General features: G+C 25.9%; 13 protein-coding genes across 13 annotated transcripts; 5 read left to right on the forward strand and 8 right to left on the reverse strand.

Annotated features, from left to right (window-relative positions):
• Positions 1–1,190: 1,190 nt before the first annotated feature.
• OCT59_023908 (uncharacterized protein) lies at positions 1,191–1,782 on the reverse strand (the record flags this gene model as incomplete). Its single annotated transcript, XM_066135049.1, has 2 exons — positions 1,191–1,603; positions 1,653–1,782. 2 exons carry the CDS (start codon positions 1,780–1,782, stop codon positions 1,191–1,193), a joined length of 543 nt encoding a protein of 180 aa, XP_065991115.1.
• A 1,109-nt stretch (positions 1,783–2,891) lies between these two features.
• OCT59_023909 (uncharacterized protein) lies at positions 2,892–3,731 on the forward strand (the record flags this gene model as incomplete). The annotated part of the gene is made up of 4 exons (XM_066135050.1): positions 2,892–2,927; positions 3,004–3,122; positions 3,296–3,374; positions 3,723–3,731. 4 exons carry the CDS (start codon positions 2,892–2,894, stop codon positions 3,729–3,731), a joined length of 243 nt encoding a protein of 80 aa, XP_065991116.1.
• A 1,065-nt stretch (positions 3,732–4,796) lies between these two features.
• On the reverse strand, positions 4,797–5,588 carry OCT59_023910 (uncharacterized protein; the record flags this gene model as incomplete). Its single annotated transcript, XM_066135051.1, has 4 exons — positions 4,797–4,801; positions 4,929–5,024; positions 5,095–5,430; positions 5,561–5,588. 4 exons carry the CDS (start codon positions 5,586–5,588, stop codon positions 4,797–4,799), a joined length of 465 nt encoding a protein of 154 aa, XP_065991117.1.
• Positions 5,589–5,785: 197 nt separating this feature from the next.
• OCT59_023911 (uncharacterized protein) lies at positions 5,786–6,481 on the reverse strand (the record flags this gene model as incomplete). Its single annotated transcript, XM_066135053.1, has 5 exons — positions 5,786–5,817; positions 5,890–5,952; positions 6,029–6,140; positions 6,232–6,383; positions 6,472–6,481. 5 exons carry the CDS (start codon positions 6,479–6,481, stop codon positions 5,786–5,788), a joined length of 369 nt encoding a protein of 122 aa, XP_065991118.1.
• Positions 6,482–7,466: 985 nt separating this feature from the next.
• Positions 7,467–9,077, forward strand: OCT59_023912 (uncharacterized protein; the record flags this gene model as incomplete). The annotated part of the gene is made up of 1 exon (XM_066135054.1): positions 7,467–9,077. The coding sequence occupies one exon, from the start codon at positions 7,467–7,469 to the stop codon at positions 9,075–9,077; it is 1,611 nt and encodes a 536-aa protein (XP_065991119.1).
• A 17,166-nt stretch (positions 9,078–26,243) lies between these two features.
• On the forward strand, positions 26,244–27,122 carry OCT59_023913 (uncharacterized protein; the record flags this gene model as incomplete). Its single annotated transcript, XM_066135055.1, has 1 exon — positions 26,244–27,122. The coding sequence occupies one exon, from the start codon at positions 26,244–26,246 to the stop codon at positions 27,120–27,122; it is 879 nt and encodes a 292-aa protein (XP_065991120.1).
• A 5,505-nt stretch (positions 27,123–32,627) lies between these two features.
• OCT59_023914 (uncharacterized protein) lies at positions 32,628–33,679 on the reverse strand (the record flags this gene model as incomplete). The annotated part of the gene is made up of 3 exons (XM_025311087.2): positions 32,628–33,128; positions 33,246–33,374; positions 33,458–33,679. The coding sequence occupies 3 exons, from the start codon at positions 33,677–33,679 to the stop codon at positions 32,628–32,630; spliced, it is 852 nt and encodes a 283-aa protein (XP_025175246.2).
• A 5,089-nt stretch (positions 33,680–38,768) lies between these two features.
• On the forward strand, positions 38,769–41,452 carry OCT59_023915 (uncharacterized protein; the record flags this gene model as incomplete). The annotated part of the gene is made up of 5 exons (XM_025332228.2): positions 38,769–39,008; positions 39,092–39,164; positions 39,249–39,424; positions 39,498–39,834; positions 39,900–41,452. 5 exons carry the CDS (start codon positions 38,769–38,771, stop codon positions 41,450–41,452), a joined length of 2,379 nt encoding a protein of 792 aa, XP_025175245.2.
• Positions 41,453–43,597: 2,145 nt separating this feature from the next.
• OCT59_023916 (uncharacterized protein) lies at positions 43,598–45,051 on the reverse strand (the record flags this gene model as incomplete). Its single annotated transcript, XM_066135056.1, has 5 exons — positions 43,598–43,757; positions 43,825–44,008; positions 44,320–44,424; positions 44,500–44,787; positions 44,844–45,051. 5 exons carry the CDS (start codon positions 45,049–45,051, stop codon positions 43,598–43,600), a joined length of 945 nt encoding a protein of 314 aa, XP_065991121.1.
• A 596-nt stretch (positions 45,052–45,647) lies between these two features.
• OCT59_023917 (uncharacterized protein) lies at positions 45,648–47,687 on the forward strand (the record flags this gene model as incomplete). Its single annotated transcript, XM_066135057.1, has 4 exons — positions 45,648–46,588; positions 46,663–47,072; positions 47,153–47,264; positions 47,363–47,687. 4 exons carry the CDS (start codon positions 45,648–45,650, stop codon positions 47,685–47,687), a joined length of 1,788 nt encoding a protein of 595 aa, XP_065991122.1.
• A 2,399-nt stretch (positions 47,688–50,086) lies between these two features.
• On the reverse strand, positions 50,087–51,364 carry OCT59_023918 (uncharacterized protein; the record flags this gene model as incomplete). The annotated part of the gene is made up of 2 exons (XM_025330501.2): positions 50,087–51,275; positions 51,354–51,364. The coding sequence occupies 2 exons, from the start codon at positions 51,362–51,364 to the stop codon at positions 50,087–50,089; spliced, it is 1,200 nt and encodes a 399-aa protein (XP_025175243.2).
• A 6,143-nt stretch (positions 51,365–57,507) lies between these two features.
• On the reverse strand, positions 57,508–59,960 carry OCT59_023919 (uncharacterized protein; the record flags this gene model as incomplete). The annotated part of the gene is made up of 5 exons (XM_066135058.1): positions 57,508–58,795; positions 58,868–59,219; positions 59,309–59,493; positions 59,563–59,626; positions 59,718–59,960. 5 exons carry the CDS (start codon positions 59,958–59,960, stop codon positions 57,837–57,839), a joined length of 1,803 nt encoding a protein of 600 aa, XP_065991123.1. The 3' UTR covers positions 57,508–57,836.
• An 8,327-nt stretch (positions 59,961–68,287) lies between these two features.
• OCT59_023920 (uncharacterized protein) lies at positions 68,288–70,408 on the reverse strand (the record flags this gene model as incomplete). The annotated part of the gene is made up of 5 exons (XM_025332227.2): positions 70,147–70,408; positions 69,990–70,053; positions 69,733–69,917; positions 69,333–69,648; positions 68,288–69,264 (listed from the first exon to the last, which is right to left on the reverse strand). Exons 1-5 carry the CDS (start codon positions 70,378–70,380, stop codon positions 68,288–68,290), a joined length of 1,776 nt encoding a protein of 591 aa, XP_025175241.1. The 5' UTR covers positions 70,381–70,408.
• Between the last annotated feature and the right edge of the window lie 1,681 nt (positions 70,409–72,089).

The raw sequence follows: 72,089 nt of genomic DNA on the forward strand, positions 1-72,089 counted from the left end.
CAAATTTGTAATTATTTCCTTATATTTATCCATTTCCTCATTTTTGCTCAGTATTATTCGTTCCTTGTTGATTACCTCATTTTCCAAATTATGAACATTCTCTTCCAGCTCACGTGATATAGAGTCGTTACTGAGCTGAAAATTTTGTTTGAGAAAGTTCGTAAAATTTTTCTTGAAGACTTCGCCACTCCATTTTAATATAAAGGTTCCAACTTAATATGCGTCTAAAGGACGTTCAACTCCTGGCGAGAAAATTTCTGGCGGTATATTCTTTCACAGTCTGCTTTTCGTATATGTTTCTTAAAACTTTACTTCTAACCCCCTAAAACCCCTATAAACTCGTTCAAGAATTTGTAATTATTTCTTTCTGCATTGAAACTATGTTTTGTGACATTTTTGTATATAGTTTTGATTGATATTTCTTCCGTAAAATTTTTGTTTCAGAAGATCAGCAGAAAGAGTGTTTGAGTATTATTTTATGATAAATTAAAGTGCACAATAATTAAAGTAATTTAAGGTAAATGTCTTATATAATAAAGGGTTTCGAAGAAAATAAGTTAATAAGATAAGCCTAGAAGATTTTCTAATAAAATTATGATAATGTATATATATATATAATTTATTTATCAACTCAATCTTTTCATAGATTCAAAAAGTAAATTTATTTATTATGCCCATTTAATTATCCGAATTTTCTTTCAGTCTTTCATTTTATTTGTTTGATTTTGTTACATTGAAACCATTATTTGGATTCAATACAATAGTTGTATTTATATTAAAGCTAATATGTATGTGACACTAGACGATGTAATTAATACCTTGTAGGACAAATTAAGCCAAATTATTCTATCTCATTCAAGGTCTCCTTCCATGCCTCAGCATGTGCTAAAACAATTTCAAAGCGAAAAAGAAGAAAAATAAAGTATAAGAATACAACAAGACAAACTATCACCATATATTGAAAAACAAATCGTCTCACACAGTTCCTCATAAGTGGTAATAGAGCTACTCTTGATCTTACTCTTTGTGATACTTTTGTGATTGTCATTGAATTTTATATTAGGCTTTTCAGTGAAATTATCTATAATTGTTTGAATTTCTTTATTAGTAAACTTTGTTATTTCATTCGCACTGTATGAGTTAATATATTGATTTTATCAATCCTACCCTTTTAAATAGTTTGTAGAGCTTTACAGCCCTTTTTTACGCAAACTATCTCTTGAAGTGATGATCCTGTATCTTAACATCTCGACGAAGTTCCCCATTGTCTTCCAAATTACTTTAGTAAGGGCGATGTGATAGTCAGCTTTTGTGCAATAAATCCTTTCCGTGAGGAAATGCCAGTCCGTGGCTAAAATATATGGCATCCACCCATCAGAGTTAGCAAAATTTTTATGAACATAAAAAAAGCGAAGTAAAATCTCACCTGTAGTAACGATCTCATAGAGGTAGTCGAACTCATCATTGAAAGCTTCAGATGCCTTCCTTTTTCTCACGTTCGTTTGGTAGGAGCTTTCGAGTTGCATAAGTTCCATGAAACCCGCCACAAAATCCTTTTGTTTTCCCTCTGTTACGGATATCAGCTCCTCATTAACAACAAAGTCTATTAATTTTTGATTACGTAATCAACTACACCAACAACTTCTCCTTACTTTTTGACATATTTGTTTGTGATAAATTTTCTCTTCCTCCGTTTATTATCCTTTCATTAATTATTTCTCCTGGTTGTTCTGATTCTTTTGTCATTATCATAATATGATTTCTGAATCTCTGCTCAGACATCTTGAGGAGCGCAAGATCATCATCCTCTTTTCATTTTCTAAAATTTCTCATTAAGCCCTAAGTCTTGTTCCTGGAAAAGACAAAGTTCAGCCGTATTACATTTTTAGCTTACCTGAGTGGCTCGTTTCCAATTGCTGTAATGGAGGATGCAGTTTCAGACATAGTATTACATTTTTTTTTATAGCTTCAGTGCGAAAATTATTAATCACAAATATTACATCAGAAATTCATAAATCTTCGGAAGTTAATAAAATTTCAACTTTGCTATATAAATTTAATTTCTTCATTTTGTATCCTTGTGTCTATAATTTATAACGAAAAAATTAGAAAAATCATTAAATAAATTAAATAAATTAAATAAATAAATATTTATTGATATTAACTTAAATTGTTACTTACACGAAAGGAAAATGCGAAGGGTAATTGCTTTTACTTGAAATTAAAAAAAAAAGTGAAAAAAAGCTGATTACGACGGGATTGAAGTACACAAAATCACAAAGTATTGATAAATTCATAATGCTTGTTTATTGATATTCGAGTTTTTTTCATTTTAGCAGTTCGATTTGATATTGGGTATTCGTGGAAGGGAAATTGAATTACCAAAATACTGTGTTCTATTATCATTTAGTATGTGTAAATAACATTTCAACATTAAGGAATTGATACCCTAACCCTTAGGTCTAAGAATTTTTTTAAAGCTAATCGTACGTAAGACTTTTAACAGCCTTGATAACTCGAGAGATCACAAAAATCATTCATATTGAGTGAAATATTTTGGACTATGACAACCCACTAATGCAAAGTATTTAATAAAGCAAGTACTTAACTAATATTGACCAACGTGATCAACATTTGTGTAATGCGCGTAATGATTAATTGATTATAACGCGTAAACAATTTTACATCATATAATATGACTCATATGACTCACAGTATATATTTTAATGATTTTCCCATGAGAAATAAAATCACTTTTTCTTTTCTCTCCGTCTCCAAATTTTTTTTTCCTTTTGATATTATTTCTCAAACTTATATTTAATATACAAGATTTTTATTCTTATTCATTTTTGTAAAAAAAGCCTTGGAAGACTATTACTTAACAACAAACAATGAAGATAAATATTCTTGGACTTTTTATTATTTTGGTAAGTGAAAATGACTAAGCTGGGATGTATAAGGGAGTTGTGCACCTAGAGTGCTTTGGTTATCCTCCTCTTCTAGAAGTCTGGTTACCTTAATGAGAAAAATAATGGAAAAATAATAATATCTCAAGCTATGTCGCAGACTTCTGTATGTGGGGCCCTTCCCTTTGGTGGTGGGTCTCATGTCTTATTATCAACGTGACAGTACCTCTGCGCGAGTTTGATCACTCACGATATATCGTTAATGTCAGTTGATAGTAGGCATGGGGGCTTGAATCTGTCTTTTCTACAAAGCTTACTTAGAGTACTCGAGTCTTCTAACATATTTTTACCATATGTTATATTTTTTAGATTCCATGATTTACATAAAGTTTTAACCTTCAAACCTTGGAAATTTATATTTGGTCAACGGAAATTAGCAGTGATAATTTATTGATTTTTACTAATTTGGTAAGTGGAAATGACTAAGCTGGGATGTATAAGGGAGTTGTGCGCCTAGAGTGCTTTGGTTATCCTCCTCTTCTAGAAGTCTGGTTACCTTAATGAGAAAAATAATGGAAAAATAATAATATCTCAAGCTATGTCGCAGACTTCTGTATGTGGGGCCCTTCCCTTTGGTGGTGGGTCTCATGTCTTATTATCAATGTGACAGTACCTCTGCACGAGTTTGATCACTCACGATATATCGTTAATGTCAGTTGATAGTAGGCATGGGGGCTTGAATCTGTCTTTTCTACAAAGCTTACTTAGAGTACTCGAGTCTTCTAACACATTTTTACCATATGTTATATTTTTTAGATTCCATGATTTACATAAAGTTTTAACCTTCAAACCTTGGAAATTTATATTTGGTCAACGGAAATTAGCAGTGATAATTTATTGATTTTTACTAATTTGGTAAGTGGAAATGACTAAGCTGGGATGTATAAGGGAGTTGTGCGCCTAGAGTGCTTTGGTTATCCTCCTCTTCTAGAAGTCTGGTTACCTTAATGAGAAAAATAATGGAAAAATAATAATATCTCAAGCTATGTCGCAGACTTCTGTATGTGGGGCCCTTCCCTTTGGTGGTGGGTCTCATGTCTTATTATCAACGTGACAGTACCTCTGCACGAGTTTGATCACTCACGATATATCGTTAATGTCAGTTGATAGTAGGCATGGGGGCTTGAATCTGTCTTTTCTACAAAGCTTACTTAGAGTACTCGAGTCTTCTAACATATTTTTTTACCATTTAATCTATTTTTTAGATTACTTAGGCAATAAAAAACCTAACAAGAAAGTTTTAGAAATCTTTCTAAATTTGAGGAATAGTTTTTTATAAAAAAATGAATTTTACTATTGAAATAATGTGAGAGTTTTTTTTACAATTTGTACTTTATTTGTAATTATTAACATATTAATAAATAATTCAAATATTATTTTAATATTCATGCAAATTATTATTTATTTTCGTTTTGAAAGATTGCAATTTACAACTGAACGTATGTTTAATTTGTTTATGCTCATGATTTTATAATAATAAATATTAAATGTATTAATATGGAGAAATATTAATATAGCAGAAGCCGTAACAATTTACTGTATGTAGAGTAGCTTAAAAGAAAACAGATTTACAGAACTTGGAAGTAAAGTTTTATATTGTTTTCTAAATATTCAAGCAACTTTTATGATCTTCAACTGCGGCGATGATACAGTGGATTTAGCAACACGTGAACTATTAGAAAAATATCAATTAGTACCAGTTTTTTTGATTTTCAGCAGTAGCTAAAACTTCAACGGATCCGAAAGATAAAGTAAATAAAATTATTATGTCCTCCATGTCTTCAATATCTTCATTCTTTGGTAATTCAATCTCCCAATTGCGAAGTAAACTCACTCTGGGATCATTACAAAATTATGCATCAGTATTTCTTGTAACGTACATATTAAACTCAATTTTTTGTTGCGTTATTGAACAAGGTTCAAATGCTTTAATAACTCTTTAATTTACTGGAACTTGTTCACCTCGTTTTGTGAGTGCGTCGAAAATTATAGATAAATCATTTGGAAATTTCTCCGATGCTGGATCATCTGATTGGGATGCTCGTGCAATATCGGTTCCTATAATTAAATGCTTTAGATTTTCATAAAATACGATATGCATCTAAATAGATTAAAAAATTTGTTATACCGTATGTTCTTATTAAGACACAATTCACGACCTTTTCTTCTTGAAGTCCAAACTGAACTCCAATGGCAATAATAGGATGTATTGGTACGCCAAATTCTTGTCTAATTCTAGCTTGTAAGTATCTAGATTTATTAAATACACCAGTTAACATCAGAGCCGAACATTTTTTATTCCTCTTTTCTAGTTGTCCTCTTATCAATCGAATAATTCTTCTTATAACTGGATCAAACATCGCTTTGATATCTTCGAATTCGATTTCTATCAACCAATCGGCTTCTTCTAACCGATTTTTCTCTTCTCCAGCAGTAACATACTGTTTTATTAATTTATGATCATCTAAATCAATATCATAAGATTGAAAAGATTTTAACACGTCTACAAAATTCTTGTATTATATATTGCAATAGACTATTTTAAGATTTCACCTAGAAATTTTTACAAATTCTTGATCTATTGTCACATGTACCGATCAAAATAACCAGAACTTCAGTCATTTTCTATAAAAAATGTCTCTTTTTTAAGTTGGATATCATAAACTTCTTCATCACCTTTTATAATATTTCTTTTGTGTAATTTTTGTGTTGTTGTTTCTTTAGAATATAATTTAATTAATACCTATGAAACTTGGTCCATAGTATCTCCCGTACATTCTGTTACTTCGCTCATCTTATTGCCAGCCGTGTTGTTAAATCTACCGTGTCACCGCAACAATCATAAACGAAGCTATTGTGATTGCCAAAATAATTTATTCAATGGAGAATTATTATTTAACAAAATGAGATGTTTTTATCATACCTCCTGTACTTAAATTATATTGTCCCTTCATAGAATTCAAACAATATATTGCGACAGCTTCAGCTATTTTTCAAAAAAAAAAAAAAGATTTTGATTAATTTCCGAATTATTAAATAAACCATATATATGAATTACATACGTTCTGTCGCAAATTTTAAGTTTCTACTAAACTTGTCTTTAGTCAGTTCTGCAGTAAAAGCATGATATTCACGCATAGTTGAGATTGCATCATCATCAAATTCTGCCGGTACCTTTGGTAAACAATTAGTAGAAAAAAGCAATATTAATTAAAATGAATTTCGAATTTTTTATGAATAAAACATATGTATATATATGTAATACCGTAAATATAGTTAAAACTTGTCTGTAAAATCCCAAATTTTGCCACTTACTAACGCAACTAATTTTAACCATTTCGGCCAATTTTCCTAAATAATCTGTGATAACTTTCTTATATTCCAATCCTTCCGATAAAAAAGGTTTATCACTTAATTCTTTTATTAAATGTAATTTAAATAATCAGAATACTTTTTTTGTTTTTCCGCTAAGGCAGGAAATCCCCAAGATTTTACGACTTTATACTTTTCGTCATATTTAATAACGGTCGGAGTTTTATAATGCTTCAAGTCCTTCCCAGTTTTTTTGTACAATTATCTCATTTGGATTAGACTTATGCGCATAAGCATAACCCCTCTTTTAATTGTTTTAATTGAAAATTTTGATTAATTAGAACCATCCAAATTTTACAAATTTAATCATTAAATATTGGAAAGCTTCACAGAATAAGTTGTTCCAAAGTCTGGATGTATTATATAAGGTTAATAAATGTTAATTGAGAGATTATTTTATCTAATAAAAATTGAATTTATTATGATAAACATACCGATGGATACTACAACTCGAATATCATTATCAAGCCGTGACATCTTTTTTTTCTTTTAACAGGAAAAAACTGAGACAGTATAAAGTATAAACAGATGCAGATCAGATTAAAATATTCAAACTATACTATTTAAAAAATAATCATTGCTATTTAAAGAGTAATCAAATTCTTTGTTTACACATGACCTTGATAAAGCAATTTGGGTTAATTCCGGTTTCTAATCCCGTTTTATGTGATAAATAAGATTTTCTGGTAAAAAAAAATGTCGGGTTGCTCAGATTTCCGTGTTGTGGTCGGTCTAGGTAAAATAGAGATTTTCTTTTAAGAATTATCAAATTTAATATTTAATTATTGATTTTTTTTTAAATAGACTTTGGGACCACTTTTTCGGTATGTTATTTTGAAATTTATTTCATTTGCATTTACATCAGAATTGGTTTGTATAAATATTTATTCATATTTTTTTTAAAAAAAAAATAATAAAACATACTTCGCGAATTTTTTCTTTAATTTTTTTTTTCGAAGTGGCACTAACTCGTGATTGGTGGCTAAGCCACAACAGATGCCAAGTGATCGACAAAACTCGAACTATAATTAACAACGTTAGTGACGTCATTCCGAAAATTAATATAAATCAGGCTTAATAATAAAATATGATTACACAAATACCTTTTTTTTTCTTTCTTCGTTTACAATGTCATGTTCAAAAATATTTTCAGGAGATTTACCAGAATTAACATATGAAGTTATGAAATATTTCCAAAATGATTTTTTAACTTTATATTCATGCATTTTAGTTAACAGATTATGGTGTCGTTTAGCGATTCCATTATTATGGGAAAATCCATTTTCAATTCCTACAAAAAATTACAAATTTATTGAAATTTATTTACAAAATTTAAAGGATAATGATTTTAAAACAAAGTCAAAGATATATAAAATTGATGATAATTTATTTTATTTAAATACACTTTTTAATTATCCTAATTTTATAAAATATATAAATTTATTGAAGGTTATTAAATCTGTTGGAAAGTGGTTTGAAGATTCTGTCAGAACTTTAAAATCTGGAAATAGATATTTTTTACAAAATCCAGATAAACTTTCAACATTTAATTTTAAAAGATTAATTTATATATCATTATTTAAAATATTTATTGAAAATGAAGTAAATTTAAATATTCTTAACATTGATATCTTCCCTATTTCCAGTTATGTAACCTACTATTATGATATTTTTGTATTAATTTTACAAAATTCAAATTTCATCCACAATATTAAAAATTTGAACCTTTATATTGGTAGTGAGCCATCTAGTGTCTTAATCTACAACAATAATAGTGAAAATGCATTAATTAAAAGTCAAATATTACAAGTAATTAATTTACATCAAAATCTTAAAAAAATTATATTGGATAATGATAGTTTCCCTTATTATCAATCATTATTTTTATCAAAAGAATATAATTGTTCAAATACTTTAAATACGATAATACTATATCAAGTCAATTTTAATAGTATAATTAATTTAGATAAAATATTTGAACAATTAAATGTTTTAGAATCTGTTCATATTTCTTATTGTTTTCCTTTAAATAGTAACTTTATTCAACAAATTATTAATTTAACCAAACCGTTTAAACTAAAGTCTTTATTTATAGAAGGAAGATTACAAATCAATTTATTAGAATTATTACTACAAAAATCTGGTGATTATTTGGAAAATTTCGCTGTATCTGGATTTAGTCATTATGATTCATCATCAAAACGACAATTAATAGGATTAATTACTAAATATTGTAATAATATCAAATTTCTTGCTTTATATGGATTTGAAACCCAGATTACTCATCTAATTGAAAGTATTAACCGTAATCTTAATTATCTTTCAATCCTCATCAATGAAATTTATCGAGATCATAATGTTGGTTATAATTCAACTTTTCTACAAAATTTAGGACAAATTCTTCCTTCTAAACTAGAATACTTGAGTTTATCTCTTTTTATTAAAAAAAGTGATTTTAAAATATTCTTAGAAAATACTCAAAATACTTTTATTAATAGATTGGTAATAGTGCAACAAAGTGAAGATGATATTTTACATTATATAAAGGAATTTATTATGAAAGAAAAAAGAGTCAAGTATTTGGCTATTAGGAATCTTAGAAATATACTAGATTTGTCAACTTTAAAAGATGAAGTGAATGAATTCATGTTATATAATATTATAGTTCTAAATTTTTTTAAATTATATTTACATGTTAGGAATTATGAATTTGTAAAGAATATTGATTATTATTCATAAAGATGAATATTATCTACAATATTTGTAATATTTATAAATTACTACAAATAAATAATATTTTATTGAGAAATACTTTTTTATTCATGACAATTTTATAAATTTATAAAAATTGAAATCCACTTTTAAGAAATGATCCTAGAGCTGTATCAGTCCGGTCCAGTCCAGTCCCAAGAAGGCTTCTTAAATTTTTTTAAAATAAAAACTAATGGTAGATCAGTCTCAAAATTGGTCTGCAGTATAAATCATATTTAACGCTATATTTGAAAAAGAATTGAATAATCATGGATCAATTAACAAATTATAAATATAAAAATTACTTAAAATGATACATTTTTAAATCAACAAATACCATCTATAATTGAATTAAAGAAAGATATATGAGAAATGCAGCTAAAGTAATTAAAGCGACTAAAAAGGATATGTAAAAAATGGTTTTGCTTATTAGAATCTAATTGCTATGACCATTGATTTAACTAATTTGTAACACAAAAAAATAATTTAAACTTTTTTTTACAGATAAAATAATGTGGTATAAAAAATTTTTCTATAATTACTGCTGATACTAATTATATTATTTAATTTCATTATTTTTTTTTATTTTTCTGTTGTACTTGTAAAAAAAAAAATAATTATTATAGATTAAAAAAATTTTTTATCACTATGAAGTCAAGTAAACAAATAATTCTTTGTTCTTATTTATTAGCAAAAAAATTCTACCGATCATTTTTACGCTCTCCAAGCTAAACAAATTTGGCTAGATAAATAAAAGAAAAATAATTTTTTAAAAATATTAGTAATCAACAAATAATAAAAAAAGAAAAAAATTGCGAACTAACTTGTAATATGTCAATCATTATTTAGATTCATAATTTACGTATTTGAATTTGCCGATTCAAATCGATTCATCGTAAGAATTTTCATGTAAATATCCAAAATCAATTTAAACAATATTTTATTTTATTTTTTTTTATTAAAAAAAAAACTAAAGCAAAATCATTAGTACAACCTGTTAATAATGAAATTAATACTTTAAATGGTGTGACTAAAATAAAATAAAATAAAATATTGTTCTCCGTAATATCATAAGTCCATAACTGATATAGCTGATCAATTGTTTACGTAATAACATAAATAATATAGATTATAATTGAAAATCTTTAAGCTAGCTGAGCTAAGTTAAGACGTGGTTTCACAAATATCTGAATCCATAGGATTGGATCAAATTATAAAAGAAGTCATTATTTTCATTTTTTATATTATCACATGAACAATAAAAATTTACACGTCACTGACTATTAATTATTAATTAGTATAAAGTGATTAACCAGTTAATGTAACTTTGCAAATTAATTAACTGGTTAATAGTAGGTATAAATATATTGATTGGATGTGTCCTTTCATTGTTCTGATTCACATGAGAATCAATACGACAATAAAAAAAGCATCGTTAAAATGAAAATAATTTATTACTTTTTATATCATTACAACAATTAAAAAGTATTTTTACCAAATAGAACAACGTTAATTGATATTATGTTATAAATTAAAATTATTCACAAAAAAAATGGTTATTTATAAAAACTACATATATTAAAATAATTCTTTGAACGTGAAAATATTCAAAATAATAGATCTTCAGAATCCAGCTGGAATAATCTTGAAATTGTAACACTTGAAAGAAGTGATTTTATAACTGTTCCTGAAGAAATTAGAGAATATGAATGACTTGAAAGAGTAGCCAATAACCCCTTTCCAATATAACGTCTATTGCACCTATTAAATATTAGTAATATACATATTATTAAATTTACCCAAATAGTTATAAATTAAAAAAAAAAATAAATGAGTAAAATTTAATTTGACGTTTAGACTAGCATTTATAAATAGTTTTGAATTGTGTAATATGTTTACTGCTTGCGCCTAATCTATTCCATGTTAGCGTAAGTTTTTTTTTGCTCTTTGATTTTTGGATTATTAAGGTTAATATTAGTAAGTTCAAGAAACCCGTTATTTTTTAGGTTGATGACTTAGGACTTTGAATTTTTTTGTAAGTTTTATTAGTTTCGTCATTGATTCTTTAACCTCTTTAGATTACAATATTGGATTTTGATTTTACAGTTACTATTCTTAAACGGTTGGTTTGTTTATATGAATTTATAGATGATCACTGTGTAGGTTCTTTTCAGCTTAGAAATACTTATTATGTAATAGATAAGGGGTATGAAGAATATATAGTTCAGATTAATATAGAATATAGATATATTAATATACATTTTATTTACATTTAATATTCAATTTATTGGCTAAATAATGAAGTCAATCTACTAGTGGAAAAGTGAATGAAATTTTTGAAAGTGAAGATTCACAAGCTAGTGTAAAAGTAAATGAAATGATATTAAGTAAAGATTTGAATGATTGTATATTCAATTTGAAGTCATTAGGTATGAAATATAGTATATAAAAAGAATTAATTTTACAAATTATTCGTATGAAATTAATTTTATTTATTTAATTGTTTAGACATTAAAACAGATAAAAAATAACTAATTATTTGTGTTTTTATAAGAATTTATAGTTTTTTTTAAGTGATATTTGATGTCATGCTTCAACAGAAATTGTTGTTTAGATTTATTTAAACACTAAGACTAGAGTAGTAAAATATTTTACAAGATTCTTAGTTTGTAATTTAAATAATTCCTTTTTTTACATTTTATCCAATTAAATATATGTATTCAATATTTTCTTTTTTAGAATTATTTAAACACTAAAGCTAGAGTAGTAAATACTTTACAAATTTCTTAGTTTGTAATTTAAATAATTCCTTTTTTTTATAGGTTATCCAAGTATTAAATATTATATTCTCTTTTATTTTACTTAGAATTATTTAAACACTAAGACTAGACTCTAGAGTAGTAAATATTTTACTTAGAATTATTTAAACACTAAGACTAGACTCTAGAGTAGTAAATGTTTTACAAGTTTCTTAGTTTGTAATTTAAATAAATCTTTTTTTTTTATAACTTTTCCAATTATTATATATAAATTATCAAAATAATAATATAAGTATATAAAACCAACCATTACCAATACATAAAATTAAAATAAATAATGTAAAATTTTATACTCATTTCAATAGCTGATTGTATTTAATTTATATTTTTGACTTTTATTTTTAATTTTATTTAAAACCTGCAAAAATATTATCTATTTTTTAAGGAATTATATATTAAGACAAGACATTACATTATGCATAATTATTTAATTATTTTGACTTTATAATACATTGACAGGCAGTCTGATGGTCTAATTGTAAAATATTTTTTTTTAGAACTTTTTTATTTGTAAAATTATTTCAGTAGTCATTTAAAAATTTATTATGATTTTTTTTTCAGATCCTAATAAAGATGCGTATGGAAATATTTTGCATGTCTAAGTGACAAAAAGCAATCGATTTCACATTTGCCTATTTGATTTAGAAGGCTATCTTTGTCTTGTAAGCTAATTTTAAATAAACCACCTTCTATACGAAAAAAAGTAGATACGTTTTGTATACCGAGAGATACGTTTGGGTATGTTTTTTATACGCACAATTCCATACCTTATAATATACGTTTTTCTCAATATAATTTCACATAACGTATATTGCGAGGTACGGGAAAATGCACAATTCCGTATCTCACAATATTAAAAACGTACCTAAACGTATTTCTCAGTATACAAAACGTAACTTTCAGTATAAAAAACATATACATTTTTTTATAGGGCTTCACATTTGATAATTGATCAAATTTTTACATGTAAAAGATATTTGCAAAAATTTTTTAGAGTTGATCATACATATGAATTTTTGGAATAATATCCAGAAAAATACTAGATGTTGAGTTAACAAAAATTTTTACTAGATAACTAGTAAATTGAAAATATAATAAGTATATAATTATAATAAACAATAGATATAAAGAAAGCAATAAGTATTAAAGAACCTAATAAAAATTTCCACCTTAATTTCAGTGCATGATGTTAAAATTCCAATGAAAATCATAGTTGAAATAAAATAAATGAATAATAAAGTATATATTATAATATTATTCATAGGAAAACCCCAAAAACATAGGTGCATTATGCCATATATAGAAAGACTTCATCCCCACAGTAAATTTTGTTTATCTTTAGATGCAGATCGTGGTATAATATTAATGACTTTAAAATTTGCTACCATTTTGATAGAGCCAAAAAAACTAAAAACGTATTATTTTTTAATTATTAAAAGGTTAGTAGTCAAATGGTTATCATTTAAAAGTGAAAGGTTGAATTAAAATTATATGGTTATACTAAATTTGGTTAGAATATGCTCATATGCCAAAAAAGAATAATTAATTTTATGAATTATGAGTTATCTGTTATAGTTTTTTTGACTACTAATATTTAAATCTTGATTTTGCATGCAATGACATAAAGATCAGCTTGGAAGCTGCAGATACCAGTAGGTAGTCACATAATTTATCTTTTTTGCTTACTAGTACTAATATCGTTTTTGTTTAATGTGTACTAATAGACAATCTTTATCTAAAGAATGGGATGACTGCTTTCATCTTTAATCTTTATGAATGGTAAAACTAGCAATAAAAAACTTTATGGTGCTATCAAGTTAATAGATGGGCATCAAAAATTTTTAATTGTAATATCTTAAAGTTTAACAGGTTTTATTTCTTTAAAATCACGTAATTTTTATTTTTCTATTACAAAATGAAAAGATTAATAAATAGACTTTTTAAATGATCTGTTTAAATAAATACATATATATATTCATTCAACATGAGCAGATACATAGTTTCTGTCATATACACCATTTACAATGTATAAAATGAATATCACCTATCTAAAACACCTTCCTAAAAAAAACTAAACTGACACTTGAAAATGATAAGGGTAAGTTTATTAAAGAAAATGCTACACCAGCATACTCGTAAAAAAAAACTAACTATCTATACTATCTAGCCATTCCCAATCATGTGAACCATCTAAAATAAAACTATAATTTTTGTTTTATTACTTTTTCATTTTATCCCCTCACTCACTTTTTCCTATAGGTACAAGAATAACGCACGCAACAAAATCTCTTCTGTCATCATTTTCCATAGACTTTCTTCCGACTAACAAACTTACAAAGCAAAGCCCTCGGTAATGCGAAATGAATGCCCTCAGACAAGGTCAGTCACTACTTAAGAATTAGTTAAGCCTCCCAGGAAGTGCCCGCCTGAACTAGATAAAATTTTCAGATCAACAAAATCACGTGACCATCACAGGAAACTTTTGTATTGGTTTAGCAGTAAAAATCAACAACCAACTAATTCATCAAGCCTTCCTTTTTTTGTCTCGAAAAATGTGTTCTACCTTTTTATGCTGCGCCTTCCAAGACTTGACTAAATTTCATAGAAAAAAAAAGAAAAAAAAAGACAGAAACTAACGAAAAACACTGAAAAATATTTGAAGACTCTAGAGACTCACAATATAAGCTCTTTCTAGACATAAAGTTCAACTTTAGATTGCTTTCCTTCTTTGAACATGTCAACTCTTTTTAGTATTTTTAAGACAAAAAACAATTTCTGCAAATGATGCCTTTTTGAAAAAAAACTTTATTTTGTAGTAAAACCAAAAATTTTTTGTGTTTTCAGATATGTAAAGGAATGACGAACAAGTAGGACAGTAAACTGCTCAAAAATAACAACTTTTATATAGGAACTTATGTCTTTTTTCCTTTTCCGTAAAATTTTTGGTTGGGGATTTGTTCTGTTTAAATATATATATATATTTATTTAAAATTATTAAAATAATTTCAGCCAAATTATTTTAGGTTTTTGACTTGATTTGGGTAAAGTAAATTAAGAAATATATTTTTATTTTTATTTTTATTTTTTTTTTTGAGTAAATAAAATTATATTTCTTAACAAGGATATGTTTTATTAAAAAAAAAAGACTTTATTTTCAGTCAGGTTTGTTCAACAAGATATTCAAAACCATCAACCTGTCTGGCTGAAAACTTCTTTTTTATTTTTTTTTTAATTAATTAGTTTATTCATTTATTAAAGCAAAAATATTTCGTTTAATTCCAATATACTTGTCAAATTTTAAAAAAAAAATCATTTTTTGGCCAAATGGATTGATGATTATCAAAAACTATCAACCTGTCTGGACGAAAATTTCTTTTTTTTTTTAATTAGCTTATTCATTATATTAAAGAAAAAATACTTATTTAATTTAAAAAAAGTAAATGGTTAACAAAACAGGGAGCGTGTTACTATAGTATGATATTGCAGCGCTTTGCCAAACTTAGTTAATAATCAAAAATTGTGTTACTCAGCTATGGCAAGCCACTCTGGTCAAAAGTGTGCCGCATTTTGCGGCAGGTGCGCCTGTTTTTAGGCGCCTGATGCGCTAAGTGCGGCAGGTACACCTATTTTTAGGCGCCTAAGTGCGGCAGGTGCACATAGTTTTTAGGCGCTTGATGCGCAGGACGCGCCTGGTTTTAGGCGCCTGAGGCGCCTAAGTGCGGCAGTTGCTCCTGATTGCAGCAGGTGCGCCTGTTTTTAGGCGCCTAATTGCGGCAAGTGCAGCAGATTGCGGCAGGTGCTCCTGTTTTTTGTTCCTTTTCAATCATAGGCTTTTTTTGGAAATAAGCATCTTCTGAGCTTTTAGCATAGATCTACGTACATTGCCAAATTAATTTAATAATTTTATAAAAATAGTAAGTTAAGCTTTTTTTGGTTCAAACTCGTTCCAATGGATTGGATGTTGTTCTATCCTTGAAATTATCACCAGACTTGTGGTTTGTGTGATGATCTCTTTTTATCCTGCTATAGTTATTATAATACTAATTTTTAAATGTGAACAATTTTAGTTTATTTCAAAAAATTCAAAATTTATTACAAATCTTATCTACTGTTTAAATTTTCATGATTTATATATGAGCATGAAGAAGTAGTCTTTCCTAGTTAATATTACCTTCAGTTAATCTCAGTTTATTAAACAAAAATAGAACTAATTGCATAAAATTTTTATAAATCACTAATTATTTTGTGTAGCATATATACTACTGTACAATTATATAATCCATGGTTTTGTATAAATGTAGCAAATTAATAGAAATTACTCAGCTTGCTCAAATATAGCATTGGTATTGAAAATTTTAGTTAACCAAAGTCATGTACTATAAATATTTATACTAGCCCTGCTCATCCGATTCTAGTGTAATTAATTTTAGCAAATTAAAATTGAGTATAAAATCATATTAAATTTTTTCTGTTTATTTTCAACCGATCATGTTAAAGCTGTATTGCATTTTAAAATTTCGGAATACACAGATCATCAATTTTCTTAATCTGTTGTTTCAGTTGTTGTTCCAATTTTTAAAAATTTTGAAAAAAATCAAATGGAAGTAAACAGGGCTACTGTCTAGAATTGCATATAGTATTCCCTTTTCACAAAGCAGTAACCCTACCTATGATAAAAATAGTTTACTAACTTTAACATTACCTCAAAATTAATCTCTATTTTATTTTTATTTCATTTTAATAATTATATTATCGATGTTAATCTCGTTTTTTCTTGTAAAATAAAATTTCTGTCTTTAAAAACCTTAACAAAAAAATTTATAATATATTAAATTACTATTAAATTATTATGTTTAACAAATAATAATTTTTTTTTTACAAAACTTTTATTAAAAAATAATTTTTTTAGCATATTTTTAAATTTTATAACTTATAATATAGTAATAATATTAAAAAAAATAATTTATATAACTAAATAATAAAGATACTGTACCTTTGACTTTTTTTTTTAACTAAATGTTATAAAATAATATTAAACTGACACATTTTTACTTATATATTTTAAACTATTTTTATCACGGTGCAGGATTACTGCATACCAAATTTCATAAGACCTGGATATTTTACTAGAAATAAAAAAAATTCCTATCTTAGAACCCGGGTAATTTATAAACTCCTAATAATTTAATAATTATAAAATCTTGCCCTATGAAAAAAGTCTGTGTGATTTTTGTTGAAAAATCATTCAATTAAATTCACTACAATTTCTGTATATTTGACCATACAATAATTGTGCTAAAAATTGCAATAAATCACACAATTATTGCATGGTAATTCATTCAATAATTATCCTATTTTTGACCTGAATTTATACAATTATTGTGTGATTTTTGAGCCAAATTTTAGGCCATATTTTAGGAATTATAGGTTAAATTTTACAGTAATAACAGGCAATTTATAAAGTAAAATTATAAATTTTTATTGACTTAAAATATAAAAAATATACACAATATTTCATAAATAAAATACTAAATTTGATATAATCATAAATATAAAAATTTGTAAGAAAATAAAATAAAATAAAGTATGTTAGCTTAGTAACATGAAAGTAAATTAGTAGTATCAAAGAAGAAAGTAAATTATTAGTGTAAGTAAATTATTAGTATTAAATAAAAAAGTATGAAGTTAGTGAAGAAAGCAAATTAGTAGTGTTAAAAAGTAAATTATTAGTGTTAGTAATGAAAAAGTATGAAGTTAGTGAAGAAAGCAAATTAGTAATGTTAAAAAGTAAATTATTAGTGTTAGTAATAAAAAAAAGTATGAAGTTAGTGAAGAAAGCAAGTTAGTAACATTAAAATGTAAAAAGTTAGGAAAATAAAAAGATAAAGAACACAAGTTTTCTTACCTGATATTTTAAAAGAAAGTTGAAGAAAAGTTAAAAGGTTAAAAAAACATAAACAAAAACATTTCGCGTCATCATATTTATTTTGACGATCAGATCACGTGATCAACATATATAATTTTAAGAGTTGATTTTTACCGCTTAATTCTGGCCAAATTATAATTCCAGTCAGAACTAATTGTGTAACTTAATAAAAAGTTTTGACTTTTTTTTAGTTACAAGGTGATATAAAAATTTCACCAATGGGTCCGGAAGATGCCCGTTTATAAGCAAATATGCAGTTGAATTTTGTGTAACCTTACTGCATAAATCACTTTACTTAGAAAAATCTATTTGTAATGGTTAAAAGTGGTCTATTTGACCCTAAAAGTGGTCAAATGTAACCATACAGGTAAGATGGAAAGTAGTATAGTAGGATTACCCAAAAATTGCTTTCCGTATCCTAAATTTAAGTCTATTTTCAAGTTGTACAATAATCACAATTTTTATTGTACAAAAATTGAATGTTTTCTGTATCCTAAATTTAAGTTGTATAAAGATCACACAAAAATTGAACATTTTCTATATCCTAAATTTAAGTTGTACAAAAATTGCATACTTTTAATATGCTTTGAAAAACTTCATAGCTATTTTTATCCAAAAATCTGCAATAATTGTACAATTTCCACACAGACTTGAACAAATATTGTACAAAAATTGGATGATTTTTTTTCATAGGGTTGTATTAATATGATTAATAATAATAACAAACATGAAAGACCTTTTTGTGATTATTGTATTCAGTTGTTAGTTTTTTCAATTTTTTTGTTCATGTATTTATTTTACATTAAAAGATGGAATGTTGAGACTGAATTTCTAAAAAAGTCAAAATCTTTATTTAACTATGTAATCAAAAGGTAATAGAATTCTTATTGTAAAATTGCATATGAAGTTTAAAAATAAATTTTACTTATTTTACTATACAAATATATTTAAAAAGAAAACTAAAAATACCAATTATAAAAGAAAGACAATGAAATTATTCAAGATTATAAGCAAAAAAAAATTTAAAAAAATAAAAATAAAACAAAAATAAATGATACAATGGATAATCCATTAAGATAAAAATTTTTTTTATATGTTTATATTCATAATTATTTCGAACATTTAATTTAATAAAATTTAGTTGGTTGAAAAAAAAGTGATAATTTCAAGGATAAAACAACATCCGATCCATTGGAATGAGTTTGAACCAAAAAAAGCTTAACTTTACTATTTTTATCAGATTATTAAATTAATTTGGCAATGTACGTAGATCTATGCTAAAAGCTCAGAAGATGCTTATTTCCAAAAAAAACCTATAAACAAAAAACAGGCGCACCTGCCGCAATCTGCTGCACCTGCCGCAATTAGGCGCCTAAAAACAGGCGCATCTGCCGCAATCAGGAGCAACTGCCGCACTTAGGCGCCTCAGGCGCCTAAAACCAGGCGCATCCTGCGCATCAGGCGCCTAAAAACTATGTGCACCTGCCGTACTCAGGCGCCTAAAAACAGGTGCACCTGCCGCACTTAGCGCATCAGGCGCCTAAAAACAGGCGCACCTGCCGCAAAATGCAGCACACTTTTGACCAGTGCGGCTTGCCATACTCAGCAGCATCATCATAGTTGCAAAAGATGATCAACAGAATCTTTTATTTATTCTCCTTAGGTTCGGTTGAATCGTAAGGGAGCTGTTCAAAATTCTAACAGGCGGTTATAGATGGAAGAACTTGTAGAATAAAAAATTGCGAAACCTAATCTTGCATCTCATAGTCCCTATTCATTCGGCAAGAAATTTTCCGGCACATTTCAGGTGATCGATTTCACATGACCAGTTTGTACTTTAAATGGCAGTATAAAGTAAATTTTGTGTGATGTGAACTTTATTTTATAATTATATAATTCAAATAACTTTATTAGGATAAACTATAATTTTACCAGAGTGATTTCTTCCACAATAGGATCAATTCGTCATTCAGATTGTGATCCAGATTAATGGATATAAACAGATTATGAGACGGATTGTAAAGAGCTTGTTAGCTAATTATATAGCTGCTCTAGGCACACATAATTAATTAATGTTTGATCAGCGACAATTTTCCTAATTTTCCTTAATATCCCAAAATTATTAATATCAAGTGACTAAAAAGTACTCCAAAAATAGCTTTTATCCCATTTTTATTATACAAAGCTTCGAAAATAAATTAGACCAATTATAAAACAGATATTGATTTATCAAGTTAAAACTACCTAATTATTAAATAGTCAAAAAGAAAAATAATAAAATTTATATTGACGCAAGATATTGTAAATAAATATTATACTTAAATAGAGTTAATAGAGTTTCAATTCAATAACGCGCTTCGTGAATTTATATTTTTGGAGGGTGATCGTGAAATTTATACATTAAGCTGAAACCATAATTCTCATTTAAAATAGTGGTTTGCCACTTGACATTTCCCAATGACAGAGCACTAAATTATTATCATTTGAATTAATATAAGAAACTATTCCAAGCAATTTGATTTTGATTTAGATGCTTCATTAACCCTTTTTGATAAGCCAAAATCAGCCAACTTGATGGAATTTTGATGAACAAGACAGAAATGTATTTATTATTCCAAGTAAGTTTATGGATGATTTTATTAAAATAGTCTCGAAGAGTCCACCATCAGCGTATTCTATTATTAACAAAAGATTTTTGCTTGTTTAAATAAAATATTGGTCAGATGCGTAGTATGCCTGTTTGTCTCATAAAATATTTTGTACACGTTAAAGTTTTCTATAGTAAAAGTACATTTGTCATTTTATAAAAGTATTAAAAAAAAGTTAATATATTTTATAATAAATTATTTCAAACTTAATTCAGCATTTCAAAATTAGGTCAGATGTTTTTCATATTGAAATTTTCATATTGAAATAAGCTGCAATTTATTGCAAGAATATAAAGGCTACGTCGTATTGATTGCTATTTTGAACATGTATTATATGAATGTAATGTATATAATAATGTTATCATCAATAATTTGATTGTGAAATTTTCAATATGAAAATAGATTCGGATACATAAAAATATATATTTAATTTTTTTTTAGTTTTTTATTAGGACTGATAGAAATGTTAAAATATTCATCACATTTCTCGTTATAACTCTTTATATTAATGAAAAACTATATGTTTTAAAATTTTTGAATATAAAAGAAAATTATTATTAATACTATTAATAGACTATCGCTTGGGAATCAGACTTAAATTCCCATGACATTTTGTTTGTTACGAAAAATTGTAAAATCATAGGAAAGACCTTTTCATCATGTTTCAATTGTCTATATATGATTGTAACGCACCATTTAGATTAAAGTAATTGTAAATTTATGAACTTAAATAAGTCACTTAACACTTTCCCTCCATATGTTTTAATCAATAAATAACATAAAATTATTCTTTTTCATGAAAATAAATTACTAGATTTAATGACAGTTCGGGAAAAAAAATTTATACAAATTCGGTATTGCATGATCAAATAAAATCAATTTTTCTTTCACATGACCACCGATTATACCTAATGTAAATCTTCCTGGTTCAACAATTTTAAAACGTTTAATTATGTGAATGAACGTAATAAACAGTTACAACAAAAATGAAAAAAAAACGAAAATGTAGCAAATATTTTAGTTTCACATTATAAAATAATGAATGCGTTCAACATTTATTACAAATAGCCTACTCCAGCCTACTCCATTTTAAAAATATGTTAATATCTGTCTTTATAACAAAGTTTAGATATTTTTTGAATAAAAAACTTTAATAAATTATAAAAGACATTTAATTATATAAAAGCAGAAAATTTACTATTTACAATTTGAAATCTTTAGGTCCTATCGCAGGACTGCAGCAATAGTTGGTACCCACGAGCTTACTAAATGCAAGCGCCTATTCTCCAACCCTCGCATATTACTATACCGTTCCAAAAAATTTCTCAGCCAGCCCTACTGTGAGACTGCAGCGAAGAAGGTACTCGCAGGCTTACAATGGTAAGCATGTTATGCTCCTACCCATGCATAGCATTATGCTGCTCCAATAAAGTACCCTAAAAAATAAGGAAAATAATAATAGAGTAAGGATGGAAGGGATAAGAAGAAACGAAGAGAAGGACAAGGGAGAAAGTGAAAGAGGAGGTAGGAAAGGGTCTTATACACTCTCTTACGGGAAAGGGGAGGAAAAGAAGAGTAGGAGTCGAAAAGAGTGAAAGAGCAAGTGAGGAAGTGAGAAAGAGAAGAAGGAAAGAAAGTGAGATAGAACGGACAAAATGAACAGAGAAAGAGAAAAGAGAAGAGTAGAGGAGTGAGTGAGCGGACAGAAGGAATAGAGGGACTTTTTATAGATGTGTTAGCTATAGTCAAAGTATTAAAAAATTGCGTCATAATCAATCAAACGTAAAGAATTCCCCTCGTGATTATATTGATCAGGATCAGTATATAATTTAGTATCTTCATATATACTCACATATCCAGATTTAAATATTTATAATTTGCGTCTAATAATATAAAAAAATTTCAGTTTCAGTGATTCTGTTAACACAATTACCAAAACCCTCATATAAGACGAAAAAAAACAAAATTTTTATTTAATTGACATTGTGTGCATGATTCCGTTATAACTAATTCAACTAATACTATCAAATTTTTCTAACATTAAAGAAAGTAAATCACTTTAATGATGTATTAAAAATGAAGTAAATTTTTTAATTGATAAATTTAATTGTAGCATATTTACTGGTTAAGGAAGATTAAAAAATTTGGAATTCTATTTTCATTTTTATTTTTAAAGATAAATCAGTTATTATTTTGACAGAATTTTAATTTTTATACTTAACTAGAGATAATTGGGCACAGTTAGTAAGCTTAAAAATTAACAACTTAAAATTGTATATGATTTGGTTAGAACATTGTATCCTTTGATACAACTTATTTATTATTTTTTTAATAAGTTATAATAATAATACATATTTTATAAATATAGTGAATGGAAATCATTAAATTTTTGTTGTAATCTATTCAATTCTGCTAACATTTCATTATCCACTTTGATTGCATTTGGATTAAAAGATCGAATTTCTATATTTTGCCAAGATGTAGCACGACTCATTGCTACATAAGCTTGTCCATTAGCAAACATTTGTTCATCTAATGATATAGTTGCATGAGGTAATGTAAGACCTTGAGTTTTATGTACAGTTAATGCAAATGCATTTTGAAGTGGAAATTGTGTTCGTTGGGCAGGAGCTCCATTTAGCTCAAAATAAGCTGTCATTTTTTTTACTATTACTTGATTTATTCCAGAATCTATAGGAAATGCTACTTCTATATTATCTTCATCTATTAATTTAGTTACTACACCAATTGATCCATTACAAAGATTTTCATTAAATAATTTGTTAGTTAAAAACATTACTCTTGCACCTTCTCTTATTGTTAATTCAGATGGCAAATTAGTATGATGTCTAAATTGCTTGTCATATTCTTTTGGTTCACATTCTATATTATTGAGATAATCAACAGCTACTGATATTAAGGATCCAGAAGAAATATTTTCAAAAATTGGAAGAAATCCACAAATTAAATTGTTAATTGAATCAGCTTCATGACGAAATCCACAAATATAAGTAGTATTGATTGATGTATTATTTTGATAAGATAATACTTTTTCATTAATTAAGTTTATTGTTTGTGAACTTAAAATTCCTACTCGCATTTCTTGTAATATATTATAAAATAATTTATCATTATGTTGTCGATGTGAAGTAGTAAGAAATAATGGAAAGAATTCTTGCCATTCAGGTGCATAAAAAACTTGTTTTCCATTAACTGGTGGAAGTTGAGCAAGATCTCCAATAAGTAAAGTTTGAATTCCACCAAAAGGTACTGATTTTTTATGAATTTTTGCAAATAGTTTACTAATAAATGATAAAAGAATTGATGATACCATAGATACTTCTTCAATTATAATGGCATCAATTTGACTAAGTTCTATTTGTTGCTGTTCATTATAATGGGATAATGTTTCAAAATAAGTTTGAGTATTTCTAATATGTAATGCTGAATGTATAGTTTGACCACCAACATTTTGAGCAGCAACACCAGTAGGTGCTATTAACAAATATCTAATATTTTTTACCTTTAAAAAATTTACAATTTGTTGAATCATAAAAGATTTACCAGTACCTGCTAATCCAGTTAAAAAAAAGTATGGATGTTTGGATAATTCTTGTTGTCCCCAACTATTTGTAAGTATATTAAATATTTTGTATTGGTCTTCAGAAAATATCATTGATGAAAATTTTGTTGAAAGATTAGGTTGTTGTAATAAACTAATTAACTGATTTCCAATAATACTTTGTAAATCTGTATGTAATGTAGTTATTAAATTATTAATTAAATTATGATATCCTTGTGTATATTTGTGAATATTAGATTGCATTGAATTTTGTACATGATTTAAGGTTAATGAATATTCAGCAGGATATTTTGCTTCAAAGTGAGCTTTATAAGTTGAATAAGAATTTTTTAAATCAGCTTCACTTCGAGCAGGTGATCTAAGTAATAATTGTTGGTAAAAAAATGATTCAGATTGTTGAATAGTTAAATGTTGAAAACGTACAAGAATTTCTTTTTGCCTTTTTATCAATATATACAGATCATGATACAAAGTTGTTAGCAATCAGATGATCTAAATTTCATAGTGTTGTTTATTGTGATTGGCCGTTGTAATAATAAGTTGTATTCCAAAAAAGGAAGGAAGTAGGTCCTAATTTGGTTAGCAAATATGGCAAAACAGGGTCCGTTTTTATATAAAATATATATAAACATAATTGAAATTTCGTTTCATTGCAATGAATTTCAATTTCAATTTCAATTTCAATATATCAATTGATTGTTTTTTGGACAGCAGTTGTTTAAATAAATTTCGTGAATTGAAGTTGATCATCATTTACGTCACAGTAAGTAAAAATAATCTAAAATTGGATTCACATGTTATAAAAATTGAAACTTGTATATAGTAACTATAAATAAATTAGTTATAATGAAGGTACTTTTTTTTATTAATAAAATTGTATTTTTTTATTTGTTTGTTAATTAAATTAAAAATTGTGATTTTTCCCATAAATTACACATTTTTTTAATTAATAATAAAAAAAATAAATAAATTTACAAATTGAAAATCGAAAGATTTACGTCACAATGAAAATAATCTACAATTAAATTCACATGTTAATATTAGTTAAAAGAACTAAAGCCCGCAATTAATGACTATAAATAAATTAGTTATAATGAAGCTACCTTTTTTTATTAATAAAATTGTATTTTTTTATTTGTTTTTTTAATTAATAATAAAAAAATAAATTTACAAATTGAAAATTGAAAGATGATCATCATTTACGTCACAATGAAAATAATCTACAATTAAATTCACATGTTATTATTAGTTAAAAGAACTAAAGCCGCAATTAATAACTATAAATAAATTAGTTACAATGAAACCACCCTTTTTTTATAGCTATAATTATAAAAGTGTGGTTTTTTTCAACAGATTATTACACTTTTTTAATAATAAAAAATAAATAAATTTACAAATTGAAAAATTGAAAGATGATCATCATTTACGTTACAAGAAAATAAACTAAAATTGAATTCACAGGTTAGAAAATTTAAAGCCGCATATAGTAACTATAAACAAATTAGTTCTAATAAAATTACCCTTTTTTTTTATCATTTATTTAATTAATAAAGTAATATTTAACAGTTAATGAGATTATGTTATTTCAATCATAAACTATTATATAAATTAATAAATTAATTTTATTATATAAATTGTAATAAATTTTTGATAAAATCAATTTTTTTCAATGTAAATAAATAATAAAATCGCAATTTTTCAATGAAAACTACTTTTTTTAAAATTTAAATAAATGTAATAAAATCATCATAATTTTGAAATAAATTGTAATAAAATCGTAATTTTTTCAATAAAATTGCATTTTTTTTAATAAATTTGATAAAAATCAAAATTTTTCATATATTAATAAATAATAAAATCGTAATTTTTTCAATGAACCACTTTTTTAAGTTTTAAATAAAATGTATCATAATTTTGTAATAAATTGTAATAAAATCACATTTTTTTAATAATCATAAATCATAAATAATAATAAATAATTGTAATATTATTACTTTTTTTAAAAAATAAAATATATTATAAATATATTAAAGTCATAATTTTTTTTATAAATATAAGTAATTCATTTACTTTTTTTTACTTTTATTCATTTTTCATTTTAATAATAATCAGATTTAAAAAAATTTCGAAATATGATTGCAAACATTACAACCATCGTGTATATACTCTCTGTGACTGATGAAACTTATTAATAATGGTGTCTTGCAGAAAGGCATGTCTATTTCCCGAATTGATAATGAAGATGCATTTCAAATATATAAATTTTACAATTATATGACCTTAATAAATAACACAGACCTTGATTCAGATGATGGATCTGAAGTAACTTCGCCACTTAAGGCAGAAAATGTATACTTAATTACAGGAAAATTTTCAACAACTCAAGATGGTTCAATAAACGTCTCTATTACAACTAATGTACAACTCCTTATCGATAAGGAAGATATTCCTATAATAAAACCAACTGTACATCTTCTTGGAAAGACTTTGGGGTATGCAGAATTAACAGAAAGTGGATATACTTTACAAATACAAGTAAAGCCATATTTATCTAAGGATCAATTTACTCCATTTACTGTAAATTTAACTCACCCACCAAATGGGCGATTTAAGAACGCGTTAACAAAAGCCAGAAAAAATTCAACAGTTCATACAACAGGAGTATTTTTTTTTGCAAAAGATCAATTATACTGTGAAATTTTGGAATTTCAGTTTGTATCAGCAAAAATAGAATCAGATAACAGTATTGTAGTTCCATGGAAATCAAAATCTGATTCACGTAATGAAGGATCTTCAAAATCTGTTATAGAACAAAGAATTTCTCTCATACAACAGAATTCAACAACACAACCATCATTGTCAATGACATCAACTAAAAATAAACATAAAACAAATATGACTAAAATAACAGATATTTCAAGATCTTTGCTATTACAAAATCAACAAAGTGATGAAATTCATGATAGTGAAATTTCTATTACAAATGAAGAAAATGAAGAAAGAATTAATGAAAATATTGAAGAAAATGAAAAAAGAAATGAAAATATAAGAAAATGAAGAGAGAAACGAAAATATTAAAAAAAAAATAATACACCAAAAATTTCAAATTCAACAAGAGGTAGAAAAAAACAAAAACTAAATAATGTTTATGAACTAACGTAACCCAGTAATAATCTTTTCTTTAATTTTTTTTATTATCTGTTCTTTATATTTTATATGTAATAAGTGCTATATTTATTTTTTTTAATGAAATAAAAAACGTATTTTATTTTTTATGTCAAAGAAAAGTGGTTTAAAAAAAAATTTGAAGTCTACGTAAAATTTAATTGCTGATCATGTTACACATGTCATAGATCACCTGACAAATACGAACTGTTTTTAAAATTCTTTTTTTATTATCTATTGTTTTTTATATTTTATATGTAATAAGTACTTTATTTATTTTTCAATGAAATAAATGAAATAAAAGAAGTTGCATTTATTTTATTTTTATATCAAAGTATAATTAGTTCAAAAAAAAAAATTTGAAGTCAACGAAGTCAACGTAAAATTTAATTGCTGATCGTACTATTATGCATGTCATAGATCACCTGACAAATACGAACTGTTTTTAAAATTCATTTTTATTATCTGGTATTTTTTATATCTTATATGTAATAAACATTATATTTATTTATTTTTTATTAAAAAAAAAATTGAAGTTATTGTAAAATTTAATTGTTGATCCTTAATAATAATATTACAAATATATGTTATAGATCACTGATCATATATATACGAACTATTAAAACTTTCATAATAATTTGATTACTAATAATTTTTTTAATAATTTATTACTAACATTAAATCAATAAAACTGAATCAGATGTCCTAAATGGGATCAAATTCAAACAATGAATTTAAATAGAGATGCATTCAAAGTAGATCCAAATGTGATTAAAGAATATTCTCGCTTGGAACAAATAGCATCACAACCGCTTCCTATTTCATAAACAAACCTAGATTATCATGTTATCAGTTATCATATAAGTATAATAAAGCAATTAGGGGTTCTTTAAAAAAAATGTTTATTTGACTATGCATTTATGCTCATGTTACACCTAATTTTATTTTGAAGGCTGCCGCCAGGCGGCCATAGTGGTACAGTTCTAGTTCTAACAAAACGATTTTTCTTATCAATATAATATATTCCACCTGTTGGTTGATTTTTTTGAATAACATATTTACGATGATATATAGGATATATCATATTGTCAAAAATATCTTTAGTTGGCCTATCAAAATATTTATCAATTGCATCATCCCAGTATGGAGATAATTGTTCTTCTTGTTGTAATAAATAGGGTGGTTTAACTGATTTATTTCTTATTTCAGAAGGAATAGATGGAAGAAATTCAACAGCAATTGATGATCGACATATTGAATATCCAAGTAAAAGAATCATTAATTCCATTGATCCAAGACGTCTAGCTAAAACATGTTTTCTAAATGCATCAGGTTCACGAATATCAAAATATTCTGTAGGTTCAGACTTTGTAACATATTTTGTCATATATTTTGCAAACTGACATGTTGTTACATATTGAAAATTTACATGGCCATTCCATAAAAGTAATGTTGGTGCGTGGTAAGGAACTACATATAAATCTTCTTCTTTAGTACGTCGATAAATATATCTTAAAGAATTGGGATCTTCATAAGTGGTATTTGAATAAGGTTGTGGAAAACCTTTTTTACAGCGTGATCCAGGTAGTGCAGGACCTCCACAATGTGAATTACATGTATGAATTTGATGCTTTTTAACTAATTCATATAATTCTGGTTCTAAATCAGGATCAGGCATATCAGCTCTAATAACATTAGAATCAATTAATTCTGGAATTGACTTGGACAAATATGCAATACCATGTGTATGAATTGCTCCACGATTCTGAAATTCATCTCGTTCAAAATGATGTAACCAATTACCCCAATCTGTTAAATTTGGATTTTTCCAAAGATATTGATGTATTGATGATAAACGATGATGATAATGCAAGTAAGTATGAAAAGGTCTATTGGAAGGTAAAGTATCTTTATTATCAGTTTTTGATAAGATTTTATGTAAATGTGTCCAATGATTTTCAGCCATTGTTACAGTATAAAAAATTTGAGGAAGACCAAATCCTTGAACCATTGTATTAATATGATATTCTTTTTGACGAAAATAAGAATCTCCTGTTCTTATATATGAAGGCACAGTTGTTGTTTTTGTTTCATCAATAATAGGACGACCAGTATAAACACTATTAGTAATAAAATCTGCAGTTGTTAATTGATGTGATAAAGAAATATTTCGTTGATTTAATATTCGAGTTTATTTTGATGATTTCTTAACTTTTCAAGTGTTAAATAAATATAATGGGGCCAATACCAAGATAAGCGCCATCTAGGATCAGGACAAAGGAGCAAAGATTTTGCATAATTACCTAAGCTATCTATATTTCGCCTTGTATTTTCATCATTTTTATAAAAACCTTTTCCATATGGAAAAAGATCAGGAAATAAAAGTGGTTCAATATTTTCATCGTAAAATGATATTGGCAATTTTTTATTATTAGGATCAGTTAAGAATCCAGCCATTAATCGAGAATAATGATAATCTTCATTATGAATTTCTGTATCAAAATCATAAGGAGGTAATACAATTGCAGAAGGACGTGAATTAATATTAAATATGGGTTGTTCTTGGTCTTGAGAAAGTTCACTAGATGTGGCAGTTGGAAAAATAACTGGTGGTCCATCCCATGTACCATGATTGACTAAAGTTTGATATGGTTTAAAATAGGGATTGTGATTACGTAACCATATTGCTGCATCATTAAGTGAAGGATGATACCATGAATTTGAATTATTATTACTTAATATAGCACCAATAGTACCAGAATATAATGCAAGGGCATTACTATTTTTTGAATAATTAAAGGTTCCAGTTAAATGTCGATAATTTGTATAAGCATTACTGTTAGGAACTCAACCTAGTGAACAACTGAGATGAATAGGTGAAAGGTAAATTCGATGATACAGGGATACATTTTGAATTTCATCAGGAATAGGATCAGGAATTGGAATTTTAAGACGATTATTAGAATTATAGCAAGAAGAACATGTTGCTATACGTTTGGGCTTTGATTCATCAGGATGAAATACTAATTTAATTTGGGAATTGTTTTGGTAAACTTTTTCTAAGGGATATTGATATGTTTCATTATATAATTCCCATTTTGCTTTTTTTGGATATTGTAAACGAGAACAATAGCTGCATGGAACACATGGAAATTGAGTAAGAACATTTTTATCAAAATTAATTTTTAAATTATTGAGTTTTGTAGAAGGTCTCCAAGGTGGAAAATAAGCTCGAAAAGTTATATTTGAAGGAGATGAAGAGAATTGAGTTGGAATACGAGAATGGTCTGCATTAGCAGTTTGACGTACTGCAAAGCTTGAAAATAAAGAATTATCAAAATCTTCATTCAAATAAGATTCAGATTCATGATCAGATAATTCAACTCTCTAACGATTAATATTTAAATCCATAGTTTAAAACAGATATATACTTCTAAATAGTTATCAGTATTATTAAAAAAAAGAAAGTAAAAGTGAGACTATTTATACTGTTTAAAATCTTATACCTTGCTATTTGATTTTAATATAATTTAACTGTGACATACATTGTTTTCTATTTTGTGGCGCATACTATTTTTATCTGTATTGTATATTATTTTATTCTATTTCGCTAAAATCCATCCCACCAAAGCCATTTTACTAAAAGTTTGTGGCGCATACTATTTTTATCTGTATTGTATATTATTTTATAATGGTATCGGAACTTTCCACTGATATCCATTTCGCTAAAATCCATCCCACCAAAACCATTTTACTAAAAGGTTGTTTCGCCAAAGGAATACTTTGCCGAAGGGATGCTTCACCAAAATATCATTTTACCGAAACCAATTTCACCAACTTCTATTTTGCTGAAGCCATTTTACCAAATGAACATTTCACTGAATGTTCGCCAAAAAATTATTTATTCTATTTGGTTATTTTATTATTTGTACTAAAATAGTATATAAGAATTTTCTCTAGAGAAAAATTTTTTAAATTAAACATTGTTTATAATACATCAATCTTTTTTTACTTAATTTTTCGTGAATAAATGTTTTCAGGATCTAAAGTTATTTTTTATTGCTTAGAAATTAATATCAGTTACAATATTAAAGTTATAATATCCTGGAAAAAAAAAATCTCTAAAAATAATTTATTTTTTTATTTTCATTGCGCGATGAATATTTCTCAATTTTTTTTTGTTGTTTTTTTTTGTTTATTTTTTTTTTTGTTTATTTTTTTTTTTTGTTTATTTTTTTTTTGTTTATTTTTTTTTTGTTTATTTTTTTTTTGTTTATTTTTTTTTTTGTTTTATTTTATTTTTTTTTGTTTATTTTTTTTTTTGTTTATTTTTTTTTGTTTAATTGCTACCATTTTCGGCGAAATGGAATTCGGCGAAATAGCTAACTAATTTTATTCATGGCGTATAACATTATTTCTAATTTTGTTCATGGCGTATAGTAAACATTATTTTCTAATGTTGTTCATGGCGTATATCATAACCAATTTTGTTTGTGGCGTATATCATTTTGTTCATGGCGTATATGACTAAAATTGCCTACCGAAACAATGTCAAAATGTCATTCCGAACGCCAAAATAGTTTTGGCAGTAATATTATTTCAAATTTATAAGAAACGTTTCTAATTAACTAAAAGTAAAAATAATCAGTTTCACAATAAGTGAAACTTACCATTTTCATTTTCATGTTCGCTTGAAACCTATAATATATTTTTAATTAGAAATGTTTAAAAAAATATATTAAGTTTTGCAACACAACTTTTGCGAAACTTACTATTTAAATTTGCAAAAATCCAGTTATTAAGAAAAGTTCGAGCGAACTTTTCTTGGATCACATGAATTGTATGTTATATTATTTTAAGAAAAGTTCGAGCGAACTTTTCTTAGATCACATGAATTGTATTAAAGTGAACTAAAAGACCCGCCTAAAAAAAGACAACAAACTTGTATATTTTTACTGTATTGTATATTTTTACTTATATTTTTTTTAATTTTTTTTTAACTTTTCTTGGATCATATGAATTGTATGTTATATTATTTTAAGAAAAGTTTGAGCGAACTTTTCTTAGATCACATGAATTGTATTAAAGTGAACTAAAAGACCCGCCTAAAAAAAGACAACAAACTTGTATATTTTTACTGTATTGTATATTTTTACTTATATTTTTTTTAATTTTTTTTTAATTTTTTTTTATTATTCCACATATATATTTTTATTATTGTAGAAGAAATTGAAAAAGCAAAAAAAATATGAATTGAATGATGTAAAAAGTATATAGGAACGTAATGACTGCAAAAATAAAACAAAAAAAAATTTTTAAACGAAAAAAAAAAATTCAAGAAATTTTTCGACAGCAAAAAAATTTGAATGGAAAAATTTAAGTTCTAAATTTCAAAATTTACTTTTTTGCACGACCTCCACGTTTCCCACGACCTCCACGCTTGCCACTACCTCCTTTTTCACTATATGGCTGGTTTTCTTCAATAGGTTTGCTGGCAGATAGATCAGATTCATCATCTGTTAAACATAGATCCGATAGTTGTCGCTTTTTTTTAGGTGATTTATCATTTACAATACTAATCGGATCTTCTTCAGTATCGCTCTCATTTTGCGTATCTTCTATTGTAATGATTGAATCGTTCTTTGTAATAGAAGATTCAGAGGAAAATCTGTTCCTTCTTTGCGCAAATATGTTAGTTGATGGTGACGCCACTGGGGACGATGAAGGACGATTGTCAGAACTTGGGTGTCGGAATCTTGCATCGTAATCTATAATCTTTGCATCAATCTGAGCATATGTGGCAGTTGATGCATTCTCGACGGTAGAATACATGCCTTCAAAGAAACCGGCAACAAAAAAATTGGCGTAAGATGCCCATTTATCATTTAAATAGTCGAACTATTTGGCATCTTTCAGATACCCAACCTCAAAATTAATATATCGTGCTTCTTTATGAAAGGGCGTATATATGAGTGAACGGGTTTTGACAAACTTTATATTATTGAAAATAGTCACCAGCTCGTATGCTGAGGTTGCGATCCTTATAAACGGCTTTGTAGCTGGGATTTTTAATGGATCCCATTCTAGAGGTTCATTATCTCGACCCAACTTCGGTTCGATCACATTGGCCATCTCTATAACGACCTATTTTATACGAAAAAAAATAAATATGAAAATATAATACAATAATTTTGTTACAATTATTATTACATAAAACCAATACTTACGAGTAGTTTTTGGTCATCAATCGTGAATTTACCTCCGAACAACACAAGATCACCCTCTCTGAATGATTCGTTATATTCATGCATTGCGTTGGTGAACTGCTTGAAACCGAAAACGATATTATCGTTAGATACTTTCTCTCTGTAAACAGCCTCTCCATATATAATTTGTGATGAAGACTTTAATCTCGTTACAAGACCAATAACTGTTAGCGTAGAAGTCATATTAGAAAAAAAAACTTTAGCAAAAAAGTGAAAATTCGAAAAACGCAAAAAAGGAGTTAAAAGATGCGAAAAAAAGAGATTCGTTAAATATCTATAAATACGAATGGCTACGGAATGTTCCCAACATCTATTTTCCCGATGTAACCTTTTCCCGATAACGGTTTCCCAACAAGACAAATTCCTGAATGGACATTTTCCCGAAAAGAACTTTTCCGACATGATATTTTCCCGACATGTCAATTTCTGAAATCAGATTACGTAAATGATTTTTACCGCGAAAAATTAAAATAAATTTTTATATAATAAAAATAAATTTTTTTATATAATAAATAAATTAATGATCTTTTGAAAACCAATTCTTTATGGAATTTTACAGCTTAAAATTTCATAATATTAATTTTCCAAAATTACATAAACATCACAGTAGTGTGGTAAGATTATCTCACTATGCATAAGCTAATCATATGATTATCTAAGATTGTTAAAATTTTTTATTAATTATTTATTATTAAGTTATTCTAATAATACACAGTATACAAAAGAACTAAAGTATGTTATTATATTTTTTATTTGTTATAAAAAAATTGCCCATTTTTTATTTTTTATTTTTATTAATAGAAAATCCAGATCGTAGTAAAATTACAAGGATAACATAATAAATGAATCGAAAGTAATTCTATCACTAACGCCCAAAAGTGCGACGTTTTCTAGCCTTTTTAGGATAAGAAAGGAATAAAAAAATTGCCCATTAATTATTCTTAATGTGATATCCTTTTTAAAGATATATCATCTTTCTGACTTTTGACCGGATCACTGTAAAAAAAAAAATTAATATAGTTTTTTTTTAATGAAGTTTAAAGATTTTGAAAACTTACCATTATGAAATCAAAGCTAAAAGAAAAAAAGAAAAAAATGAAGCATTAATTAAATGTTTCGTTAAATTCATTAAAATCAAAAAAAGAAAAATGAATAAGAAAAACTTACTGCCAAAGCCGTCTTAAATCCACAATTACAAAAGTAAAAAAAACAAAGGAAAAGATAATATATATTTCGTTTCATTAAAGATAAGAAATATAAATTAAGAAGAATGGACCACTTATCATAACTTGACGTCCTACCAGATGTTAAACTACAAGAGTAGAAGAATAAAATATTATTAAATATTCTGTTTTGTTAAAAATAAAAAATAAATAAAAGAAGATTTAAACATCTACCAAAACCCTATATCCGTAACAAAAGCTACAAAAGAAAAAATCGAACTGTTAGAAACAGTTCGTCACACTGAAGCTTTCACTTATCCAAAGGCTCAGAATGTTTTCATCGAATTTCGCGTCCAAAAAGTTGAGGAATAGCCCGTCTAAAGAAGAAAAAAAAAGAAATTAATAGCTTTTTTTTGAAAGACGTGAGTCATCCAACCTTCAACTTACCGTTTCAGAGTTTCAGACCAAAATCCAAGTTCAACTAAAGAAAAAAAAAGAAAGGACCGTTGATAACATACTCATAATAAAAAAACCACGAATCCACTTTTTCAACTTACCATTCCAGAATTTTTGGCTGAAATTTGAGTCCAGGCGAAAAAAATATATATTTTTTTTTAAATTAAAAAACTGATAAAAAATTATTTGGTTAAAAAAGATTTTCTTTTTAAATAATTCAGAAAATAATTTTTAAAAAAATATTTAGTTTAAAAAAAACCGAAGATAATGTCTTTTTTTAATTAATAAAAATAATTTTTTTTATTTGTTATATCGATGGTGTAAACGGTCGAATATCAAGCACGAAAAGATGATAAAATTCAACCACCAAATGTAATTATTAAATATTAAGAACGAACAAATTAATCGTGGATTGGCGTAGATGGATAAATAATTAGCCGAAAAGGATAAACATTTAGGAAGAGTAATGATCTACATGATGTAATATTTATTGAATGATTGACAAGGAACCAATAGGATAAATAGAGTCGATCAAATGCGGCTTAGCAATCTTTAACAATAAGAACGATAAGAAAGAATAATTATAAGCCACAAAAGATAGATTATAAGCAAAACACATAAAGCGAATTAAAAGAACATATAAAATAATGTCAGAAAGATTAAAGAACACAAAATAATGTAAAAGATAATATAAAAAGATAGTATAAAGATGGAACGTAAAAGATAATATATTAAAAAGAACATATATAAAAAGATAGCATATTAAAAGATAGCGTATTTAAAATATAGATAGTATATTAGAAAGATAGTTCAAAGATAATATGTAAAAAGAACATAAAAGATAGTATATAGATAGAATAGAAAGTAGCATAAAAATTGTATATATAGAGAGCGGAATTCAAGGTAATTCCTTAGTTCTCATCCACAGAACTCAATAAAAATATAAGTTTTATTTTTTAATTATTTGTTAGTAAAGTTTAATGTTAATTAAAGGTAATAGGTTCGCCCTAAACTTTAATTAATGTTTGCTTAATTAATTTTAATTGAATAAATGGAAATTTTAAGATGAATTAAATATACATTTTTGGAAAGTAATAATTCGTAGCGAGAGCTATCGAAGTTTGAAATTAAAGGTAAAAGTGGATATAATTTGGGGAAAATTTAGAGAAGTTAAATTTTATTTTATATCGTTCGACATTTTATATTACTAACGCTATTTATGTCGTGAACCAAGAATGTTGTATGTTGTTCGTTGATTATGTTGTTTGTTAATTATGTTGTTGATTAATTGCTTGTTCGTTTAATTGTTCGTTCATTCGTTTATTCGTTCGTTCGACCATGGAAATGCCCGTTCGATGTGGCAACTCTGTAAATTGATGACAGAGGGAATTGGGGGATCTCAACGGATCGAAAAGTCATATGATCTATGTTGAAATCGTAGTTATTTTCGTAAACAGAAAACTTGTAAGTCGAAATCTAACAAAGGTCGCGAGAAAATCACCTTGATTTTATAAAGTTCTAATGTTATTATGAATTCTTTAATTTCTCATCTGATTAGCTTGATAAATAAATTATCGGTTAATCAGTTATTTTTTCTTGTAGAAAGTTACTGTCAAGTTCTAGACTTCTTAGCTTATAATTCCTCTGCAAAAAAAAAACTTTCTGGTTTCCATTCTTACAGCCTGTCAGCAGTAGTTTCCGCTTTGGTAGAGGACATCTTGCTTTCCTAAATACGGGACTATAGTGAGAAAATACTTCGCTGCTCACATGTATGCCCAATTTTACAATATATACAAAAGTTTGGGGAAATGTTGGCTGAATCTATATATTCTCACACTTTATATCTTACTGAAAAAGAAGGAAATGAGATATAATGTAATTAATATTTATTGTTTGATGCCAAGAAATCTTTGAAAGCACATGAATATGGACCTTTTATACCTTTTCACATGGGATCTACCCTGTAAGACGCAAATTGGACTAACTCCGCCTGGCGATCTTGAGAAGTCCTCGGCCCTTCATAACATACACTTTTGACACTTATAAGGTAGGCCCTGTGTTGCTGTGGACCTTTTCACATTATTCTTACATTAGGTTGGGAAAAAAAAGGTACTGGTTAACTTGAATTTTCTTTTTGTCCTGGTGATTTATTTATTTTTTGTCGTACAAAAAGTACATGCATGTGGCTCAGCAATTTTTTATTTTCATGTGTTTGTCATGTGTGACATAAATACGGATTCTCGTTAGAATCATCCTATGCTAGGTATATATTCAGTTAGCAAGTATGACATAGTAAATCATTTTATTTAGCATTATGATAAGGATATAAAAAAAGCCGAAAATTAATTTAATTTTGTCAATAAAATGAAATCACAGTATGATTTTTTTAATAAAGTTTATATGAGTTATTATAAAAATGGCTGAAACCGTGCATTTCGGTCAATTTTTTATTAAAAACGAAAATTTTTTTTTTCAATAAAATTTTTTTTCAATAAAAAAAAATAAAATCGAAATTAATAATTCTTATTTTGATCGACAAAATAAGTAAAAAATATATGAATATGAAATGATCCATATATTTAATGGTTATATTTGATGGCACAGGAAGAAGTTTTGCAAAAAATTGGGTAATGAATTGCATTCAAATCTGTTTAGCTTAAGCTTAAGCATAGCTATAGCTAAGCTAAGCTTTAAAGTTAAAGTTAAAGCTTTGCTTTACTTAAAAATTAACTGGAGTGTTTTTTACGAAAAAGGAAATTTTTTTGGTATCGACGGCAACTCAACATGTGAATGATTATCAAACAAAGAATAGATTTTCATTAGAGATTTTCAAAGAGATATAAACAAAAAGGCTAAATGATCTACATAAAAATTTCCAAATACAATAAAAATACGGCATTAAATCTTTATAGTGTGTTAACAAGCAATGTATATTCCAGATAAAATTAAAAGTAAAGGATTATTAATATCATAGAAAGATGTGGGCTCATTTTTGTAACATATATGTATAAAAGAAATCTGAGATAATCAAACTTCGTTTATAATTTATAAGCCTATTAAAATTATATATATAATATTTTTTTGTCAATCATAAGAGACAAACACAGTCATACTATATGTTCTGACAGCATATTAAATTTGTAAAAGTCATGAAATATTCATAAAAATAGCCTCCAATTTTATGTAGTCGCTACAACCTTCTCAGAAATAGTAAATTTGTCAGAAAATTTGGGTGAATCTTTACCGCTATGAAATTTAAGAAATCCAATAAATCACGTTAATTTCCCGTGATATTGTGATTTAATAATTACATTCTCTTTTAAGCTTTGTTGAAGAATTTTGAAAAAAAAAATATTATTACGAATAAAATTACTTTGGAATGTTACCCTAGCAAAAATTTTGTGAAACTTTTTTTTATTCAGAAGGAATTATTGAATTTAATAATTTTAATTATGATATTCCTAAATCCTAAGTGCTATTTCAAATCTTATGTTGATCTTTTCAGCTGCGGTCCTGCATGCTGAAGATCAGCAAACTTTCGACATGGAAATGTCTGGTGATACCATTTTATTTATAAATGGTTAAACAAGAATATTCGTAATTTTTTTTTTCCAATTTTAAAATTAACTTCCGCAGTAAGAATTTTTTCAACAATGTCTAACAACGTTGAACTTATTAACAATTCAAATGATTGGATTAAATGGATTGAAGATTCCATTTCTAGAAAGCTTATTAAATATTATGAATTTGAACAATTTTGTAATATTCAAGAAATTGGTTTCGGAGGTTTTGGAAAAGTTTATCGTGCAAATTGGAAGAATTATTACAAATATTGTGCATTAAAATCCTTTTATAATTTCAACGATGCTACAGTTAAAGCAATTGTTCGTGAGGTAATTTTAATATCGAACATATTATTTCAATTTATATATGTACATTTCGTTTCTGGTATTAACAAAATTCTATTTACTGCTAGATTCAATTTCAGCGTGAAGTAGATTTTCATGATAATGTTATCCGTTTTTATGGTGTCACAACTTCCAGTAAAGGTATTAAAAGTTTTAGTAATATTATTTTTTTATAATAAACTGCAATTAATTAACTGATTTATGATTTTTTCTTCTTTTTTAAAGACGACCAAAGAAAAGAGTATATGTTAGTAATGGAATATGCCGACAATGGTACTCTCCGAAAATATTTACAGGAAAATTTTAGAAATCTCACTTGGAATGATAAATTCAATCTTGCATTCCAACTGGTTAGTGCAGTATCATGTTTGCATGACGAAGGGATAATGCATCGTGATTTGGTAAATATATTACAATTTATTGTGATTTATTTTAATGATTATTTTATTGTTAACGTTAATTTAACATTGATAGCACTCCAATAACGTGTTAATCCATCAGAATACTGTTAAGCTGGCAGATTTTGGCTTATCAAAAAGAATTGAGGAAACATCAAACTCTCAATCAAAAACATTTGGATTAATTCCTTATACTGACCCAAAAATCTTTAATAGAAATACATCAACATTATACTTATTAAATAAAAAAAGTGATGTTTATAGCATTGGCGTATTATTATGGGAAATATCCAGCGGCCAGCCTCCTTTTCATGGTATACCATATGACGTTGGTTTGGCTATAAGTATTTCACAAGGCCTTAGAGAGGAGCCTATTCCAAATATATCAAAAGATTATATAAAAATTTATACTGGTGAGTATAAAATTACATATTATCCCTATGATTTTAATTAATTTTAATTTTTTTTTTTTTGATAGATTGTTGGAATATTGAACCTGATAATCGTCCAACTATCAATCGAGTGGTTGATGAATTAAAAGCAATTATAACAAAAGAAAACATAATTATTAAAGATTTTCATTTATATAATGTCAACAATAATGTTCAATTATCATATGACCATCAACTGTCTAATTTGAATGTTAAAGTTTCTGAAAGTACTAATTCATTACATGGAGACTTATCTCAACTTATTCAAAATTTTGATATGATGGATACAAAAGATATAGAATCTTCAATATCAATTAACCAATTTGAGGATAACTTTAATATAATAATTAATAATATGTTCAATTTTTTTCATGATGGTGATGAAGAAGGGAAGCAAAAGGTCTTAAGTTATCTTAATGAACAAAATATAACTTTGCAAGAGATTAAGAATTTATTATTAAATAATCAAAATAATTCGAATTCTATTTACTTACTTGGAAAATTTAATGAATTAGGAATTGGAATTAGTGTTGATAAGCAAAAAGCATTTGGGTTATACCAAAAAGCAGCAGATCTAGGAAATGTATTAGGAATAACTGATTTAGGAAGTTGTTATAAATATGGAATTGGAACTGTTGTTGATAAGAAAAAAGCTTTTGAATTAAATCAAAAAGCAGCAGATTTAGGAAACACATATGGAATAAATAATTTAGGACATTGTTATCAAAATGGAATTGGAATTGATATTGACAAGAAAAAAGCATTTGAATTATATCAAAAGGCAGCAGATTTAGGAAATTTATCAGGAATATATAATTTAGGAAATTGTTATAAAAATGGAATTGGAATTGATATTGATAAGAAAAAAGCATTTGAATTATATCAAAAGGCAGCAGATTTAGGAGATTCACCTGGAATGAGTAATTTAGGATATTGTTATCAATATGGTATTGGAACTGATATTAACAAGAAAAAAGCATTTGAATTATATCAAAAGGCAGCAGATTTAGGAGATTCACCTGGAATGAGTAATTTAGGATATTGTTATCAAAATGGAATTGGAATTGATATTGACAAGAAAAAAGCATTTGAATTATATCAAAAGGCAGCAGATTTAGGAAATTTATCAGGAATATATAATTTAGGAAATTGTTATAAAAATGGAATTGGAATTGATATTGATAAGAAAAAAGCATTTGAATTATATCAAAAGGCAGCAGATTTAGGAGATTCACCTGGAATGAGTAATTTAGGATATTGTTATCAATATGGTATTGGAACTGATATTGACAAGAAAAAAGCATTTGAATTATATCAAAAGGCAGCAGATTTAGGAGATTCATCTGGAATGAGTAATTTAGGATATTGTTATCAATATGGAATTGGAACTGATATTGACAAGAAAAAAGCATTTGAATTATATCAAAAGGTAGCAGATTTAGGAAACAGTTTAGCTCAATATAAACTTGCTATGATGTATGAGAATGGAGAAGGAATTGTTAAAAATATAGATAAAGCAATTTATTGGTACAATAAATCAGCTAAACAAGGATATCAAAAGGCTCAGAATAAATTAGAAAAACTTAAAAATAAGAAATAAAAAACAATTTGTATTAACTAAATTAAGAAACATGATATTATTACAATAATCTTTTTTTTATTTATATGATATAAAATTTATAATACTAAGAATAAACTTAGTCAAATGATAATTACAAAGTTTTACTTGGACTATCTTTGATAATATAAGTAGTATTTTATAATGACTATAGAATTGTTTTTTATTAAATCTAAGCATTTTGATTAAATAATTATATATATATATTAACATAAAGAAAAGAATGTCATAAAACCTGTGAAGTTTTGCATAACTTTGAACTAATTTTATATTTGATATTATGATCATGAATAAACTCAGTTTATAGTTAGTTTGAAACCAAATATAATTAATCTTTCCATCATTTTTATAACATTGCATAGTCTTATGCTTTATGCTTTATACTTTAGGGTTAGCAATCAGCCTTTTATGGATGGTAAATTAATATATTAAGAAAAAATCTTTTTTGTTGAAATGTCCATTGTAAATTATTGTATTAGCCTTTTTAAAGTAAATATTTTCATAGAATAATATTTCTTTAGAAAGGACATTTCTCCAAAAAAAAAAAAATTAAAGGTTTTAAGATAATTAAATAAATATTTCAATAAATAAAATAATTAATAAGAAACAACTTTACTAAATCACACCACTGGTGCCCAACACCATAGTATGTGTTTTCATGAAAACTATAGCTTAAACTAAAGAAGTCATTCTAATTAAAATTTACTTAGTTTTTCGATTTTTTTTTATTTTGCAATATTTGTGGTATAAAATAAAAAAGTACCAAGAAAAATATATGTGAAGTATATTATATGCTACAGCATTAAATATAGCAATATGGATTATAATATTTTATTAATGGAAACATCTTAATTAGACTATTAATAATATCAGATATAGAATAAAAAAATTATATGATAAATAAAAAAATAATTAATACATATAACTGTGGTGTTGAACACCAGTGGTGTGATTTATAATTTTTTGATATACATAAGTTTTTAATCTTTTGATAAAATATTTTTTTAAAAAAACAAATACAATATTATTTATTTTTAAAGTATAAAGCCTGCCTGCATTTAATTTTTTTATTTTAATATTATTATTTTAATTTAAAATGATGATTTACAGAGTGTATTCATAAACATAACAAAGGGCAATTATCTATAGGGAGGAAGCTTGATAATAATTATAATAATTTTCATGATATTGTTGTCATGTACCATAACTTGGAGTTGTAAATTTCATTGTGATATTTCATAAATCAAAGTAAGAATTAACTGTTAGTATAGAAATATCAGCCATAAGAGATTTTTTTTAAGAGCCCATAAAGTCGAGTCTGTTAAGATATTTGAAACAAATATTCCAGAAAAGTAGTGACAGTAAATTACTTACAAAAGGATGATTAGTTAATAATTTATTTTTACAATTTATATATTTGAAACTATTTAAAGTGAATGAATAAAAATATTAGAATTGTGCTTATCGTTCTCAAGTCATTTAAAATTAAAATCACATGATTTTCACGATTTGTTACAAAGAAAAAGAAAATACAAAAATCTTTTATTTATAGATAGAATGGGTATCACCAGATATTTCTATGTCGAAAGTCCGCTGAATCAATTTAACAGCATCTTTGGATTTCTTAAACTATTAAACGTAAATACAAAAAATTATTATTTTTCCAAAGAATTATTAAATACCTTTACAGAAATGTATCAATAGTCAAAAGCTTGTGACCAAATCGTGACTAAATGGTATATCTAATTAGTAATAGTTTCGTTACGAGCTAGTAAACCATTAATCTGTATATGGCCGATATGCAGTTACTGCGCATTAAGACGATCGATGACGATATGACGACCAAAAAAAAATTTATTATCGAAGTTGTTAGATATTATTAAATAAATCGTAAAAATATTTATAGTACTTTGTAAATATATAGCAAATATTAATAAATAAATCGTAAATATATTTATAGTACTTTGTAAATATATAACAAATATTAGTAAATATATCAAAAAGAATTATAAACGTTTTTTAAAAAAATTAGTAAATGCAACGATAATTATTTTTGATGTTTCAATGTTAATTAGTACATGATACATAAAATTAATCTAATACCTCGCAGAAAAACATTAACCAACATTAAATGGCTTTGAAGAAATATATATTCCTCATATATAAATTATTCCCAAAATCATGTTCACCACTATTACATTCATCGTCATGACAACAATGAACAAAATGTACAGTACTACTTGTATCAACTACGCTCATAGAACATATCTGTCGCGTATCTTGAAGCCTGTAAACCGGACATCCTAATTTCATTAAATTAGTAATTTCGAACCTATTGATTGCAATCTAACAACCATACTTCAATATGTGATCTTTTTCTACGATCATTACTTTGTAAATTTTTTGGCAATTCATCAAACCTTAAAACGCGTTGGATGATTATTTTGAGTTCACCATGCATTTCTACTATTGCTAAGATTCTACCAATCTTTGATACTGTTTCTTTATAAACTACAAAATCTCCACAATTGTATATCTCTAAAATTGAATTGTTTAATAATAAATATTATATATTAATAAAAGTTCTCATAGTAATGCATTAAAAAAAATTATGACATACTTCCATTAATTTGAGTAAATGCACATCCAAATCGCGGTGATTCCTTCCATAGTAAGTCTCCATGCCAGAGTTCTATATTTTTTTCAACTATTTTACCTGGACCAAAATACATTTGGCCAAACAGTGATGGATTGTTAAGAGAATGCCAAATGATATCTGTAATAGATAAATAATAGATATCCTTGATTTCTTTAGAGGTTGATGGGGTTTTTTTGTTTGAAATATGAACTTTGCGTGATTTGATCGGGAGTAGAGGCAAAATTTGTTACAACATCTTCACTTTTGAACTTTGGATGGTTAATTATATCCACTAATTCATCATAAGCTCGGGTAGCTATTAGTATAATAATAAAACAAAAATTGATTAATAATGAAAATGATGGAAGAAAATCATTAAATATTTCCTTACATATGTTATGTTTTTGTATCCAACAAAACATCAATGCCTCAGTAACATTTTTGAAATACGGTGCAAACTCTCCATCAGTATGTGGCATCTGTTCACTGTTTAAGGCTTTATCAACAATTTTATCTGATATTTCTTTGCTTTGTACTTCATTATCATCATCATTATCACTACATAATCCGTCTTTAATATTAAAGTTAAATTCTTCATAATCATCAGATAATTCATCTTCACTAAAATACTCATTATTATCAAATAATTCTTCGAAAGATTCCTTGTTAAATGGCTCTTCTTCAAATAATTCTTCTTCAAAAAAAAAAATCCATTATTTAGCATTTCGGAATTACTTTGGATTTCATTTGACATTTCACAATCATTTGAAATTTTATCGTCAACTTCCTCAATTGGTAATTTATAGTCAACTTTTTCGTTTGACAATATATAACTTTCATTATTTGATAATTCATATAATTCATAGTTGACTTTTTCACCGTAATCCTCTTCATTTGGTAATTCGTAAATAGTCACATCTTCTTTATTATTTAGTTCTATCATAATACTTTAACTTTTAATAAATTGAATATTTAATATATAAACTATAAAACAAATAAACCAATATTCACCATTTATTTTAGTGTCTTTTTTATTGTCCGTAGACTTACTCTGTGGGCGTCTTATATAGTTTTGGCGATAACTATAGGATGTGAACCGGTTGCGAAACATTTTACATAAAAAATAAAAGAAAATTATTTGTATATTTATATTATTTGTTTAAAAGTAATAAATAAAAAAAATCAAAAAAAAAAATTCAGTTCGAAGCTTAATAAAGAGTAAAAAAAAATTCCCATGAACAACAATCGCTTCTTTTACAATTGAATTAATTGAATTTATTTTGATTAAACTATAATAGTTTACTGTCAAAAATAATCAGCTCTTTAACCGATTATCATATACAAAAGAAACTTATATTATCGTTATTATTAGCCAAATTTAGTATGTATTCAACGAAAAGTTTAAGTAGTTTATTATTAGATAACCTTATTAGTAGCTAAATTTAGTAATCAAAAAGTTTAAATTATTGTTATGCTTTATAAGCAATGATTTAATTATAAAATCCTTTTCTTCTTTACTTTTACTAAATAATAATCATAATGAAGCCTTCTAGAAATTCAAAGAAACGTGCACTTGAAAAATTAAGCACTAATACAAAAACTAGAAAAACTCATGAAAATCAAGAAATGGCACCTACGGACGACTTTAATGATCCTATAATTAATACTAATGGTTCACAAAATGAAAGTGCGAGTAAAAGAGGTTGCAAAAAGATGGTGAAAAAAACTAAAGCCATGGATAATCACAATAATAACACCAAAAATCAACAGTATAAAACTACTAAAGGAATAAAGCAAATTCATAAAGATCACGAAGAGAGAAATGTTGCTATTCCACAAATACAGACAATTGATGAGCTTTTGAATGATATTAATAGTAGTGCAAATGAAGAAAACAATGATGACGATGAAGATGATAATGATATTACAAATGACAATGATCATCTGATGTCAATTTTAGAAAAAGAAGCTAATAGTCAAAATGACAAAGAAATAGAAACAATAATGTCAGTTATAGATTCAGAAACCAATAACCGTAATAATACATTTTTAAAATTAAACTCAGTTTTTGAATCAAGAACTGGCAGTCAAAATGACTTTACATCTCCAAGAAAGATTTTTTCAAGACCGAATCCAGCTTTATTGGATATTAATAGTCAAGATGATGGTTATATTTCTCCTTCAAGAACGATTTTAAGACCAAATTCAAGATCTCAATTGAGCGTCAATAGTCAAAATGATGATTATTTTTCTTCAAGACAAACTTCAAGATCTCAGTTGGACGCCAATAGTCAAGATGATTCAAGACCAAATTCAAGATCTCAATTGGGCGTCAATAGTCAAGATAATGATTATCTTTCTTCAAGACAAAATTCAAGATCTCAGTTGGGCGCCAATAGTCGAGATGAATCAAGACCAAATTCAAGATCTCAATTGGGCGTCAATAGTCAAGATAATTCAAGACAAAATTCAAGATCTCGGTTGGACGCCAATATTCAAAATGATGACTATTTTTTTCAAGACTGAATTTAAGATCTCAATTGGGAGATAATAGTCTAGATGATGACTATTTTGTTCTTTCAAGAAGAAGAACCAATGGTCTTGATTATTATGATTATTCAAATAAAGCACTATATCCAAAGCAAATACGACCATCACCTTTAGGGCCAAGATCAAATACGTTGAACATTCTCAATAATACATTCAACAAAAGTGCAAATTATTCCAATATTAATGAGGAAATTCCTTCGCCATTTAATGAAATGACTATTTACCAGCTTTGTTCATGGTTATGTAAAAATCCAAATGTTTTGCAGCTGGCAAATAACATGCATTTATCAATGCAAACTCCAGTTGTAGAAGGGGCACGATTTATCTCTTCTATCTCAGCTGGGTCATCAATTACAACGTCAAATCAAGAGTTTAAGACAAAAGTTTGCCGAGACTTTCTAGAAGAATTAAAGTGTCTATTTTTACGTGTTCGAAATCCGCCAAAAAGTGCCTTTGAAGAATTGATACGACAAGTTCTTAAAAACTCAATTCAGCTAAAGGCATTGAATGGCTTCATACGGCAAATAGGCACTTTGGTGACTTCCGTAATAAATTAGTCAATAGTGTCGAGAATTTAGTTGAAAATTTCAAAGAAAAGAGGACATTGTTAGTATATTTTTTTCTTTCTCTTTCTTTTATTTTTTATTTAATGATGTTTATTAATTATATTTTATTTTTTATTTAATGATGTTAATTAATTATAGGTCTATGACAAGTCCATTACAAAGAGAAGAAATTATCTCTTTTGTGGATGAGACTGTTACGGCTCATGTGTTAAGTCGGTGGTTAAGTGCCACTAATGTGGACGAATTACATACTCTGGGTTCGATGTCTTGTTTGTGTAAATTCATTCAGAATGCATTTGCTGTTAATTATTCAGCAAGAGACACGGCAAAGACAAAGACTTTAGATAAATTGACAAAAGATATTAAAAAACTTTGCGAGCAATTTGCACTTGTGATGAAGTTTCGCGTGTACTGTATTTATTTAATTATTTCCATTATTTATTCTTTTATAATAATTAAATAAGCGATTTTTCACATAATACATTATAATGTGACACATTTATTAAGCTTACAAATAATGCAATACTTCATTTATAATAATATTAATTTTTATCGTTCGTCTCAAAAATCTGCACTAAAAAAATTATAAAATTAAACTATTAAATTTATATATAGTTTATTATTTTATACCACATCAAAAACTAATTTTCTCAATTAATGTTAGTATTATTTACTGTTTTGTAAACATGCTTCTAATGTTTCTTAAATATTTCGAAACTTCTTGGTGATAGAATAGCAGCGACATTTTTACAATTCGTGACAATTTCGTATCATAACACGCAGTAACGTGATCAGTGCGATTTTCTGACGAATAGGAATCGAACACGTGACGATTTAGTTCAAAACACCGGGTTTCTGTAAAGACGTTTTATGGATACGAAACTTTGATGTATGTTACACATAATTAAATTAAAAATAACTCGAATAAGGAACTTCCCCGAAAAGTGATTATTAATATATATTGTTTTCTTAAATTGTATACAATTATTTGCATTTAATGAATAGAGATGAAAATAGTTACTAATTAACTGAACGTTTAACAATGTCATTATAATTAAGGAATTTTGTACAACATTCTTTCAATAATTTTTCAGCTACCTTTAATTTATCATTCAATAAATCTTTTGATTCTTTATTAATAACTTCAACAAACTTTTTTAAATCACATGGACAATTACCGGACATTTTTGGTGAGCATTCCTTTTTATAAGGAAAATGTTAAGAATTAAGAATGTATACAGTCTAACCTCGATATACCGATATTCGATATACCGATATACTATTAAAAACTTGATATACCGATAAAATTTTATTTTCCCGCTATATATGAGGACATATAAATATCGGTATAACTTTGATATAACGATATTTTCTAAAAATTTCATATATATCCCGACATATCGTTATATAAAGGTTTGACTGTAATCAAAAAAAATGAAATAAAGAATGTTATTAGAAATGGTTGAAAATGATTTTTTTTTTGACATTAGTTAAAATTAGATAACTTATTAGTGAATGAAAATAGAAATGAGTGAAATTAATATATTTAAGAAAATTTTGTCACGGTTATTAATTTCAATATTGTCATACAAATACTCACGTAATAATAATATGTTGATACATTTTTTTTTTTGCTATTTTTGCAAATATAATCAATTATTATCCCAGAGAAATAAATAAAATTTTCGCACACTGTATTTCTTTTTTCAAAAAAATAAACTTATCAAAATCGGATTTATTTAAACGTAATTGTTAAATAGTTTATTTCTTAAATTGCAATTCCCTTTAAAAAAATAATTTTAATATATACAGTGATTTTATGCAACATGAAAGTAAAAAGTAAAAATAGAAATAAACAAATACTGTAGATTGTAAATTAATAATTAAAAAAATAACGAAAATAAATTTTTACTATAAAATTGCAAAAAAAAATATAAAAGTTCATTTTATTCGGGTATAAAAATTAATAATCATTCCACCAGATAGTTTAATTATCCGATTTTTATTTTATTATAAAAGAGTTTTTTTTAAACATCTATAGTTTAGTATACTATACTGAATAATTTAAACATAAATAATGAATATAACGTTCCTACATCTCTTCTATTTAGCAACAGTTTGTTGTTTATATGGTGTGATGTCTAATAGAAAATAGAGATGTCATAATGTGTATAAGATGAAGTATTTTGCACTAGGCAATTTGATCGTCAACCCATGCAATATTCCTTCCTTCCACTCACCTCATCATACTTACCCTGGTTTTTCCTTTTTTGAAATGGCAAGTCCCATCTAGAGATTAATTTTATTATATAAGCAAAAATAGTTTAATCATACATCCATAAAATTAATTAAAGTTTAAATTAAACTAGCAAAATTTACAGCTTTACAGTAAGATCCGATATTACTTCGGATCTTTTTAATAAATTATTATAATATTATTATTGCTTTCAAATTAATAAATGATATTACTTTTTAAATATAGCTGTATCACTGTATCAATTAAACAATTATGATCATATATTAATAAAACATGGTCAGCCGGAATTATTAAATTCCGCAGATCATCATACTTCGATCTTGAACTGCAATTTTTTTGAGAAATATGCATCTACTTGACATATTAGTGAGGATACTTCACATGGGAAAGGGGATATTTTGTGCAGTGCGGTACAGTAAATGAAATTAAATAATAAAATTTCATTGCATACCATGATATTTCATTGAATACTTTTATATACAAGGTTAGATGTATGTTTCAATCATTTTAAAAAAATTTGTAGTATTTAATATAAAAATGATTTATCCATTTATTTAAATGTATTATAAACTATCAATAAATTGTTACAGAATCCCTCTCAAAAACTATTTCTTGATGTAATCTTCTACATTAAAAGTTTCAATCTCCGCAATGGTATAAATCGCACGAATATTTAAATTATTTTCATAATTTTCGTTATAATTATTAACATATAAAGTATAACCACTCATACACAATGAACCCATACCAAAATCAAATCCACAATGACGATTATCGAATATTGCTTTATTACTATTTACTACTCGACTTATTTTCATATATTTATTATCACTATTATGTTCGAAGGAGAAAATAAAATTATTTGATGAATTATAAAATCGACCATTATTTTCAACAAAGTAACCTTCTTCTGATTCTCCTAATGAACTAAACCCAATAGGGCTATATCCACCAAAAATTTTGTTTGATTGTTTAACTTTAATTAAAACCAAATTCGCCATTCGACCATTACATTTATTCCTAAATGATTTATTACTAAATCCATCACGAATATTAAGATAAATAAGTTCAAGCTTATATAATGGGTCATTTATAGTACGAGTATACATGGTATCTTTTTTATCAATCCAATTAATTATTATTTTTGCAAGTATTGGTTCGATGATATTTGATTTGATTAATGATCCAGTTCTAGGCGGTAAAATTATAATTTTTGGTATGACACTTTTATAATGAAATTCTTCAATATCTTCATAAATATGTTTGGGAATAATAGTTTTGTAAGGAAGGACTTTATCAAAGATATCCACACGAGAAATTCCCACAAGCCGAATGAGAGGAATAAATTGATTTAAAGTTTTCTTTAATGCTTCATAATTTTCATTATTCCATTTTGCTTTATCACTCACCAAACCAGGATTTTGATTAATACCCCATTTGATTAAATGATCCCAAATGATAATTTCTTCAATTTGTAAGTCATCTATTTTAAGCAAATCAAAAAGTATTTCCTTATTTAATGAAGGAAAACTTTTTGAAGATAAAAACAATAGTGTATTTTTGCAGATAAATTTAAGACAACAATCTTGTAACTTCTTGCAATTATCAAGTCTAAATACAGCATTAAGAACAAGAGCAGAATTTTCATGAATCCAGTCAAGTCTTTCTTCAATTAAATAGTCTTGAACATGTCTAAATAACTCTTCAAAAAGTAATTCATCAGATGCGACTAGTAAATCGAGAATATTTTCGCCCGATTGCTTAGTTAAATCAAATTCACCAGTGTAAATATATCTAGTAAAATAATTATATTAATTATAATAATTTTGAATAAGTTAAATGATTAATAAAAAAAAATCAAATGATTCTTACCTTAAAATCATATCAAAACAAGTAGGTGTTAAATCTGGTTTACTAAATATAATCATATTATCCTTCTTTCTAATCCAATTAGAAGAAAGGGCACTTTTAAAATAAGAAGAACGAGCACGTAAAATAACTGAATGCGTACGAAATTCTTTTGTATTTTGGTTTTCACCAACTTGAATAATAACATTGTAATCATCTGGATAATCTAATAATAAGGAAAGGTCTTTTGAAAGATTAAGGTGAAATATTGAAGCCATACTTTTCTTTTTTTTTAAAAAAAAAAAGAGTGCAAATGTGTGAATAATTTTGGTTCATTATTACAGTATATTGTCAATCATTATCGGCTAAAAATTTGTAACGTTACAAAATTATTTTTGGAGATCATGTGCTGTACTACTTTCCTCTATTGAATATTATTATATTATTAGGCGAAAACAAAATTGAGCCTAATGATTTAGACGTAAGAAGACAAATACATTTATATCCAAATTATCTAAAGCCTATCTACCTAACAAACAAAACCAAAAACCAAAAAAAAAAATGCTCACCACAAAAGCTAAAATTTATTAACAAAAAATTTTTGTTGGATTTTAAAAATAATATTTAGATATTTAATTTTTTAACAATTTTTAATAATTAAAATATACAATAAAAATGCAATGTATACTTAACATTTTTTCTTGTTATCCCGCGAAATTTTAAAGATCTCGGTAAAGTGGATACAGAAATCTCTTTTCCAGTTTTATTAATCATCTCAACAATTTCATAATCTTAAAATTTTCCTGTCAAAATATAAATTAAAATAATGAGAAACGAACGTTAAAATTTATTAAAAAAACATATAACATAATTAACCAACCTTCATATCAGATATGCTAAAATTTTCTCCTTACTACTTGTTTGCAAAATGGATTTGTTACGCAGAATTCTGTGTACTAATTCTTAGTAATTATGAATTTTTTTGTAAATTATAGTCATCACAAAATAAATACACTATCCGATTCTTGTGTGATTTGCAAGTTTATATTGTAGTGTTAATAAAAAAAAGATTTAAAGCGTGATTTTGGAGATAAAACCATAAGTTTGTTTTATAATAAAGAATTGGTGAAACTTGGTAATATTAATTCAAACGTTTTCGTAAAACGTTTAAAGATTATTTTTTATAATGGAGCTTGTGTGAGATTTTCTGATGATCGACAGATGATCGATATATCACGCAAATATAGAATTAATGACGAAAATACATACCCAGTTTCAAATAACTTCTCTTGAGCTTTTAAACATGTAGTTACAGTAAAAGCAAAAATTTCTTATTTACAATTAAATATATCATATTTTGTCAAATAGCGTATTGTTTGTTGATTCATGTTACACTTAATGTCATACATGTGTAATCGAAAAAAAAAATTTTTAAGGTAACATTCAGGTTTACTGCTGTTGAGTATCACCATTTAATAGAGTTCTCGAAATTTATCTATTGAACTATGAATGGCTTATTGGTGAATGAATAGTGTAAACAAAAAAATACTGGACTTGATTGGTGCAAAGAATGCAAAGCATTTTCAATAAAATTTCAAAATTGGACTAGTGATAATAACAATATTGACAAGAAGCTCAACTATCAGCATTTAATAGCAAATATGAAGTATTAGAGTGGATACCTTACAATAAATTTTATGATATTGAATATATTGCAAAAGGTGGTTTTGGAAAAGTGTATAGAGAAAAATGTATTGATGGATGTATTAATAGTTGGGATAATAAAAATAAATTAGCAATAAAATTTGTCAAGCACTTAGACCAAGATTTAGTGATATTAAAGTACCTCAATTGACTGTAAATTAATGAAAAGGTGCCTGCTGGGCAAATCTATTAAATCGACCAAAAGGAGAAATTCGATACATTTTATATCAATATTATGATGAATCCTATGAATTGGAGCGTATAGATATTGATAATAAAACAGAATTACAAAAACAAATTAAAGAGGCAGAAGAAATCAATAATAGTCTACCAACTACTAGCAGCATACTTTTTACAAATTTGTCACACAAAACACATACAGAAGCAAATTTTTACAAGTGGATTGCTTAATTCTAATAACCTTTCCTGAGCCAAAAAATTCTGATGATTATTATAATGAGCAAAATGACAACATATATTAGTGAAATATTTTCAGGCGATTACTGTAATAATTTGTGATATATAACTAATTAAGACAAAATATTGATATGTTTTATTTATTAAATAGAATCTTTACAAATTGATCTTTCTCAATAAAGATGGTAAGTCTAAACATAAATTAAACTCTGTTTTTTTACTCGTATATTTAATTATTTTAAGATAAATCAAAGGTGAAGAAATATTTAAAATATTTTGAGAGGGGTTTTTTTTTTTGATCAGACTATTATAAATTGAAAGCAATCACTTTTGTTTTAGCAATTTTTACAATTTTCTATTTATTATTATATTAAAATTTTTTTAATAAATAAGCAGGATGAGGTAGCTCAATATATTGTAATTGCAAATATATAAAACATGAAGTTAGAAAAAATATGGATTAAGCCAAACAGTTAAATAAGGATTATTACGAGGTGCCTAATAAGATACTTATTTTATTATTAGTTATGACTAATTTGGTTAAAATAAATGGTTTATCATAAAAAACTGACATTGCAGTAAATAATTTAATAATTCCTGGTATGTTGTTAACGTTTTTATGTAAATGAAAATAATGTTTCACTGTTACTGATTAATTTATAGGCTATGTAAGATCTCAGAAACTCCGAACAGATATCTTAATATGATAATATTACTGAAAAAATAGTTACAAATGTTATTCCTTTTAAAGTAGTAAATGTATTCATAGACTTATTAGACTAGATTAATTTCTAATGTATATTATAAGCAATTATTATTTCAAATTTCAAAAAGTATGGAGGTTATTGTTGGATCCGGATCCTTATCAATACAAAAGGCATAATATATAAGTCAATATATCTATGAGTTTCTCAAATTATTTATGTATGAATTGTTATCCTACTTTTCAGATCTGATTTACTTATAGAAATTTTGTATGCTTTGCTTCTATTTCTACATTGTCAAGGTATACTATTAAAATTAGATCAAATATAAGATGATGTTCTTTTAAAGATGATTTTGTATTTAATATTTGTTTTCAGTTATACTGTATACAGATATTAGATTATTCTTTTAATAATTACTAAAATAGTATGCTTTTTTTGTATGTTAACTAAATTTCTAATCTATTCTAATGTCTTCAGATTTGTGAATAAAACATTACATATTATAATGTTATAAGATATATAAATTTGATATAAGAACAATTATTACTAAATGAAATCACACAAATTAATTAAATGATTAAAATAATATTTATATGAACTAGAATGAATAAATGTATAGTTTTTTAGAAAGTATTTTTATATGATAAAGCTTAATATGAATTAATTAATTGAAGATGTCAACTAAAGGAAAAAAACATAGCACCATGTTGGTAAGTGTATCAAAATTGCTAGTAATTTAGTAATATTGCTTGAATTACTACTGCGCATTTTTCCTCACTGACTGTAATATTAAGTAGTATTAATAATAAAGAAGTTTAATATATTAATCAAAGTTATAATTAAAGCAAAAATTATGTTAAGTAGATAATTAACTCTGGTTTAAAGGTAAATAAAAGATTTATAAATAAACTTGTAATTGAAAAGCTTAAAGTAATTATGGAAAATCTGATAATACAAATAATTATCATCAAAGTTATGAGATTCTGATAAGTTCATGGCATATATTCAAGGAAGACAACAAGGTGTTTGCCATTTCCAGCAGGATTTATAGTATCCAGCCCGATATCAAAAGCTGAAGGAATTATTTTTTAGCAACAGTTAATTAAATTAAATAAGCAGTATGAAGTGTTGATAAAAATCTATACTGTAGTATATAGTACACTTTCTTGTGATTTTTTTTTTATTACACTAAAGAATAGAGATACTTGCTGGTCAAATTAGGGATTATATTAAGTATATATTTACTATTTATAACTAAGTTTTATGAATAATTCGTTAATTGCTTCATTGACAAATTTGTTTTGTTTCCTTTATCAGGAATATTATTATTAAATACATTCTAAAATAACTAATGAATAGTAAATTTATTATAATTTACCAAAAAAGCAATATAAATGTGAATATATAACTTTAATCCTGTTATTCAGTATAAAGTTACTTTTTGGATTTAATATTAAAAATAAGAAGATATTTGCTTTCAAATCTCTTTTAAACTCTTTTTTATTTAAAATTTTATTAACTGTTAAGAAATTATTTATAATTTTGTTCATCTAAATTTAATTTGAATTCTACTGATTTAGATATTGAATTTATTATTTCTCTATTAAATTGTATCAGTGTTAAAAATAATTATGTAATGAAATTTGTGCTACTTAATTGATATTTAGTTAGTTTATTATGACTTGAGTATTATTAACTAAATTTGAAATCTAACAATATTCTGTTTTCATCTTGTTAATGAATTGATATAACTTTTAGTCGATTTTTGATTCCATATCAAAGTTTGACCTTGGTTAAATCTTTAGAATAGATACTCACTTGTCTTGAATAATCGGCAAGTTTATTTTTAAGTGAATGTGGCTAGGTTGTAGTATTAAATTACATGTATTTATCTTGTGAAACTTTATGAATTTTTTGAGTATTGGTAAGACTAAAATTTAAATAGATTCATAGAAATTTACTTCCAAAGAAATAATTATATTTTAATTATCATTTTTAGAATGAAGTGATCTTATACAAACAGCCAGTTAGAGAGATTAGGAAATAATTTATTAACAAAAATATAACTAATTTTTAAATTTCAAATATCAGAAATGAGGAGAGCAAAAAAAATTATAATTAAATATTACTCTTTTTCATGGTTAAATATTATTTCATAATTAAATTTTACAATTGTTTTCCTAATTGAATCTTATTCAATCAAAAAAGAGAAATAATTGTTTTTAGCAAATCATCAGCTGTTATTATTGGTTAATTTTTTGCTTGATCCTAAAGTATTGTTTATTAAAAATGTTTGATGAGTAACAATATTCATGTGCAAAAATGAGCTTTTCGTGAGCTTAGCAAGATTATTTTGTAAAATAATTGATATTAACGATTATAGCTATGGCCATAAATTTGTTTATTAATAAGAGTGGTGTAGCTAATGTATTAGTAGTTAACAAGAGTTTAATTTTGGCTAACATTTTTTAATTTTGTGTAGCAATCCATCTTAAATTTATTCATAACTTTATTTTGATTAGTTTAAGTACTATAATAAAAAAAATTTATAATTTGGATGTTTGCCTGTACCTCCTAGCTATACAGACAAATAAAATTTAAAGGAACAAATTATATAACCAACATAACTTTCAAGAATGAGAAAAGTTGTATATTTAATTCTTCATTTATTTATTAATGGCGAGAAAATGTTAAGATATATCTCATTGTAAAATAATACTGCTGTAGTAAAATCTGGAATAACAATAAATTTGTTAAAATTATCCATCTGATAATCTCTCAAAAATAACATTTTTAAAAGGCAATAAAATGAGCTTCTGCAAAAAATATTTGTTAATGATCCTTATGTTGAACATTATATGATAAATGGCACAATTTCTCTATTAGTACTTTACGGTGGCAAAATATGTATATTTTGTCAACTACACAATAAATTTCTTCTAAAATCATTCATTTTCTTTGCATTTTTTGAATAAACGTCCATTAAAAAAATATGTCAGTATATGAAATACCATTTCATGCTACATTAATTTTTAATAAAAGGATATTTGCGCACATATTAATTATTACAAATACGATAAAAATGACAGAATGTGCAAATAACATTTTATTTAACTACTAAAATCTCGTTATGGAGAACACAAAGTTTTAATAGCCAGATTGCTGGTTGAAAGAGCCGATAGCCCTAAAAATAAAGTTTCTTCATCTCTACTATTTATAAATAAGATATAGTTTCTTCTAATACAGGTGCGAATATAATGAGTATGCATGAAATAATTCTGTTCATGTGAAAACAATTGTGTTTAATGCTATAAAAAATAATGTGATTATTATTCCTATAGTATTTTATTCATAATCTTATTTTAATAATTGAAAAGTGTAACTTTGAGTTATGATTTCTACAGTTACTTGAATATAATAAAAAAAATTAAATACATACAGTATTTTTTATTGGGAATTTGTATTCTATGCAAGTACAGTAAGATTAGAATGTTATTTATTTTAAACTTAATTAATTAACAATTAATACTTCTTGATTTACATACTAAATAGTAAATCTTTGTATTTTCAACATATGATCAGCAAACTTAAGCAAGCCAAATAATTATCATGACTTTGTAAAGTTATAAATTCTCCAATATGCTACATTTACAGTAAAAATATGGATCACAGTGAAAAATCAACCATCATTGATTAAATGACTTAATCTATTTTGAGCATATGGATATCCTTGTTCAGCAGATTTTTCATACCAATAAATTGCTTGACTTATATCCTTTTTCTTACCACTTTCATACATAGAAGCAAGATTGTATTGAGCTAAATAATTTCCTGAATTTGCTCCCTTTTGAAATAAATCAAACGACTTCTGCTTATCAACTATGATTCCAATTCCTCCATAATAACAACATCCCAAATTATTTATTCCAAGTGTATTTCCTAAATTTGTAGATTTTTGATATAATTCAAATGCCATTAGTTCATCTATACTAGCTCCAATTCCAAATTCATAACAATATCCCAAATTGCGTATTCCACGCGGATTTCCTAAATTTGCAGCCTTTTGATATAGTTCAAATGCTTTTTGTTTATCAACACCGGTTCCAATTCCTTCTTCATGACAATATCCTAGGCTAGTTATTCCAAATACATTTCCTGATTTTACTGCATTTTGATACAATTCAAATGCTTTTTGTCTATTAACATTAATTTCGATTCCAAAATGATAAAATACTCCAAGTATGAAAACAGAATTAGAATTATCCTGATTGTTTAGTAGCCAATTATAAATTTCTTTTAAGGCTATATCATGGTCATTAAGATATTTAACAATTATAATTTTTCTCATTATTATTTCGACATCTTCAATAAGAAGAATTATTTCATTAACCAATAGGTCATAGTCATTTATAATGAGATTTAAGAAAATTAAAGGTTCTATCTCTTTTATGTTGATTCTATTAAAATTTTGAATAATAATATCTTCAGAAATTTCATTATTTGATTTAGACAACTGAACTCTTGATAATTGGAAGTCTGCATTGTAATGATTTTGCTGAAAATCTAAAATAATTGCATTTAATTTTGCAATAACCTGGTTAATAGTTGGGCGATTATCTTGTTCATTATTCCAGCAATCTAAATTTATAATAAAATTATAATTAATTAATAATGTTTTAATCATGATTGAATTTAATTGTAAGTATTTACCAGTATATATTTTCGCATAATCCTCTCGTGTATTAGGAATAGGTTTCTCTCTAAGACCATACAATATTTCCATGGCCAAATCAATATTATATGGTTTGTTACAAAAAGGTGGATATCCACTAGAGATTTCCCACAAAAGTATGCCAATACTGTATATGTTACTCTTTTTATTTAACGAATATACTTGAATTTGTTTGTTGCTATCCCCTTTTACATCAAAATTTTGTGGATCAATATAAACAACCATTTCAAATGATTTTGATTGAATATTGGATGATTCTTTAATCCTTTTTGACAATCCGAAGTCGGTCAATTTGATGGTATTCTTATGAACTAATATATTGTTAGAGTGCTATTATTAAATAGAATAATTAAAATAAATAATTGTATTAGGTAGGTACATACAATCTTACGACCCAATTTGATTAATGTAAAACCTACCAAATCATGATGCACAATTTCATTATCATGTAAGAATGATATAGCATTAGCTAACTGAAGTGCCAAATTCAACTTATCGTTCCAAGTGAGATTTTCAAAGCATTCGCTTAAATAATTTCGAAGGGTGCCACTATTAGCATATTCCATCACTAGCAAATATTTTTTTGAATTATTGCTTTGGATTTCTTTTGAAAAAAAAAAAATATTTTAGCTTATTTCAATTTTATTAAAACAAATTTAAATATTCGTAATACCTGTCGTAATTCCATGAAAGTGAATAATATTTTCGTGAAAATCCGCTTCACGTTGAAGTTTAAACTAAACCATGAATAGAATCATAAATTAAGAAATAATGTAAAGTAGTACGGCATAAATACAAAAATACTTATTTATTAGATATTATAATTACTTCATTGGCAATTTCTTTTGCCACGATATTAAAATTAAAAAAAGATTTCAATGCTAAATAACTATGAGAATTTTTCCAATTTGCACGATATACCTTTCCAATCTCTCCAAAACCAATTTCTTGAACATTATTAAAATGTTTATAATCATAATATTTAATTTGTTTTTTTGTAATAGATTCTTCAATCCAATTAATCCATTCGTTTGAATTATCAATAAAATTAAGTTCAATGTTATTAGACATTATAGTAGGTATTGTTTAATTGTTTATGAATTTTTTATTGCGAAAATTAATTTATGTTAAGAAAAAAAAAGAATTTTATACTATTTATAGCAATTTTATACTATTTATAGAAATTGATATTCTAAAATGTGACACATTTCAAAAAAATAAATTTGTGTAATTTGTAATTTGTAAACAATGCATATCGGCTAATAGAGAAAGTCCCTAAAATAAAAAAAAAAAAAGAGAAAGTCCCTAAAATTTAGGGTATATTATTATTTATCAATTAAAGAGTCATATGATACATGTCAATATAGTTTCAGCCAATAAACTATGATTAAAATTAAAATTATGTGTTTATCATCTATTCGACTCATTAAGTTTATTTGACTTACCATAGGCCGGGACAATGGATTAGACGTTGATCTACGTAGTGGGACAATGGGTTGGACGCAATCAGTCGCAATCTTGTATAATAGAATAGTTTGCTATGAAAGCACTTATTGCTTTTATGGATATTTTCATTCGACCAGGAGTTTTACAGCTAATTGCAAAAAGTATGGACCAATTTCGACGCTTATGTAACAAAAAAAAAATCAGTAAAAAAGCAACAATGTCCCACATCATACTGCAACAATTTTGATGTACTATATCATAAACAAGTTTATTTCTTCGTAGATATGCTTTTGTCATATATTGAAATCTAGAATTCTTACACAAATGTATTTTTCACATTTTATTGTTTAGAGTTTTATCTAATTTCTTTTTCTATAAATAAAAAATTAATATGTATCATGCTAAATCTTGTAGCATATGATTATTTAATAATTAGCAACAAATTAGTCTTTTTTTTTTTTTAAGATTAGTAACGCATTTATTAATTATGTTTATGGATATGTTACATAATTACACAAATACCTAGACGAAAATACAAATAAATTATATTATCATCTATAACTAACCGATCTATTCTAAATTACTAAGATAAACCTAAAAAAAAAATTTTGTTATATAAATTCTATCTTTTTGTATAAAAAGTTACTAATCTAAATTATTTTAAAACTTTTTTTGAATTTTCTAATATTTTCCTATGTTTTTCAATTACTCAAAAATTTTCTAAAATTGCAAGAAAGGCATTATCTCTAAAAATATTGACAAAAAGAAAAAGAAAAAATAAAATAAATTGCTATTTATTTGTATGTATATATAAAAAAAAAGACAAAATTATTATTAATATGAAACATTAATAAAAGGTCTCCAAATCTACACTCTTGAGTCTTGACAGAAAAGTATCTGAAATTCGGACGAAACTTCTTATCGTCCGTTTGTTTTCTTCATCCTAATCTAATCATAAATCCAAAGATCTTGATCTTAACTTGTTTTCGTTAATCGGGACGAATTTGCTTATTCGTTATCGGAATCTTCCCTTCGTCCTTGTACTGTCATTGTACGTTTTTGTTTTCGTTAATTGCTACTAGCAACAAATTAGTCTATTCATTATTTAAAAATATTACCATTTATACAATAAACTTATAAACCCAATATATTCATAAATTCTTATTCATACAATGGAATTGCAATTTAAATCACACATATAAATTGTCAACATGAAACTTTGTTTTATTTATTTATTTTATTAACTGAAAATTTTACGTAAAAATACATATAACAAATGTGCTGTATAATAAAAACTAGGGAAAGCCCAGAGTTTGATCGGCGCATGCGCCAAGAATTTGCCACAAACTTTTACACAATCAAAATGTACAAGCGGAAGTGAATTGTAAGTTATACTTGGGACTTACATCAAGATTAACTTATTGAAAGTACAGCATACACTAAGAATAATTTGCATGATTTCATGAATATACAATATTAATAAACCTCTTGTTCTTTCTTTTTATTATTTTCCGTTCACTTTTGATGGCTTTGTTCTTTTTGAACATTTTGCTTAGTTAATTTATTGGTTAACAAACAAACTAAGGTTCGTCTATTTTATAATAAATAAATAGTATTAAACTAGATAATTGGTTAATCTCTATTTCTTATAAAATAAAATTAGTATTCATTAAAATTTTGGCTTAGAAAATAAAACTGATATATTTGTCAAAAAAATTAATAAATATTATTATAACAAACATTGTGATTGGTCTTAATGAATATACATCCAGCCAAATTTAGTATATTAAAATTTTATGGCTGTGGTGGTTGTGCTGGTGGCTATGAAATAACTTTCATAAAAAGATATCTTAACATGTGATAAAATGCACAGCCTAAATATTTTAAGTATAAATATCACCAGTATTATATTGAGCCCAACTGTTTATTTTCCTTTTCCTTTTTCTTGCCTTTTTTTTTTCTTTCCATATTTTTCAAGGAGTTAGTAATATATAGGAAGGAAATTATTATACCAGAAATATTCTTTCATTATTTGAGATAGAAAATTAATGAAACAGCTGTAATCTTTCTATTGAAGAATTTGAATAGTTCAATGAAGTCATTCAAGCAGTCTCAGTAGAAAAACAATTAGCATCAGGGAATCACTGACCAAAATAATCTAAATAATCTGAAAGTAGGAGATTAAAGATAAATTGAAGGAGGCAAAAGGTAGTCAATAACCCTGTCCTTACATTTGACAAAGTGATCAACAATGCAAATAAAATAGAACAGACCTAAAAATTCGGATATAGCAAAGAGAAAATTTTATATAAACATCATACTTTACTATACATATTCATAATTTACTTGTAACTTTTGTAAATAGAATTGTTTTAGATAAAATATTTCTAAAACAAGGCTTTTTACTTGATTTTTAAAGGATTTCCTTAATGCTTATACAATCATACTCTTTTGATTTTTAATAAATCAAGCGGAAAACATTCTATTCCTCTGTATGGTTGGAGATATCAGCTTAAAATACATGACATATCATACTTTTAAGAATTGCACGTGAATATGCCTATTAAACATTTATTATATGAAATATTTTCTTTATAAATAAATTTATTACACTCTTAACCTGATAAATAATTAACAAACATTTTTTTTAAACAAATTAATTTATAATAATTTTATTTACCCTTAAGACATCTTTTAAATCTTTTGGCATATCATCTTTCTTCAAATAAAAGTGAGTGTTATATGTTAAGAACTTTGATAAGGAATAATAATAAATCAAAAGAGGATAAAGAGGAATTGCAAGAAATGATTATCAGTTTGTAAAAAGGAAAAAGGATAAGAGGAATTTGGATAGTTGGCATGTAATCTTGAAATGAAATTAAAATAGTTGAAGAATATAGAAGAAGAGTATTAAAAGGAAAAGGAAAGGACTATTCATTATAATATTAGCATTATTTTATTTTTTACATTATTTTAAGCTATTTTATAGTAGATTTACCTGATCATGAATTATATTTATTATTTAAATATTAATGATGGTAAAATATGGCATTAATATCTTTTTTAAACCGCTATGAACCATCTAGGTGTCCAACATTAGTGAAAGCACTTTTATGCGCATGATGTACTGTGCGCAAATATTGATTTTTGTTCAACAAAATTGACAATACTAATCTTGATTGGTTTCATCTATTTGTAACTTACCAAGAACTCAAAAAAATAAGCCTGAAAATATTATACATTTGGATTTTTAACCTAAAGAGATGGGATTGAAATGTATTAACCATTATTTAGCTCTATTGTAAACAAGCTTTTAGAGCTTTGGAGGACTGGAGGGTTCTAAAAACCTATTAGTATCCTGATGGTTTAGATATCAAAGTTGTATTCAAAACGTTTTATGGGCTAATAAAAATATGTGTAATCCAAAGATTCTAATCACAATAATTCATCCTATAGGAAATCGCCTGAAAAGTCAAACTACTCATGTCAGGCGTGGTTCAGTTTTATTTTCTCAGGAGAAATGTCAAATGTAAATGGGCCACATATTGCAAAAAAAAATTTCTGAAATTCAAACTTTTATACTTCATTAAGTAAAACAGCTTCCATTTGAACACACTGCTTTATATGTTCAAACATGGATCTATTATAATGAATTGAGGGTGAAAAATGTAGTATTTACAGTGAAAAGTATATAGCTTGAATAATAATATTAAGAAGCTTTTCAGTTGCGCTTCTTATTGAATATATCCATAGTAAAATTATATATTAATTTCGCCAAGATGGAACTCTGAAAGTTAATATGAAGAAAGAAGAGATCGAAAATAATCAATGACAATAATAATCAGAATAACAAATAACCATATTATGTGATGTTAATCAATTAAAAATATTTTATAATTTTAAAATAAAATGTCAGCATAGTAATTGTTAAATTTTGAAATTATAATGATGAATAACAATAAGCAAACTGATTCAGGAGAAAATTAGTTAAAAGAGATAATACTTGTCTGGAAAAAGAAATGATTAAATAAAAGATAATATATAGTAATACCCTCCTCTTTGGTGATGCTGACTGGACATAATTCTTATATGGTGTGTCACTACCGAGATCTTTGAGGAATATACAATAAACATGTATATTTTCCTACTACCCCATCAGTTGAAACAAATAAAACTTATAATCCATCAGATTTACCAAAAGATCTCAGGAACAACACTTTCTTAAATTAAAAGGTGGTTCAGTGGTAAAAATAGAAGGAGAAATAATAATAGCTTCACCTATATATGAATCAAGCAGAAATGTTATCTACTACAATGATATATCAGAGTAAATTTTAAATATTTAAATACTACTGGATATTATTCCATCTTGTTTCAACATTTTACAGTTCTCACAATATGTTACATCTTTGTGGTGAATTTTTGATTTTCTTCATTAACTCGCGAATATTAATAACTTCTTTATCAATAACTTTGATTCCTTGCTGTGCAACTAAATTCAGAATGTTGATGAAGTTTAGGTAAGGAAAAAAAAGTCTGATGGGGTTCAGGCTAGAAAAAAAAAAGTCTGATGGGGTTCAGGCTAGAAAAAAAAGTCTGATGGGTTCAAGCTAGAAAAAAAAAGTCTGATGGGGTTCAGGGCTAGAAAAAAAAAGTCTGATGGAGTTTGGGCTAGAAAAAAAAGTCTGCTTTTTATAAAGATAAAATCAAATTAACAATAAAGAAAAAAACATAAAGTAGCTCATTTGCCAAAGAAATATTCTTCAGTTGATAGCCCTTAATACACAACACAAAAGTATTACTGATATATTATATTCTTGAAATACTCCATATGGACGATATTGCTATGAATGTAATATATCATAAGCTTAAGATATTCATATAGACTATATACTTAATTATTTTATGCTGATGGGTAAAATATTTATCTCTTCATTTATATTTAGTCAATGAAAGATTAATATGCACAATACAAAAAAGTCAATCAAGCATTATCTAACTTTATTGAAATATTTTCATCAAAATTATCAATAATATTTAAAAATAGTACTACTTATTATATTGAAATTACTAAGACATTCTTAAAAAAAATTAAAATTTTAAAAAAATTTATTAGAATAATGATAACATTTCAATTTATTTTATCATATTGCAAAGGAGCCAATGATCATCATTTTTTCAAAAACTAAATCAGATATTATGAACTATTGGATATTTTAAGTAGAAAATTTTGATAGAATACTTTGGAGTGTTTACATTAAATAACCTTTTCCTCTATACAAGTTCAAATACTGCAAGTTTCATGATATCAAACACTAGAGTTTATTAATAAACTACTATGTGATTTTATCTCTTTAGCCAGTCCACTAGTTATGACAGAAGTAGGAAATGTGACATCTGAGTTTAAGTCATACAGGAATAGATCTTGGTAGATAGGAATTTTCCACTCAAACAACTCAAACTAATAATGCAATTACTACAGAACCCTTTGGAGAAGGTTCTACCTCACTTGATGACTATATACACTCCTTTGCTGCTAATAATAAAGGGAAACAAGTCAGAAAATACCATCGTATGATACTGTTCAAATCTCAATCCAAGTCTTTTCCTCTTATTTACACTTGATTCTGAGAGATATGATTTCTATTTTTTAGCTTGTAGCTGTTAATATTTCAGAATTAACAAGAAATCGCATTAGAAAAGGTTAACATCAGTACTTGGTCAAGTGGGAGCGATACCCAGATACTGAGGCTACTTGGGAACCTGCTGACCGGTTAGAGGAGGATGTTAGATGATTTAGTATAAAAGATTATATTTTCCAAGATGATAATGTACTAGTGTACTTTGTTATTATTCATCAATTCTCAAAAATTCTTTCTTGGCTGCCCAAAGTCCTGATTTAAATCCTATTGAAAATCTGTAGAATGAAATACAAAAAAAATTAGAAATATAAACCTGTGCCAAAAAATAAAAATAACTTTTTGCAGCATTAAAAGAATGGCATAAAATTGATAAAAGGATAAAAGCTGACTTATTTGGCTAGTAAAAAATATGCTATATAACAAAAAAATAAGTGACTTAACAATAAACGGATTACATATATTTTCAACACCCAGTCTTGAATTTAGATACAACATCAAATTAATAATTTAAAGGTTCAAACTATTGATAATATTAATCCAATTGTCAAAATTATCAGTATTGCATATTCTGTATTAACAGATTATAATGATGTTATTTTATCCTAATTAATATTACTTTCAGAAAAAGAATGTAATAATTTAATGACCTCAATAAGAATCCTGTTAAAAAATAGATTAATTGGCAATTTGTTATTTTAATTAGAAAATTAATTGGAAATACTCTATTAAACTTTATTATGGACTTCAACTATTTGGATTTGATATTAAACCTTTATATAATATATATTTATAAATTATTATACAAGCTACAAAAGTTAATAAGTATCTTAAGGATATCACATCATGGTCACAACAAAATAAACAAATCAATAGTTTCAATTCTTTTTAGATATAATCTAAATCCTTTTGAAATCTCCAACACTATCTGCATCAATTCTTTTTAGGAGTATTTTCCAAGCAATTTTATTTCAAACATTGTACTGTTTTTTCTTTGGTATAAAAGGAAAATGAAGTTTATCAAGAAAAAAAATAACTATTTTGTTATTTTGAATTATGTTTAGATCTTAAAAAATTGATAAAAAAAGAATAATACTCCCTTATTTAAGGCATGTGATGACTAAAGATGTATTATTGTCGAAAGAAAATCATAATTGTGACGTAAGATCATTGTGTATTTTAACACAACAATTCGATTTCAGATTTTTATGGGAAATTGCCAGTATGTTTGGAAAAAAGTTACAGTTATTAATTATAAAAAAAAAAAACCTTTAAAATACAAGCATTCATTTTTAGTTAAATTGAAATAGTAGATACACTAGTATAAATTTAGCTAGAGAATTACCGCCAATTAATTTAAAACATTCATGTTTAGAATGTTTATTTATTGCATTCCATGATTATCCTAATTTCGACCTCAAAATGGTCGAAATGGTCGAAATTAATTCGACTTTAGACACCCAAAAGTCGAAATGGCTACTATGGATGTGTGAGAAATAATTATTCTTTTTTATAAATTCATGTCGTCACAATGTTTCAATTTGATGTGGTAGCAATATTCCATGAAATTTCCATGATTTCTATGGAAGTAACATTCAAAAAGGCAGTTAATTGTAAAATATAAATTAACAAATTCTTCTGAATAACCAATTATATCGTGGAGGAATAGGACACCATTTCTTAAAAGCCAATAACCCTAAGATGGGTGACTCCTTTAATCCCTCTAAACCTATATATGCTGTATTAATCTTAACCATACCAAATAGGACTAAAGTATTTTTTTTAAAAAAAAAATTAGTAATGCTTTTCTAGGATTGATGTTGTATTTAAAATAGAAATATTAATAGAATATAATTATATCCTAATAAATTTTATATGTTTTTAATCATTTTGTTATTTAAAAAATGCTTGTTTATTAAAATGTAAAAAAAATAATGAAATTTTTGTAATATTAATTTGGCAACCAGTAATCAGAATTTCCAGAATTTACCAATCTACAGTTCATTAAATTCATCTTTTCAAGGTGAAAATAATTGCAGTATTATTTTCATATCCTTAAAATTGATGATACTGTTTTTAAACATTTTGCAAATAATTTCTGATCCATCAATCTTAGAAACATGAAAATTTGTGATTACATATATCTTGATACTGATTAATAAATATTAAATTCTGATCTCTGATTGATTGTTAAGATAATAATGAACATTTTCCAGAGCTACCCGGGTACTTTTGAAGGTAGATGTTAAATTCTTTAAACACCATGAAAAAAAGTATATATAAAATATATTAAAAAATTTATTACTATACAATTTAATTCTTTAAATTAATTAATTCATCAAATTTATTTTGAGCTTTTTGAAATCCTTGTTTAGCAGATTTTTCATATAAATAAATTGCATGATTTATATCCTTTTTAACATCTTTTCCACTTTCATACATAGAAGCAAGATTATATTGAGCTAAATAATTTTCTAAATTTGCAGCCTTTTGATATAATTCAAAAGCTTTTTGTTTATCAACATCAATTCCAAATCCACAAAAATAACAATTTCCTAAATTAGTCATTCCAGGTGTATTTCCTAAATTTGCAGCCTTTTGAAATAATTCAAAAGATTTTTGTTTATTAATAGTAGTTCCAATTCCTTCTCTATAACAATTTCCTAGATTAAATGTTCCAATTGCACTTCCTAAATTTGCAGCCCTTTTGAATAAATCAAATGCTTTTTGTTTATTAATACTAGTACCAATTCCATTTATATAACAATGGGCCAAACTAGTTATTCCAAGTAAATTTTCAGTATTTGCAGCCATTTGATATAATTCATATGCCTTTTGTCTATCAACATTAGTTTCAATTCCAAAATGATAAAATACTCCAAGTAAAAAAACATAACTAGAATTATCTTGACAATCTAATAACCAATAATAAATTTCTTGTGAATCTATATCGTGATTATTAAGATAATTAACAATTGCACTTTTTCTCATTTTTACATCTGTATTTTCAAGAAAAAGAATTATATTATTAACCACCAAGTTAAAGTTATTTATAATTAGATTTGACATTAAAGGTTCTATTTCTTTTATATTATTCCTACTAAAATTTTGAACAATTTGAGACATTTTCTCATTTAATGGATTATCATTATTTAATCTAAACAGCTGATTTCTTGATAATTGGATGTCTGAATTATAATCATTTTGTTGAAAATCTGAAATAATTGCATTTAATTTTGCAACAACCTGGTTGATAGTTGGACGATTATCTGGCTCATTATTCCGACATTCTAAATAAAAAATAAACTTTAATTAATCAAATCATTATAATATCATCATTAGATTTAATTGTATTTACCACAATATATTTTTACATAGTCATCTGGTGTATTAGGAATAGGCTTCTCCCCTCGTAATATTTCCACAGCCAAACCAACATCATATGTTTCATCACAAAAAGGTGGCCGTCCACTAGAGATTTCCCATAGGAGTAAGCCAATACTGTAAACATTACTTTTTTTGTTTAATGAATATAATTGTAATTGACTAAATGTTTGTGGATCAACATTAGTATATAATTTTGATTGAATATTATATGATTCTTCAATTCTTTTTGATAATCCAAAACCAGTCAATTGGATGGTGTTCTTATGAACTAGTATATTATTGGAATTCTATTATTATTAAAGGAACAAAATAAAATAATTGTTTTAGGTACAAAATCTTAATTAAATTTTTTAAATTATATTTTAACTTACCAAATCATGATGTACGATTTCTTTATCATGTAAATATGATATAGCATTAGCTAATTGAAGTGCCAAATTTAACTTATTATTCCAAGTGAGGTATTCTAAGTGTTCACTTAAGTAGTTTCGAAGGGTGCCGCTATCAGCATATTCCATCACTAGCAAATATTTTTTTGAATTATCACTTTGGATTTCTTTTGAAAGAAAAATTATTTTAGTTATTTTTTTTTTCATTTATTAAAAAAAAATTTAAATATTCATAATACCCGTTGTAATTCCATAAAAGCGAATAATATTTTCATGAAAATCTACTTCACGTTGAAGTTTAAACTAAACCATAAAATAGAATTGTGAATTAGAAACATAGTGTAAAGTAGTAGTACGTTATATAAACAGAAAATCTTAATCATATATTATAATTACTTCATTAACAATTTCTTTGGTCATGTTGTTAAAATTAAAAAAAGACTTCAATGCTAAATAACTATGAGAATTTTTCAGGTTTGCACGATAAACTTTTCCAAAACTTCCAAAACCAATTTCTTGAATATTATTAAAATGTTTATAGTCATAACATTTAATTTGTTTGTTCGTAGTAGATTCTTTAATCCAATTAACCCAATCATTTGAATTACCAAATTCAGTGTTACTAGACATTGTAATAAATATTGTTAAAATATAGAGAATTTTTACTGCAGAAATCAATTCATTTAAAAAAAAAAAGAATTTTACGCTATTTATAGAAATTGATATTCTGAAATGTGATACATTCCAAAAAAAAAAATAAATTTGTGTAATTTGTAAATCATAAAAAAATTTAGTAAAGAGCAACAATGTTCACGTCATCAGATTGATCATCAAAAGTCAATAAATACACCATCTGGTATTATATTTATTAAAAATTTTTTATATAATGCACAATTAGACTTTTTTATAGTTATTAGATCAGGTTAGGGTTTTTTTATTAAAAATTTTTTATATACCGTACAATTAGATTTTTTCATAGTTATTAGATCAGGTTAGGGTTTTGATTGGTTTGGTTGGTTAAACCAATACCAATTGTCTTAACCATATTTTGTAATATTTATTGTTACATTTAAAATTTAATTTTTTAATGAGAATGTTTTAATAACTAAAAAAAAAAATTAGCGTATTACATATTAACATATTAACATCTATCTTGTAGCATAATAATTTTTGGCAAAATATTATCTAGTAAAACTAGATAAACCACCCGAAGATGAGTCGTCCACTGATAAAGAAAAAAAAAAGGACAAATCAAATGTAGTATTTTACATTCATTTTTCATTAAATATTGCCCTAAACCATCTATTAATCATTCCATTTATCTTAATTGTAATCCATTGTACATCAAACAATAGTTATAATAAATTTGCCTATCGACCACAGTTTTTATTGATTATACTGTATATTTCTCTTATTACTTAGGATTAATTCTAACCAATTATAAAAATTTGCTATTTATCCGTTTGACCTAATTGACCGTGAATAAATACATTATTTATTTCATTTTTTAATCAAAAAAAAAAAATCACATGCATAAATATTGTGGCGTAGAAATTTGTCAGCATGAACCTCATTGGAATCTATCTATCTACTGTATATAATTAAAAAAAAGTGTAACGTTTAGATTACGCTTGATCGGCAAGTCATGTTGTACAGTCACGTCCGAAAGTGACGCCCGATTTAAAATTAATGCCAAAAATGGCAAAACTTTATTGATTTTCATTAAAATTCACATAAAAAATAATTACTAAAAATGGTTAATAATGTGTTGGCCCTCCCCTTGCTTCTAGTACTGCATTTATTCTTTGTGGCATTGAAGCAACAACCTCTTCAAAAATGGAGCAATCCAAATTTTCCCATTCTTCACTTAGTGCAACTTTAAGTTCATCCACAGTTCTTGGAAAGACTTTACAACTCTGGATATTGTCCTTTAACTGCTTCCAGATGTTTTCTATTGGATTTAGATCGGGAGAATTTGCCGGCCAATCAATAACCACAATTTTATTCTTCTTCAACCAATCCTTGGTTATTTTCGCGGTATGTATGGGTGCATTATCCTGTTGAAAAATTGCAGCCCTTCCTGTTAACTCATGAACTGTATGCTGAAATGGATACAGATATGAATTTAGGATTCTAATGTAAGTATTTGAATTGATTTTTTCATTTCCTTCTTTATTTTCATCACAAAAAATTAATGGCCCTTTTATCCCTCCTGCAAAACATCCCCAAACCATGACTGATTTTCGACCACTTTTAAAGATAGGTGTCAAGCATTCAGTGTTAAACCTTTCCCCTGTGTGTCTCCAAACTCTTATTTGTCGTGACTGCTTGCCAATCTC

Source organism: Rhizophagus irregularis, chromosome 4 (assembly GCF_026210795.1).
Source record: "Rhizophagus irregularis chromosome 4, complete sequence".
In the NCBI taxonomy this organism is placed as follows: domain Eukaryota; kingdom Fungi; phylum Glomeromycota; class Glomeromycetes; order Glomerales; family Glomeraceae; genus Rhizophagus; species Rhizophagus irregularis.